This window comes from Phodopus roborovskii, unplaced genomic scaffold, assembly GCF_943737965.1.
Source record: "Phodopus roborovskii unplaced genomic scaffold, PHOROB, whole genome shotgun sequence".
In the NCBI taxonomy this organism is placed as follows: Eukaryota; Metazoa; Chordata; class Mammalia; order Rodentia; family Cricetidae; genus Phodopus; species Phodopus roborovskii.
Window position 1 is genome coordinate 10,618,214 of NW_026126546.1, and position 70,674 is coordinate 10,688,887.

Genomic DNA, 70,674 nt, shown 5'->3' on the forward strand with positions numbered 1-70,674 from the left:
TCACCTAAGACAATTGAAAAACACAGATATTTACATTACAGTTCATAACAGTAGCAAAATCATAGTTATGAAGTAGCAATGGAAATAATTTCATGGTTGGGGTCATCACAACACGAGGAACTGCATTAGAGGGCCACCGTATTAGGAAGATTGAGAGCCACTGGACAACTTTTCAACCCTAGGATGAACCAAGAGCACCTAGACAAGCAGGTGCCAGCTGTTGGCCAGGGAAGATGGGAGCCTGGTGCCTTGTGCTTCTCTGTGACTCTCAGATGAGCTCTAGGCTCCCTTCCTACGGAAAATGGACCAAGATGATTTGTTTCTTACAACACAGAGCAGCCAGTCAGTTTGAATACTATAGTCACGCCTTGGTGTTTCCTCCCGCTGTATTTATCCATCCGACTGAGATCTCCTCCTCTTCTCAACAGCCAGCCCTGACTGCTTGCTGACCATTGCCCAGAAATCTAGCCATATTCCCCTGGGGCCACTTCTGCTTTCACAGCAAGCACATTCCTAAAACCGGTCATTTCCAGACTTAAACAGAGACAAATGGCTGTTGGTCAGAGCAATGCTATCACTTGGCACTGGAAAAACAGACTGAAGAATTAGCAGCTGCCTGGTCAGGTGTGGCGGCATATGCCCATAATCCCAAAGACATGGGCACAGGCCAGTCTGACAGGGACAATTGGTCAGTTGAGGGTCACTCTTCCTAGATGACTCTGGGTTTGTGTCAAGTTGATAGTCAAAGCCAACTATGGTACCGCCTAGCACGCACGAAGCCCCTCATAAACTAGGCATGGTGGTACACAACTGTAACCTTAACCCTCAGGAAGCAGGAGGATCCGGAATTCAGGGTCATCCTTAGCTACATAATGAGTCCAAGGCCAGCCTGGGCTACAAGAGACCCTGTCTTAAAAAAACAAAACAAAAACAAGCCCGCTTCTGAGTACACGCCTCTCCACTTGTTCACCAGCCTAATTTTGGATGTCCTTTCTTAGTAAACCCCATTTCTAGTCTTACTTCTCACAGCAAACAAACATATACACTAATTAACATCCACTCCTCAGACAAAGGGCCACGTACAGAGTATGTTTCTCTCTGGATATTGTGATCAGGAAGCTCATGCTCAATTAGTCATGGCTCTTTAGAGGAACAGAGCCAGTAGAATGGATCACACTGAGAGGAGACTTACTAGACCGTTTTACATGATACAGGCTATGTGGTCCAATGGCAGCTGGAAAGGCTGAGTCCACAAGGCTGCATGCATGGCAGTCCCAGTCTGGCAGTGGAGGCCTAGAGGATTCCTAGAGAGCCACTGATCTTCAGTCCACACTGGAAGGTGGAAGAAGCTGGTTTCTGGTGCCAGTGAAAGATGGTAGCATCAGTGGTTATGTACGGCAGTATCTGCAGCAGCAACAGACTAGGTGTACTCACAAGCAAGAAATGAAGACAAGCAGGACAAAAGCAACAGCTCTTCTCTTCGGCTTCCTGATACCCGGGCCTGTGCTGCCCGCTTTGGAAGAGGGTCTCCCCCCTCAGTTAGTCCTTTCAGGAAATATGTTTGCAGAGCCACTTAGAGCCATGTCTATTTGTTCATCCCAGACCCAGTCAAGTTGGCAACCAAGATAGATCCATGCCCATCTACAAAGATGAGCTTCGGCTGGTCATATAGAATGGCCTTCTTTGTCCCAGATCTTGCTTTTACATTTTTGATGGTATCACTGGACTCTATTCTTCTTTTTCCTTCTTCCCCCTCCTTCTTCCTTCTTCATTTTCTTCTCCTTCTTCCTATTTCGTCTTCTTCCTTTCTATTTGCTATTTTTTTTCAAGACAAGGTTCCTCTGTGTAACAGCCCTGGCTGTCCTTTATAGACTGGAAAGCCCTCAAACTCACAGAGATCCACCTGTCTCTGCCTCCCAATGCTGGAATTAAAGGTGTATTTTGTTTTGTTTAAGTTTCTAATTTTATATTTTTAATTTATATAGTGGGGGTGTGACATGCTGCAGAGCAGGTGTGGAGGTCAGGGGACAACTTGCAGGAATCAGTTCTCTCCTTCTACAATGCGGGTTCTAGGTGTGGAACTCAGGCTTGGGCAAGCACCCTTATCTGCTGAGCTACTTCCCTGGCCCTTATTGTTGTATTCTCAAGAGTTCTTTGAACTGGCAGTAGTGGTGGTGCATGCCTTTAATCCCAGCACTGGGGAGGCAGAGGCAGGTGGATCTCTTGAGCTCAAGGCCAGCTTGATCTACAGATCGACTTCCAGGACAGATTCCAAAGCTACAGAGAAACACTGTCTTGAAAAAAAGAAGGAGGAAGAAGAAGAAACAGTATTATGGTTTAATATTTTGGAGGGTTTTTGCTTGCTTGTTTGCTTGGGGTTTGGTTTGTTTGTTTGAGGTTGTTTTGTTTTCTGCTTGTTTGTTTTGTGGTGATAGGGTCTCACTCTGTAGTCCAGACTGGCTTTGAATTCCCAGTCTTCCTTCCTCCACTTTCCAGGTACTGAGGTTACAAACACATGGCAACAGCTTCTTAGCCTATTTTTTAATTCTATAGTTTACTTGAGACAGGGTGAGTTATAAAGAAAAGAGGTAATAGTAACTCATAGTTGTGGAGATTTGAATATGGTGCTGGTGTCTTCTCAGCTTCATGATGAAAAGGCAAACAAGCACAGGGCAGAGGGCATGGTTACTCTATAACAACAAACTCTCAAGAACTAAGCCATTCCTGTGAGAGCTCCTGTGGAAGAAGGATGCTAATCCCTAAGGCCCCACTCTCAGCATTGCTACATCAGCAACTGTAGAGTAACCATCTCCTCCCAGTCACACATAGCCATCGCCATCTTGAAGCAGAGTCTGTGATGACCCTCACAAGACTATTGACAGCCTCATGGAGGGGAAGGACAGCGTCACGAGCCTCCCAGGCCAGACTTTCAGAGATTCTCTAGAAGCCCTTCCATAAGCTCACACAAGAGGTAAATAATTGACTATGGTGTTTTTTGTTTGTTTGTTTTTGGAGACAGGGTCTCACTACATAGTTCTGGCTGACCTGGAACTTGTTATGTAGACCAGGCTGGCCTTGAATTTGCAGAGATCCACCTGTCTCTGCCTCCAGACTGCTGGGATTAAAGGCATGCAATACCATGCCTAGCTAAGGTGGGTTTCTTGATGGTGTAGCTGACCATAAGACTCCCCAAGAGGAAATGTCAGTGGCTTATCTGCCTCTGAATGGCCTGTGCTTCTGTAGGAAACCCTAACAAATTCACTGGCCAAGATAGACTCAGGGGATTTTTTTCCCGTGGTTTGTGGATGTCTTTCTCTCTGGGGTGAATGGTCATTTCTCTCTGTCTTCACATCAGTCTAACTTCAACAGTTTTAGGCAGGAACAAAATAAGCCATGGAGCTCACTCCTGTCAAGGATATCAATGGCATTGGTGCAATGTGCTGTGAAGCCTAGCACTGCAGAAGGATGAGGAGGGAGACCAGGAGTCAAGGTCATTCTTGGCTACATAATGGGGTCTCAAACACACACACACACACACACACACACACGGCTGCTGAGAGTCTATAGAGGCAGCGGGCCCACCATGAGCTAGACTTGAGGCTGGACTTTTCCCATGACATGGGCCCTGTAATTCGCTACTCTAACCAGAACACCATAATAATGATTGGGTCTGGAAGTCTTTCCTTGGTGCAGTTGCCTGACTAAGTGGCCACAATCAATATACAGCATAGTGTTAGGAAGTCTTTCTTCCTAGGGACAGGCTGACTCTACACAATAAGTTCCGTGACTGAAAAGTGTTTCTGGTCTGGAAACTAAATACAGGATTGTGACCTTTTATAGAGGCAGCCGTGCTCAGCTTCTGCTGTAAGATTGCTACCTTTTCCCTTTGTCATCAGTGTGACAGGTGCAGAACATTGACCTGACCCAGTCCTCTAAGGACAGAGGAGAGAACATTGCAAATGTCCCTGGCCATCTCTCTTATGTCAAACCCAGCTGTGGGCCTGCCACTCAGGAAAGGATGAGGTAGTGGCAGTTTCTGAGGCATTCACCAATGCTCAGGTGTGTGTGTGTGTGTGTGTGTGTGTGTGTGTGTGTGTGTGTGTGGATATCTCTATAAGTTCTTCCAGCCCAGTGTAAATTAGCCAGATAGAGAGGCACCTCTGTGAGCCCAGAAGGCTCCAGGGACTGTTCAGTGTAACATCCTTGAACTTCCCATTTCAGGGTCCCTGGTCCTGAGCTTAGCAAAGCTGGACTTGCAGACTGAGCAAGCCTTGTTCCCCAGGTGAACAGATCTTCAGCCTAGAACCAGTCTGTAGTGGGTGCCTGAGCGACCACTCCAAGAGTGAAGTCAGAGGCTCTTACTCCACAACTAGACATGCACCGCCTGTTAGCATCTGCTGGTCTCTCGTTACCCCTTTTGCAGGCATCCACGTGCTCTCTTGTCTTTGCAGCATCACTGTCCGCATCTCTGCATCATTTGGAGACGTACCACAGCAAGCCACTAGTACCAGGATTTTCTTTTTTGGGCCACCAACCAACTCCCAAATTAAGACACAGAGACTTTTTTTTTTCAAGACAGGGTTTCTGTGTAGCTTTATAGACCATTCTGTCCTCGAACTCACAGAGATCCGCCTGCCTCTGCCTCCCAAGTACTGGGACTAAAGGCGTGCGCCACCCCGCCCAGCTCTGAGACATCTTATTAGTTATAAATGCTCTGCTTGGCCTAACTTGAGCCCATTTCTGGCTAGCTCTTTTAAATTAACCTGTTTCTCTTTATCTACCTTTTGCCTCCGGGCTTTTTACTGTTCTTTCCCTCGGTATCTCCTTTTCACTGCTTCTCATTTGTGGCTGGCGGACTGGCAGCTGCCTGGCTTCTTGTCCCAGGCATCTCCCTCTCTTTCTCCTGTTCCTCCTTCTTCTATACTTCTCCTCCTACTTTTTCTGTGACTGCCAGCCCCACCTATCCTTTCTCTGCCTAGCTATTGCCTGTTCAGCTCTTTATCCGTCCAAACAGGCAAGATGAAACAAATACAACCCATCCTTACATCATTAAACACAAGCAGCATAAACAAAAGTAACACACCTTTACACAGTTAAAGTATTATTTCATTACATCATTAAACACAAGCAGCATAAACAAAAGTAACACACCTTTACACAGTTAAAGTATTATTTCATTACATCATTAAACACAAGCAGCATAAACAAAAGTAACACACCTTTACACAGTTAAAGTATTATTTCATTACATCATTAAACACAAGCAGCATAAACAAAAGTAACACACCTTTACAGTTAAAGTATTATTTCATTACATCATTAAACACAAGCAGCATAAACAAAAGTAACACACCTTTACACAGTTAAAGTATTATTTCATTACATCATTAAACACAATTATTTACAATTAAATACAGTATTATTTCGCAGCATAGATAAATGTAACACATCTTTGCCCGGTTAAAATAACATTCTACAACAGCCATTCCCAAAGGCCTTTAAAAGGTTATTGTTGGTGTGTGTTCAGGTGCACAGTCGTGTGCACAGGGCAGGCTTGCATGTGTGTAAAGGGCACTGGTTCTCTCCCCCATAGATCTTAGAATTCAGCTCAGGCTCACTGGCTTACACTGCAAGCTCTTTTACGTACATCTCATTGGGCCCCTATCCCTGCACTCTCCAAATCTTTAGCAGCAGAGTCACCACCTTGTGGACAGATCAGTGTTCCACATCCCAACCAGTTCCGCATCAGCTGACAATAAAGGCTCAAATAAAAAATTAACAATGAGGACTCCTGGCCGTAGGTAGAATGTTGTAGCAGAAGACCCTCGAATGCTTTCCTGTAAGTTTTCATTCTGTCCTTGAAATGTGGCTCTTGTGACTAAGGAACTGGATCTTTATTTAAAATTAATTATGTCAGACATGCTGGCACATGCCTGTGATGCCAGCACCCTGGAGAATGAGATAGGACTACCCAAGTGTGAGGCCTGGCCGGGTTATGTAGTGAGTCCCAAGCGAGCTAAAGCTACAGAGCAAGACAAAAAAGGCCTGGCATTGGCTCAGCAGTTCTTTCAACAATGATTCAGCTCAAAGGGCCATAGACAAAAAGATACACAGATAGATGGATGGATGGATGGAAGGAAGGAAGGAAGGAAGGAAGGAAGGAAGGAAGGAAGAGAAAGATGTTGAGCTTACTGGAAAACACAAACTTAGAGGCTGAATTCCTAACAATTAAGATCCAGTAACAGGGGCCAGCAAAATGGCTCAGTGAGTAAGGTGCTTGCCTTACAAACCTGAGGGCCTTAGTTCAATCACCCGAACCCAAAGAAGTAAAAAGAGAGAACCAACCCCATCAAGTTGCCCTCTAGCTTTCACACTCACGCGTGGCAACCTCCCTCCACAAACACACATCATACACACAGTAATTAATTAGTTAATTAATCATCAGTTAATTAGGATGTAGTGGTGCATACCTATAACCTCAGCTCTCCAGAGATGGATGAAAGAGAGTCAGGAATGCAAGGTCATCCTCCGCTACTTAGTGAGTTAAAAAGCAGCCTGTGTTGCATGAGACAAAAAGTCCAATAATAACATGGGTACTTTGATCTTTATGGCACATATAGTTTCCAATGCATTTTCCTCCATGTCTCAGGGAAAGAAAATATCTTCAGCCCCCACAGGTGTGAGCCTTGCACATGCCTGCCTGGCTGCTGGCTTCCCACCACACTGCAAAGTCATTGTAACCATGCTTCAGTTCATGAACACACCAAGTAAATTCGTACAGATTCATGCTGGCGTGGACTGCTTTCCCACTGCAGAGCCTTACTTGGGGTGCTCAAAGTCCCGGGTGAGCCATACTAGGAAGTGCAGACCCCAAGGGGAGTGACCAATGTCCTCATGTCACCTGGCCTTCCCATAGTGGGATTGATCACATCAGCAAAAGCAGTATTTTCTGGTTTACACATTAAGAACTCAAGGGAAAAGGTTCCAGTGTGCTCTTCTGTTGCTGTAATGAAACAATGTGACCTAAAGCAACCTGGGGAGAGAGTTTATTTTGTCTTACACATCCGGGTCACCCTTCAATAATGAGAGAAGTCAGGTGGAACCCAAGGTAGGAGCGGAAGCAGAGACCACGGAGGAATGCTGCTTACTGGTTGTCTCTGCCTCAAGCTCAGCTAGCTTCCCTTTACAGCTCAGGCCCTTCTGCCCAGGGATGGTGCCACCCACAGTGGATGAGCCCTCCCACATCAACCATCAGTCAAGACAATCTCTTGCAGACATGGCCACGGGCAAATCTGATGAAGGCAGTTCTTCAGGTGAGATTCCCTCTTCCCAGATGACTCTTGGTTGTGTGAAATTGACAATAAAACCTACCCATGACAAAAATCTTTCTAGACATATTCTCTCTTTTGTTTTAAGTTAGCATCCAGAGAATGTGTTTCATTGTGGGATGTTCATACAGAAATTAATGGCATCTTCCAGAATGTGGTAAGTTGGAAATAAATTACAATTAGTAGTATTTGGCTGGGTGTGGTATAATCCCAGTTCTTGGGAAGCTAAGGCAGGAAGATCATGACTTCAAGGGCTAGAACTTTACATTACATTTTATAATGTGCTGCATAAGAACAATACCTTGACAAGAGTAAAAACACACAGATAGTATGTTGTAACAAAAGTAACCTTAAATTTGTATCCATATAAAAAATTACTAGTTGTTTTTAGTTTGAAAGTAGAGTCGATAATTTACCCTTTATCCTGGCATTCCTACACCCCACCCCCAGATAGGAGACAAAGACTAGGGGAAAGAAAAGGAAAGGGAGAAAGAAAGCCCCTAATCTAGTTTCCTCCCTAACCATGACCAATAACAACTTGCAACTAAGCCCCCTAAATGTTAAACAAAGCAACTGTAACCCAGTGAACAACCAAAAACCACCCACCCCCACCTCTTGGTAATGTGGGAGTCATGTTCTTAAAATTGCTTCCTGCTGTCTGGGTGCTGTGAAATATTACTTTAACTATGTAAAGACGTGTTACTGTTAAGAGTGGTTTTTCCCTGCCGGTCTCATCTTACCGGAGAGAGGGCCCAGCGTACCACCCTGTAGGTCTTCCATCTTGAATCTCCTCCCTACTACTTCCTCTCTCCTCCTAGTCTCCTAGTACCACCTATCTTGCTTTCCTATTGGCCAACAGTGCTTAATTCATTAACCAATATGAGAAACATATTTACAGAATGACATCTCCCATCATCTCTTTTCTGTCTAAATAAAAAGAAGGGTTTTAACCTTAGCATAGCAAAATATATCACACAACAGTTATCAAACAAGAATGACAACAATATTTAGTTCATTAACATTTAGTAAAATTTAAAGAAAATATTCTATCATCTATCCTATCTTTGTGAGTCTAAAGTCCTATATAGTTTATCTTTAATCCTAACTAAGAAAAACTATAACCTTAACTATCTGTCTTCAACTCTTTCAAAGACCACAGAAGGATAATATATAAACTCTAGAAAAGACAGAGATAACTCCCTGCCTGGTCAGTCATCTGAAATTCTTCTCTAATGTTTCATCTTCAGCCTATAGGCCATAGTGTGTCTGGCAGACTCCTCAGCAAAGCAGAAAACTTTAAACTGTCCACCTGCATTGGCAGCTTGTCAGTCATTTTTCTCTTTGTCCTGCAGACTGTCTGGCAGATTCTTTCATGAAGCAGGAACCCTGTAGCAATGTCCATCTTGTATCAGCAGTCACTTTCCTGTGGGTCCTGCATGTCCAGTTTATACAGCACAAAGTCAAACAGTCCAAACAAGAGCAGTGTCTTGCCCAAATGGCTAGTCTTGCAAACTCCATAACGTATTTCTTCGATGCCCATCTTCCTTTCTGATGCAGGTGGTGTTGTCAGGAACAGTTATGTCTCACTGTCAAGAAAAACACTAAACCATTTTAAATGCCATATTCTGTAGGTCTTTGAAAGGTTTAAAGAATGTCTATTATCTCAAATACATCTCCATATATCTAGAAAACCTAACTAACCTAACTATCATAGGTAACTATATATAATCTGTGCTAAATGATACATTATATAAACACAATAAACAAGAGGAGAAATACACATACACGTATCACAAAATTGACCTTAAATTGTATTAATAAATGAAAATCCATTTTAAAACAAAATATTTATATCTATACCATAATCCCATTTTTACCTTTAAAGAGATTGGTTGTGGTCATTAATCATTTAGAATCAATCCCACTTAAATGAAAACAAACATTTATAAACAATATTTGGGAATTTGGGCATCATTCTTTCCAAACTGCTTCCTGCTGGTAGGAGGCGCTGTCATGGGGATCCTAAGAAGACATAGAAATCCTGGCTGGAGTCTGCAAGGCTGCCTTTTCCCAGCTGTTTTGAATGTAGGATCACCTGGGACTGTTTCAGGGGGTCTGGCTTGATCAAACCATGTTAGTCTGGAAGGAATCCATACCTTTTTATTTTCTGTGGAAACAAAAATAGAAATCCTTTTCCCCAGTAACCTGTCCTTGGACTTAAATTTTGAAGTCAAAGCATTTTTAAAATATATAAATTGGATTAATCCAGCAGCATTTCTTTTAACAGTTGTTGCTATTTCCTCAGCAGTCAAACGACACAAAGACAATATAATACCGTACAGATTCTCTCTGTGCTATCCATCTTTACATGGCTTTTTTTTTTATTACTCTATTTCTTCTACTTCTATTTTTTTTTTTCATATTTTGAGACAGGTTTCTCTGCGTAACTTTTATGTGTCCTGGAATTAACTCTGTATACCAGGTTTCCTTTAAATCTCAGAGATTTGCTTGCCTCAGTCTCCCGAGTGCTGGACTTAAAGGCGTGTGCCGCCACACCCATGGTACATTTGTTTATCTTGCAGAATATCACTTTACCTTCATGAAGGTGTGATACATTTGTTTATGCTGCATTTATTTAATGATGCAAAAATGTGCTCCTGTTTTACTGTGCCAGCCAGCCATGGAGTGGGACACACAGAAGGAATGAAAGGTAAAAGGCCTGAGGCAAACCATGGATGAAGAGAAACAGGTGGAAACGAGTTATAAGAGCTAAGTGGGACGAGGATAAGATAAGGTCAAGAATTCATAGCTAATAAGAAGTCTCCGTGTCACCATGTGGGGCCTGGTGGTCTGAGAAAGCTCGCTACATCTGGGGGCGATGGCATTTTTAGGGGGTCTTGAGAACCTAGGGATAATGGTCAAGTCCTGGGAGAGCTAGCTGTATCATTTGTTGTGCAGTCTCTGTGGGATGGGAAAAGCGCAGGGCTTACCTGAAGTGCTGGCTGGGGTAGCTTGTGACGCTGGACCACCTTAGCTAGACACCTTGAAGTTTTACTGGATGCAGAGAGGCAACAGAGGCATTCTGAGAGGCTGGGCTACTTGTCTTCATTGGTGTCTGGCCCATTTGTTCTGAAAATACACAAGCTTTTAAAGGTAGTATACATACCTGCATTAACGCAAGCATGGAGTGTGCAGTGTACACAAGTCAGTTAAAGATGATTTTCTTTGTATCTGAGGTAGAGGAATCTGTCAACTTTATAAATGTTTGGACTGCATAACCAAACTGTCTTGAGAACTCTGTATCATTGTCTTAGAGCTGTTCCCATGTAGAGGGGTCAGTTTATACATCTGTCTTGAAGCTTTTCTTGGTGATTGCCAATGGCCAGCTCGCAAACAAAATTGGGATCAATTTGATTAATTGTAGCCAAAGAAGCTAAAATACTTGTGAGTTTACTATTGGATAAGTTTTGCCACTGTGAAAAGACACAAGATGTCTGTATTTCTGCCATTGCAAACACAAAACAACGACCTAAAGCAGGTGTGAATATATGAGTCTTGTGATTGTTTCTTAAGGAGAACAACATGGAAAGTGTCTTTTTATATGTATGTGTACACTGTGTCTGTGTAGTATGTACATGTGTGTACACGTTCCTGTGTGTGAGTGTAGGTGCATATGTGCCATGGCATGACTGGGGAGGTCAGACAACATCAGGTACTCATCCTTGTCTTCCACTGCTTGAGGCAAAGTTTCTTGTTCACTGATGCATACTCTAGCTGTACCATGAGCTCTCCAGTGTCTGGCTCCCTTCTATCATAGAGTCCTGGAATTATAGAGTCAGCTTTACATGGGCTCCAGTGATCCAAATGAGTCCTCATAATCGCCCTCAAGTGCTTTATCTTACAGACCCATGTCCTCGATCCCAACTTGGAACTTCTTTATTTGGCTTTTATTTAAGCTCAGATGTGTTAAATATACATTTAAAAATATTCCGTTCATTTTCTAACTCAGCTCAACTTTAGTGTGTGTGTGTGTGTGTGTGTGTGTGTGTGTGTGTGTGTGTGTGTGTTGGAAGTCCCTTATGGTGTGAGTGGAAAGGCATTGCCCCCTAGACTACTCTAACAGTTCTTCGAGAGTCAGGTGGCCAAGTTCCACCCACAGAGAAAAGAAACCCCAAGATCAGGCCGCAGAACCCCATCAATCCCAGGCCATCCTAGAAAGATCCACCTCTCCTTCAAGAAACCCATATAAAACCCTCCTCCTACTCAGCACTTTGCCGCTTCTCCCAAGCAGAAGAAATCACCCTCTTGTGTTTTTCCCAGCACACCTTTTCTGTGAGGCTTGTTGTGTGGTATGACTTTGTGGTATTCCTTGGCTCCCTACTGCTAGGATACTTTTCCCCCTCAAAGATGTAACACATTGTTCATTTGTTTGTGTGTACCTATAAGTTCAAGTGTGTCTTAATGTCCCGATGTTTTTGTTTTGTTGGGGTTTTTTTGTTTTGTTTTGTTTTGTTTTTTTGAGACAGAGCTTCTCTGTGTAGCTCTGACTGTCCTGGAACTCACTCTGCAGACCAGGCTGGCCTCGAACTCACAGAGATCCATCCACCTGTGTCTACCTCCTAAGTGCTGAGATTAAAGGTGTAATGTTACCACCGTCTGGCTGATGTTTTCCTTTTCTGAAAAAAGAATTGCACACTGAACCTAGAACTACTAGATTTTATGCTAGACTGACTAGCCTGTGAGTTTAAGGATCTGCTTATCCCATGTCCAATTAGTGATTCCCCACTCTGTCCTGCGAGATCAGGCATTTCAGGCCCCCACAGCCGCTGCAACATTTTGTTGCTGTATTGTCTTTTGTTTTGTTTCGAGCCCTAGTTGTCCTAGAACTCGCTCTACAGAGTGCTGACTGTTCTGGAATTTGCTCTGTAGACTAGGTGTCCTCACCAGCTTCTGCCTCCAGAGTGCTGCTATTCATGGTGTGTGCCATCGCTACTACTTGGCTGTCACTGAAACTTTTGTGTGAGGACGTAGAGACAGGGTTTCTCTGTGTAGCTTTGGAGCCTCTGGCACTCACTCTGTAGCCCGGGCACAGAGATCTGCCTGCCTCAGCCTCCAGAGTGCTGGGATTAAAGACATGTGCCACTACCACCCGGCCTGACTCCCTGCAATTTTTTGTGTTTGTTGCGAATCTGGATGTCAGGAATTATGTCCATTGGTCATCTCCCTAGCCCTGTTTTGTTTTCTTTACTTGATTTTGTTGTTTTGAGACCGTATCTCTAGCCCAGGCTGGCCTGGAGTTTGTGCTTGTCCAGCTTTGGACTCGTGTGTGCTGTGATTACAGGCTTCCACCATCATGCTCCGCCTTTCCGTTATTTTTCTTCCTTTTTGTTTGTTTTGTTGAGATAAGGTCACATTATGTAGCCCTAGCAGTCCTGTAACTCACAACATAGATCCGGTTGGTCTCGAACTCATAGAGATCTACCTGCTTCTGCTTTGACACATTCCCCCAAATTTAAGTGGTTCCTCAGATTTCTCTACCCTGTGAATTAAAGGTAGGTCTTTGCTCTATTTTATAATAACATGAGCAAACGACCTAGGAGCAGCTGAACCTAAGGTCAACAAAGCAAAACCTGCCTGGCCAGGTTTTACAACTCCTAGCAACCGTTGCCACGACAATTCAGCTGTGCTCGGGCCAAAAGAAAGTGATTCCTTCTGCAATCCTGAAGGCGCCCCGGGCCTCCCAGCCGGCTGCCGGTTCTATCCCGAAATGCAACGGGGCTCACGTTTGCCAAGCAAGCGTCTTGGGTGGTTATAATACTGCCTAAATTTACACGCTAGTTTAAAGCTTGTCAATATAGGGTTGAAAAATAAGAAAAGAACGGCCCCAATGATTGAGCTTTAGAAAGTTTGCTCGTAAGTAGAAATGTCATCAGAAGCCCAATTTTCTCCGCACTCTCACAGGCACATTTTCGGGCAGCCCACAGCTGGCAGCGTGGGGTCCTAGGCAGGGCACGTGCAGGAGGAAGTGGCGCTGCCTGTGCGCGCGGCACTCGCGTGTTTCTCAACGTGGAGCTATGGGAGGTCTGGAGAAGAAGAAGGTGAGTGGGCTACTGGGGAGGTAGGGTCTCGGACTTGTCGCTCAGGAGATGGCCGCCGGCGTGGAGCTGTTGCGCGCGGGGGCCGGAAGCCGGGGAAGCTGGTGTGCTCCCTGTGAAGACGGGCAGAGCCGCCAAACGACAGGTCCAAAAGAGTGGCCCACGGGACGGAGAGTTCGTCATTAAGACTTGGGACTTTTTCGGTTGAGCCAGACCCGGTCCTAGGTACTGGGGACTGAGAAGTAAACAATCACGTGGGCCCCGCTTTCCCGGAGCCACATTTCCCGTGGGACAAAAATTGTTAGGTGCACTCTAAAGGAAGCTAACGAGGAGCAGTAAGCTGGAGAGTAACATCAGACACTTAGTCCGATTGGTGTTCTCTTCTGACATAGCCTTTCAGGGGAAAGCTGGACTATCCAAACACTTTAAATGGGTGTGGGACATGAACGTGCTCGGGTGGGGCGGTCCTCGGCGTTCCCGGACGAGACTTTATAATCAGCGTGCAGCTGAAGCCTACGGCCGAGGCTTAAAGAGGGCCAGGCTCCTGCAGAAGTGTTTCATGGTTTATATAGGGTTAGGCATTGCCACGATCTTATGACTATCTTAGGTTGGTCTTTAACCCCTTACTCCAAAGAAAACTTTTCTCTCCGAGCTAAGCAAGTTTACAGAAGCTGAAATTTGCAAGTTTCTGGTTAAGTCGGCTTTGCCTTTAGCAAACAGAACTTGCTGTCTGAGCGGGTATTGGTGAAAAGCAGTTGTATACCTTTTTCAGAAAAAGGGGGGAAAGGGTGAGCAGGTTTACAAAAGCAGAAGTCAGTAGTTCAGTTGTAGCCCTGTTGTCTCAGATCAGAGTGAGAGGTTTTTGTTGTTGTCTTTTTGTTTTTTGTTTGCTTTGGTTTTTCGAGACAGGGTTTCTCTGTGTATCCCTAGCTGTCCTGGAACTCACTCTATAGACCAGGCTGGAACTCACAGAGATCCATCTGCCTGCCTCTGCCTCCTGAGTGCTGGGATTAAAGGTGTGTGCCACCACCACCTCGCTGAGGCAGGGTTTCTTATTTCTGTGTAACCCCTGTTTCCTAAGTAAGCTTTTAATCATGATGTCAAAGCTTGCTATGTTCCTTTTCTTCTTCAGACATAATTAGCAAATGAAACTGCAGTGGAAACTAAATGCCAAGGCCAGTAGATAGGAAAGGCTGGTATTGTGCAGGGTTTTGGAACGACATCAACATGGCTATGATACAGTGAATAAACGAGTTGCCATCTGGGTGATGCTAGGGGCCTGCGTGTGTTGTGCAAGGCTTGGGATTATTGTGAGTGGAGGAAACAACTAAAGGAAGTTACTTAATCTGAGCTATTCTGCTTCTGTGTGGACAGTGCATTGCCATGAAGGGGCTTCAGGGTGGAGATGAGAAAGGACATGGGCTCAAATCTTCCCTTTGGCTTGCAAGTTTCTGATACCAATGTGTTGTTATTTTTAATAATTTTTCGAGGCTATAATATGGTTACATTATCTTCCCCTTCCCTTTCTTTCTCTCTGAACCTTCCCATAGACTCCCGCTTGCTCTCTTTTAAATTCACGCCCCCTCTTTTAATTAATTGTTGATACACACACACACACACACCACGTACATGTTATATTTTCAGGCCTGGCCATTGGTATTGGGTAGCCAGTTGATGTGCTCTTCATTGTGGAAGACTGTGTTTCCCACTCACGGCATTCCTTAGTTGCCTGTAGCTCTTTGTAGGGTTACGGTTTCCTCTGTTCACATTAGCAAGTCTGTTGTTGTCCTTGTTCAGCTCATATTTGGGAATTTTGGTGAAACTTACAGGCATAGCATCTGACATTCATAGGTGATACAATCTCAACCAATGGCCTAATCCTCTAGCTCTTACAATTTTTCCATTCCTTCTTCCACAGTGATCCCTGAGCCTTAGGTATGTGAGTTGTTTTGTAGATGTACTCATTGGAATTGCACTCTACAACTCTGCAGTTTGATTGGTTGTGGATCTCTGTAATGGTCTCTGTTGCAATGATGATTCTGTGGTGTAAGAATAAATATTTAGATTGTCGTTAGGGGTTATGCTGGTTTAGTAAAGTTGCAGTTGTTGGTTCTCCTCCAGGTTCGCTGACTTTACTAGCCTTGAGTAGTTGGCTAGGTTTCCAATACCAGACATGATCTCCCTATTTTTAGAGGATCTTAAGTCCAATTAGAAAACTGTTGGTTACTGCCATGGTATTCATACCACTATTGCATCTTTCAGGTTATTGTGCCATGCTGGTTTTTGTTATGGTTCATAGATATCATAGTGGAGTAGGATTATTGGTTGCTTCCTTTCTTTGGAAGCTTGGATGACTCCTGGAACCATGAGAGTAGTCCTCGGGGAGTAGGGTTTCAGCTCAGTGGCCCCTGATTCCGGCATCTGAAGTGGGTGGGTTTTCACCAGTGGGGACTTATTTCCATCTCAGGTGAGTAACCAAGGACAACATGTTTCAGGAATCTCTTAACAGTGCTGACCAACAACTCCAAAAAAGGCCTCTCATGCTTGGGGTTGGGGTTTTTGTTAGGTGGTTTTTGACTCTTGGAGGGAGCATTGTCAGAATTTCATTTAAGTGATATATGTATATTTATATATAGGCTTAATCTGTATTATTGTTTTGTTTGTAAACAGATAATTAATAGACATCCTTACTATTATTTTACCTTCCTCACTCCTGTACCTATCTCCCTGTTCCCTAATTAGAACCTCTTCCCTATTTGTCCCATTTACCTTTACCTGATCACTTGTCACCTGATATTCTCTTTCTGGTGTGGTTTACCACACTTAGTATGTTTATTTTTTAAGCTCCATCCATTTCCCAGGCTAGACCCTGAAGAAGGGTCCCAATTTGTTTTTAACAGAACATTCTTAAACATCCAGTAAGTGCTAGTCATTTGGAGCTATAAACTACAAAAAGAGAAACCTGACTCTGGATGTGAAGGAGGCAGATAGATCTCCATGAGTTTGAGGCTAGCCTGTTGTACATTGCAAGTCCTAGGCCAGCCAGGCCTACATAGTGAGACCTTGCCTCAAAATAAAAGGGAAACCTGCCCTTGAGTTGCAGGTAGAGATTTCCCAGCAAGCTGTTCTACTCTTCATATTGGGTTCCAGAACCATTTTGACATTTGAGGCCAAATTATTTGTTGTGGGAAGAGCATGTCTTATGCATTGTAAGGTGTTCAGCAAAGTGTTGTACTGTCCAACACACACACACCCTAATCCAAACAGATCACCATGTGAACCAGGTTCAGTGTTTATAGTTTTGGTTGTGAGCCTAGCCTTTAACGGCTGAGCCATCATCTCCAGCCCCAGGTTCAGTGTTTAAAATGGCAGTGCAGGGTAACAAGAGATACATGTGACTGAGGGAAATGGAAAACATTTGTTTTTCAGCATTAGTGGTGAGACAGGGTCTCACTGTACCACAGGTGGCCTGAAACTCATGTCCCTCCCATTTTTACTCCCTGAGTACTGCAATTGTAGGTGTTTACCATCATGGCTGACTCAGTGGGAACTACTTTTCTTTCTTTTACATTTCCTTATTTGTGTGTAAGTGTGTATGTGCCTCCAAGAAGCACAGTGCACATGTGGAAGTCAGAGGACAGCTTGCAGGAGTCCGCTCTCTCCTTCCACTGCGTGGTCGTCAGGATTGGTGGCCAGTGCTTTTATCTGCCGAGCCATCTCACTGGCCTCAGTGGAACACACTTGTCATGACAAGTATGAAGCTCATCCTTGGCTCCCCCAAGACTTAGCATAGTCCAATTCCCAGTAGTCCTTGGATGTCTGTAGAAAAAGATGAATAACCTGTTTCCTGGCTGTGGGGTTGTTTATAACATAGGTAGTTCAGGGGGTTCTGACCTGGGTTCTGGACCTGGGTTTAGAAGTCCCTCCAGTCTCACTACAGAGGAAGATCTTATTTGGAGTGGACACAGGTGGTTAGTGTTTCAGGCTGGTGGGAATAGGATGCTGCTTCTCTTCTAGCAATGATGTGTATGAGAGCATCATCTTAACACCACAGGCTTGCAGATGATTGGACAAGACAGCTTGCTTTTTGGAGGCAAGTAGAAACAAGGCCTGTTGTGTTCCTAACCCTCATTAGCATCTAGCTTAATACTTTGCACATAGTTGCTGTCTGGTGAATGAGAGGGGTGACAGGCTTCAGGGCAACAGTGCAGCTTAGGACAATCATTTTATTAGTTAGAGTAATATCACCCCGAGGGAGGATATCTTAAATGGTACCCCACCACCCCACCCCCGAGGAACAGACTCTAAGTCTGCAGTAGTAGCATTTTATGCAGCTGTGGGAAGGAAAGTATGAATGGTTGCTTGTGGGTCCATAAGAAAAGGCTAGTAGTGATGAGGAGTTTAAAAAGGGACAAATAAGATCATGAACACAGGATTGGTTAAGCATGTAGGTTCTGGACTTGGGCATGGGTTTGGAGACTCAACCCAAGCTTTTAAGCTGTGTGGCTTGAATGGGCTGTTGCACTGAGCTTGATTCTTATAGTAAAAATGGGTATTCCGATGACACTTATGCCACAGGCTTGTGGAGACTGAAATAAATTGTGGGATCACTAACTATATTAAGCAGGATGTAGAGCTGTGCTAAGTGCTTCAAGACCCCAGCATCATGTGGATGAATGTCTGCAAGACAGTGCAGAGCTCCTTTGGGCCGTTCATCTCACACCTTCAGCAGTCCCCATCCCAGAAATATATCTCTGCCACTTACCCAGTTAGCTATCTCTGGAACTCACTTTTCCCAGAGTTGGATGTCACTCCCTGCAGTCATCACTAACAGAATTGTTTTTTTCCTCCCTAAGTATGAACGAGGCTCTGCCACCAATTACATCACCCGAAACAAAGCCCGGAAGAAGCTGCAGCTGAGCCTGCCTGATTTCAGGTGAGGTTGGAGAGGAACAGAATAGGTTGTCTGGGAGTCTGGGTAATGAAATAAATGCACAGTGGAGGAGACGCAGCCACCTCCCAGGCTTATTTGAGTATCCTAGCTGTCCTGTAATGTTCCTCCTCTTCCTCACCTCTCTGATAGTGAGCTGTGCTTTGCCAGGTGTGGTCTGCGGACTGGTGGCTGCCTGCCTGTTTGCGCTGTACCACCTCCCTCCCGACAGAAGGCTTCCTGAGCCCTACAGCTGGTGACTCTCTTTGTGGAGTCAAGTCATGCAATCTGTGGGTCCTTCCATCAGGCTAATGCTGACCTCTGTGACCACCCCTTTCTATGTGTGTCAAGTTGTGTGTGGGGTGTGGTGGTTATAGGCTTTTGTTGCTTTTTGGAAGAGAATTGTTTTGATTGTTTGCTTGGGTTTTTGTTTTCTGCAGAGCTGGACATTGAACCAAAGACCTCACACATGCTACTCAAGCACTCTGCCTCTGAGCTGTGTCCCCAAGCCTGTTTTTTTCTACTTGTTTGTTTGAGACCAACAAACGCCCATAGTCCAGGCTAGCCTCAAACTTATGCTCTTCCTGCCTCAGCCCCAGGGTGCCAGGAGAACAAGTGTGCATCACTGTTCTTGGCTGTCCCTCTTAGAGCGCTCAGCCCTGCCTTCTGTATGTCTGAGTTTCCTGGTTGAGGTGTCTGCCAGCCTTTGTCAGTACCCTGTCTGCCGTCCACTGACGTACCTGTGACAGTCTGCTTGCTCTGTGTGTTAGGAACTTGTCACCATCATACTCACTCACTGCTGGTGTCCAAGCTCAGATTCCCATGATTCCTGACCATGCTTGCTTTCTGCGCCCACTGTGGCCAGTGCTTTGCCTCTTTGCGGATTTAATAAGTGGCTTATCTTCCAGGCGTCTGTGTATCCTGAAAGGCATTTATCCTCATGAGCCCAAGCATAAGAAGAAGGTGAACAAGGGTTCCACAGCAGCCCGAACATTTTACCTTATCAAAGACATTAAATTCCTCCTCCATGAGCCCATTGTCAACAAGTTCCGAGAGTATAAGGTGAGTGAGACCTAGGTTCTTGTGTTTGTAGCTTTGTGACTCATTGACTGACAGGTTGCTGATCCATTCAGAGGGGCTAGTCCTGTAGAGAGTGGGAGGTCATTCTACCCTAAAAGGATGTCTCCAGGGCTCAGTGAGATTGCTTGCCTAAAAGTCATTTGCACAGGACCTGCATATAATTGTTAACCAATTCTGCCCACTGCAGCAGTCCCCCCCCACCCCCAAATGGTGCCTTCTGTGCTTCCAGGGCACCTAGGCTTCAGTTCCATAATAGAGAAACATTAATGCTCAAATGCCACCGGGACAGCAGAAACCTGTTTCCACCATGTGCAGAGTGGTCAGTAGACTAAGTGAAATTGAACCTCTGCCTCTGGCCTTCCTGACTGGAAACAGGGTTTTAAGGAGTGGGCGCCACCTGGTGGCCAGCGGAGACTGGGCAGCAGCTGTACCGGTTTTGCAGCTACATCAATGCTAGAAGTGGGCAAGCAGTGGGAAATAGTTCAAGACCTGCTGTTCATATCCCACATACTGTTTGGGCTCCCGAGGAGCCCTGGGGCTGGGTTGGAACATCTGTTGGTTTGGAAAATGTGGCCTTATAGTTTTATCTCAGTTGTCTTTTTCTGGGTAGCTTGTTTTCCATAGGGGTTAACAACTAGTTTTGGGTGCTGCCAATAGGAGGAGTTGGTGGTAAGAGCTAGCTCTTCTGGCCGTGATCTGTCTCGATGTAAAACAGGGCTGATGTGTCTTCTCTTCCTAAGTAGACATAGGGTATCAGCATGTTCATGCATTATCAGAGGGGCCTGGGCTACCTTTGCTCATTGTCATGGGTCTGAAGCGCCATGGAATTTGGCAATCTTGGGCTGAGGGGCCCGATGGCACAGGCAGATAGCTGTGACATTGAGAAAGCCCCTGTCCTATGTATTCGTTCTCTGTGGAGGAGATGCTCAGAAGCTCTTGCCACGGTATCGTTGTTCCCTCCTTCCAGGTGTTTGTTCGGAAGCTCCGCAAAGCCTATGGCAAAAGCGAGTGGAATTCTGTGGAGCGCCTCAAGGACAATAAACCCAGCTACAAACTTGACCACATTGTCAAGGAGCGGTGAGTCGTGCCCTCAGTGCAGCCGTTGCTGCCGAGTGTTATTCTAGTGCTGGGATGAAATGGGGACAAGACCAAGACTGACAGAGTGCATCCCTTTTAAAAGAGTTAGGTCCAAAACCACGCTGGTGAGTCAGGCATGATTATAAGTTGCACTGGGTACAGTAAAGGTTGTAAGGCAGTGTGCAGAGAAATGGGGTTGATTACCCACAGAGACCTCTGGAAAATGACCTGTTTGAGCCAGCCAGGAATGCACATTATGAGGACAGACAGCAGCAAGTTCAAAGGCCCCACGGTAGGAGAGCCAAAGCCACTCCCACACTACAGACTTGGAAGGCATGGTAAGATGCTTCTAGTCTTGACTATTCCTCACTCAACCTTGTAAAAAAAAAGTCCCTCCCTGTCACTGGCTAATCAGTGATTCTTGCCTCTTTAGAGGAATTTGGCACATGCCCGAAGACTCTTGTAGTTCCCATAATTTGGATGGAATGTGTTTGGTATCTACTGGATAGAAGCCAGTGTTGCTGCTAATATTCTTCAGTGTTCATAATAGTTCCCACAATGCAGAGCGCTTTGGCCTGGAAGTGATCAAGTGTAGAACCCCTAGGCTAGCGTCTCCATTCTAGAGAATGATGGCTTAGGCACACTGACTTCCAAAATGATGATGGGGCATAGCGTCCTTCCTGGGATATGGAAGGGCCTTGGCCTGGGGAACAACAGTTGGTATCATGAGCTGGCTGGCTGGAGGACAAGGATAACTCTGAGCAAGGCACGTCACTAATAAGCATTTTGGTAGCTCCTGTTCTGTCTGTGGTACAAAGATGGGGGAAAAAAACAAAACAAAAGGAACAACCAAGTGCCTGGGTTCATTGATGAAGCAAATAGGGTAAACCAAGTAAGTAGTCTACAAGAGGTGTGTGCTTGTCTTACAAAGAAAATTAGGAAACGGAGGCACCAGGGAGGCTGAGGGAGGCTCCTGCCTCTACCTCAGGAACCTAGACAGCGTCCCATCACCTGCTAGGCCTTCCCTTCATCTTAGCCTGGTTCTGAAGGCCTGGCAGGCCTCAACTCAATTGTAATAAACAGTGCTATCTGGGACCTTGACCATTTGTAGTCCTGAGTCCTTCAGAGCCTTTATAACATGGCAGATCATCATCATGCTTTTTTGGGTTTTTTGCTTGTTTTTGTTTTTCAAGACAGGGTTTTTCTTTATAGGCCTGGCTGTCCTAGAACTCATTCTGCAGACCAGGTTAGCCTCAAGAAACTTACCTGCCTCTGCCTCCCAAGTGCTGAGGCTAAAGGCATGCACCGTCACTGCCAGGTCCTCTTCTTCTTTTCTTTTCTTTTTTTGTTGAGACAGGGTTTCTCTGTAGCCCTGACTGTCCTGGAACTTGCTCTGTAGACTAACTAGACAGGCTTTGAACTCACTGAGATCCGCCTGCCTCTGCTTCCTAAGTGCCATCAACACTCCTGGCAAACCCTTGCCTTCAAATGAAGCTTCCTAGAATGTCAGGTGTCTAGCAACTCCAGAGCAGCCTGGCTTGAGAAGGGGATCTGGAAGCCGTGTAGATTCATCAGTGCTTAGGGTGTGTTTAGAGTCACAAGAGGTATGTGGATGGGTGACTTGGTTTGGTTGATTTTAGTTTGATTCTCAAGGTCTTGCTCTGTAGATGACCTGGAACTTTATTCAGCAGTGTCATTTTCTAGATAAAGCTGGAGCTAAGTGAGGCCTAGTGACCCAGTTAGGGTCACAGCTCAGAATGGGACTGGAGTCCAGGTATTAAGACTTGTGGCTCAGTGTCTCCTCTCCTTCCCACACTTCTGTCCCTCTGTTTGGAGACTATCAAAGCAGTGGTGACTCTTGCCCAAGTGACACTTTGTCTGCTTCTTCATTCACCGTGGGGTTCCTGGAAATATGTCCTTACTCTAACTGGACATGGTCCCAGTGCCGTCATTTTCCATTAGTTCTGTCAGTTACACAGATCTGGATGGTGAGAAATAGGAAGATGAGACCACTCAGGTGAGGACAAGACTTACTCAGACCTGTAGCCAAGCCCAGGGCCAGGTGCTGCTGGGGTTGCAACCCCACTCCTGGCCCACTAGGCCAGTGGAACCATTTTTCCCATTTCCATCGTGGGCCTTTGAAGACTCCACTTTCCAAGAGAGTCAGAGCCACCAGCTTGGTGTCTCGTTCACAAAAAGGTGACAAGTGGTCGAGGCTTCTGTGCTTGAGTCTTGGGGACATTCTTGTCCTTCAGTGGCTATAGGATTGTTTCCAGTTCAGCTCTGGGGAAGTTGTTGTATACCACCAGGTCAGGAAGTAGCTGTGGCAGGGCCTGGCTTGGGTGTCAGGGCCTCTGGGGTAGCTACCAGGGTGAGGCAAAGCGGTTAGAGACCCTTGAAGTGCAACAGAATGGGCTCACAAGTGCTGCCCTCCACCTTACAGGTACCCCACATTTATCGATGCTCTGAGGGATCTCGATGATGCCCTGTCAATGTGCTTCCTCTTCTCCACCTTCCCACGGACAGGCAAGTGCCATGTGCAGACCATTCAGCTATGTCGCCGGCTCACTGTGGAGTTCATGCACTACGTCATTGCTGCCCGAGCCCTGCGCAAGGTGAGCTGAGGCTCTCCTGGGGGTCGCTGAACCTCCCCAGCCCCTCCTGGTTTTCATGCTGTTGTGTCACCCGCCCCTCCAGGTCTTCCTGTCCATCAAAGGCATTTACTATCAGGCTGAGGTGCTGGGGCAGCCCATCGTATGGATTGCACCCTATGCTTTCTCCCACGATGTAAGTGTGCCTTTTCGGGGGCCTTGCGTTGGTTCCCAGAAGGGTTTGTGTGGGGGAGGGGGTGCTGTCTTTGCAGTCTAGCCCTTGCTGGGCTCCTGATTGTTGGCTGCTGTGCAGGGGTGGGGATGGGGGACAGGGTAGGGCGTGTGCTTTATAGCCCAATCAATAGTGCTAGATCAGTCACAGAAGTCTCAACGTCTGGTTGTATGTACACTCAGACCCTTAGGTTAATCCTAGCTAAGCTTGCTCCACTCCCGTACTTCCGCTAGAGTGATGGTTCTCAATCTTCCTAATATATAATATAAATAGCTAGTGTGCAGATGGCCTTAGGCGGCCACAGGTTGAAAACCACTGTGCCAGGTAATCTTGGACATGTTCCTTCGCCTTTCTGCCTCAGTTAACACGTTCCCGTCTTGTCAGCCTTTGTGGGCTGAGGACAGCTCTGGGGGCTGTATATACCCAGTGTTTTGTACACTTCCACCTGCATCAAGTGGCAGGGCCCCGCCCTCCTCTCAGACCCCTCCATCGTTTTGACAAAACTGCTTCGCTCCTGTGTTCCTCTTGCCCAGCTTCCCCACAGCCTGGAACACGGGGTGACTCGGGGAAGGGAGCACAAGAGAGACACTTAGCAGATGGCCTGACTTACTTGGCTTCTCTTTAAGTGCTTAGGGTTCTTGCTAGGGCTGTGCTAAGAGGAGTCTGGTTTTGCTTTCCATGGAAGCCTTGTTAGCTGTTAGTCCCCCAGAAGGTCATTCCTAGCCAGGCTTGCACTCTGCATTGTCTGTCTGTGGGCTGTACTTGATCTCCCTCCCTGCTTGTTTGTTAAGTAGGAATTGGTTCTTTCCATAAAGAACAGCTGTCACAGAGCTAAGGTTCTGTGCTCACCAGGCTACAGGGGGTGCCTGAGGCTGGAACTTGCCATGTCTGTGGACAAGAGGTGGCCTTGGAGCTCAGCAGTCCCTTTTCTAGTCCTTGAGTCGGGCTGGGGGAGCCAGCATGGCCTTTCCTTCTCTGCTCCTCCTTCCTGCCTAACTTCTTTGGCCCTTTCTCTCTTTCCTTCCCTCTGATGTCGAACCCCCATGCTTCTCAGACTACTCTTTGTGTGTCCTTGGGGTGCTGAATAGGGCCCTGTGAGGGCCAGCCTTCACACAGCTGGCCCTGGGGGAGGGGCATGGGCTGCCCATGCCTCCTTCCTCTCAGCTTGCTGCCAACTGCTTCCTCTCAGCTTGGGGTAGCTGTAACAAGGACGGTCGTGTGCCCCTCCCCTGGGGAGCCAGTGCTGAGCACACAACCCCAAGTGGGACTTGGGGTAATAGCAGTGGTCAAGGCAGAGCACCTACCTTGTTCAGTGCCATGGAAAATGAAGTCTATGCTCAAGTGCCAACCAGGAAAATCCTGGTAGCATAGGTTGGAGAACTAGCTAGCTCAGAGTTGTGGGTGCTCCCAGCTGTGGGAGGCTGTTGTGATCATTATCAGTTTTGCCATTTCTTAGAACTGTTTCCCAGTGGTTATCAGGGCTTGGTGGGGCTCTTGGGTAGATCGCTCTGACTGTAGAGGATGGGCCCATTCCAGAGTTGAGACACTTTGGTCCAGTGTATAGATTAGCTCCTTATGGTAATGGTAGAGGTAAGCCATGCACTTCTCTCCCTCCTGGATGGCAGCTTGGAAAGGTGATCTACCTCTGCTGGGTCTGAGACGGAAATGCTAAACTCAGAGCCTCATTTCACACTCCCCAGGGTGTGGATAGACTGAGTCCTGTTCATGTCTAGCCACACCTGACTTTCCACGGCACCTCCGTCAGTAGATGTCATCCCCTCTTCTGGGCCACGGACCCTGAGCTATACACATAGGCCTTGTGCGGGGGCTCCGGGAAGGCTGCCTTAGTGCTCACAGTGGCCCTGAAGCAGATCTTAGGCACATGCTGGGATGGGTGGTGGATAAGGTGTGTGTTCTGTCTAGGTCTCACTGATAATTGAGGGAGGAGTAGGAGAGCCAGGGCCAGGGAGAGGCTGGGTTGGCTGCAATGGAGCACTCTGGACTAGTTCCCTTTGACTCTCTCCTGACTCCCCTTTACCACGTGGGAACCTGGCACTGATCTCCATGGACCCAGAGCCCAACGTTGGCCCCTCTATCCAGAGCCTCTGTTGTACTTGAGATGCCTGTGAGTTAGTGTGCATAACACTGCTGTGTCCCCTTATACCCCCAGCATCCAACAGATGTGGACTACAGGGTCATGGCCACCTTCACTGAGTTCTATACCACTCTCCTGGGCTTTGTGAACTTCCGCCTGTACCAGTCACTCAACCTTCACTACCCACCCAAGGTAGAGCCCTAGCACTGCCTCACTAGCTTGGATCTAGCCCTTCTATCCCCACATTGAGGCAAGGGGCTGGAGTTGTCCTCTTCCTTCTTCCTAGCTTGACGGTTCTGCCCAGGCAGAGACAAAGATCAGTGAGGACACATATGCTTTGGAGTCTGAGAGCTCTATGGAGGTAAGAGGGACCTTGGGGGTATTGGCCCTACATCATTCTGTCCCGTGAATAGTAGCTGATCTGGCTAAGTGGATGGCTTTATGACTTACCCTTAGAGCCCAGACCCAGATGTGGCCTGGAGCTGTTTTTGCTCCCCACCCTATCCCATATCCAGATGAGGTTCCCTGCCTGCAAGCAGGCCACCTTGCAGCTCTGCTTCCCGCCTACAGAAACTAGCAGCGCTCAGTGCCAGTCTGGCCCGGGTGGTGGTGCCTACTATAGAGGAGGCTGAGGCCGATGAGTTTCCTACTGATGGGGTGAGTGAGCGCTGTGCTGCCTCCCAGGGATGCACGGGATGGGATAGGGTGGGGGCGGGCCATCACCTAGAGTCTGGGGGGATCTAGAAGGAAGCTGCCAGTCCCTTTCTCCTGGTGAAGCATGGTGGCCCTCCTCCGCAGGAGGTGACAGCACAGGAGGAAGGTCGCAGGAAAGAGCTGGAGGCTCAGGAAAAACAAAAGAAACTCTTCGAAGGCCTGAAATTCTTCCTGAACCGAGAGGTGCCCCGTGAACCATTGGCCTTCATCATCAGGTACGGGGCCTTTAGCCAACCATGGTTCTGGCTGTACAGTAGTCCAGTCTCCGTCTTAGCCCAGAGTCCTGGTGACATCATGAGGGTGCCTCCGCTCTCACAAAGCAGTGTGTGCAAGCGTTCAGGCTCTTAGCTCCAGAGCACTTAGCTGAGAGGCGAGCTGCTGTTCCATCCCTAGCTGAGTCCTCACTGAACCAGGACTGCATGTGTCATCCTCTGGGCTCTGGGGTGGGTAAGGCACTTCCTTGAAGGGTGTGTTTGTGAGTAGGAGGTCCAGAGAAGCTTCCGGGGCAGGTAGTTCATGCTAAAAGGCTTACATATTTTCCCTGCGCCTGTAGGAGTTTTGGTGGGGATGTGTCCTGGGACAAGTCTTTGTGTATTGGAGCCACCTATGATATCACAGACTCCTGCATCACCCACCAGATTGTTGACCGGCCTGGACAGCAAACCCCCATCATTGGCAGGTAGACTCGCAAAGCCCGTGTGTGCCCTCTTCTGGTGGGGGGTGGCCCTAGGCCCTGGTGATTCGGTGGTACCTCTGGTTATTCCCTTGTGACCTGTCTTTGCTGGCCACTCTGCTCCAGGTACTATGTACAGCCCCAGTGGGTGTTTGACTGTGTGAATGCCCGGCTCCTCCTCCCTGTGGCAGAGTACTTCCCTGGGGTGCAGCTGCCCCCACACCTTTCACCCTTCGTATCTGAGAAGGAAGGAGATTACATTCCCCCTGAGAAGCTGAAGCTACTGGCCCTGCAGCGGGGAGAAAATCCAGGTGAGCTGGCAAGGGTAGATAGCAGTATGGACAAGGTCTTCTGGTGGTCTGGTGGCCCTGGCTCCAGTGCCCAAGCTGGCCATTTCCCTTGGCTGTAGAGTTGGCAGGCTCCAGAAGAGGACAGCTGGAGCAGAAAGCCCTCGGCCCTTCAAGTGTTTGCACTGGTAGTCAGGTGTTGACATTTGGAGTAGCTAGCTGAGCAGAATTACCCAGTGTTGTCAGCGTTTGCATGGATAGCAAGGGTGTTTCCTTTGAAGACAGCTCAGCTGGGGCTGTAAGAGCTGTTGGGGGCCATTGGGGGAGCATCCTTCTGCCCTTGGAGTACAGAAGTCACCCGCTATCTGTAGGAGACTTGGAAGAGGAAGAGGAGGATGAAGATGAGGGTGAGGATGATGAAGATGATGACCACGAAGGTGATGGCGAAGTTGCTGGGGAAAACGAAGAGGAGGAAGATGTGGAAGCTGATTCCGAGAAGGAGGAGGAAGCTCACCTGTCGGCCTTGGAGCAGCGGAGGCTGGAAGGGAAGGTAGGGAAGCACCGGACAAAGCCCTGTCTGGGAAGGAGCCCAGCTCCCCACAGGCCAAGTGCACATGCAGCTGTGTTGTTTCCGCAGAAGCCCCAGGTGGTGGCCGGCACTGTGAAACTGGAAGACAAGCAACGCCTGGCCCAGGAGGAAGAAAGTGAGGCCAAGCGCCTGGCCATCATGATGATGAAAAAGCGGGAGAAGTACCTTTACCAAAAGATCATGTTTGGCAAGCGGCGCAAAATCCGAGAGGTAAGTTCCTGCTCTCTGACAAGGCCTCCACACATCTACACAGAAGAGCTCAGGCCTGTGGCTGTCTTCTGGACAGACCCCGGCCCATTTGGAGTTTTGTTGGTTTGGTTTGGGTTTACACTACTGGGAATAGAAATCAAGGCCTCACTTGTGCTAGAGAGTTCCGACCACTAAGCAGCATAACTAGTTGTCCCCCCCCCCCCCCATATCTGCCCAGAGTTGTCCTAGGGATGGGATAGCCCAACAGACTTGGGAAGTTCTTCAGCTCTACATGCTTGTTCAGTGTGTGTGGGCTGGGGGGTTTCACTTGAAGTGGCTGGTAGCCTTGGCTGGGGGGGTAGGGGAGGGGAACCAGATCATCTTAAATAGTGGTAGCATGGTCTTTCCATGACATTGTACAGTGTGACCTGTTCCTGCTGGTGGTCATGCTCAGGAAACAGAGCAAACCCTGCCCACCTCTGAATGGTTCTAAGGACCATTACTCCAGGAAGTCTCTTTCTTGTGCCCTCTCTGCCTGCTCCGAGTAAAGGTTTGAATGGTATTCATCTTTTCCTCAGAGGAGCTGGTGGAAGAGTCAGCCTAGATTCTCTAAGCTGGAGATCTGTATATGTGCAATAGTGGGGTTCTGTTCTTCCGCCCTGAGGTACAAGTTGGGGGTCTTTGGTTATTTGCTTGTTAGCTTTTCTAGAAGCTCTGCTAGTAACGGGTAGCCACAGTAAGGGTAGAGATCCCTCCCTGCTCACTCCCTATCCTATCCTGAGTTCCTCCTTTCTTCTCACAGGCCAACAAGCTGGCAGAGAAAAGGAAAGCCCATGATGACGCTGTGAGGTCTGAGAAAAAAGCCAAGAGGACAAGGCCTGTATGAGCACCAGCTCTCTCACTGGGAATTGGACACCGCAGAAGCAAGCTAGTGAACCAGCCCAGCTCCCTCAATCTTTTGGTGGTGTGTGGCCAGCTCTAGCCTCCCATGAAGTTCATGTCTGGACAAAGAGGCCTCTACCCCGCCCAGTTCTTACTCCAGGAGTCTGACCAACATCTTCATTTTGCTTGGCTTTCTATAGCTTCCTACACAGCTGTGTCCATATTTCTCAGGATGCTGTCTTGAACTAAGGGTGGGGAGCTCTTATTAATAAATGCCTGGACTTTTGCAGTCTGTGTTCAGAAGCCTCTCTGGCGTTGGAAAGTGGTCTGTCACCTGGACAAACCCAGATGGACCCAGGCACATGGAGAACTGTGGGTCCAGGGATGCTAGGAAAGACATGGGTTCTGGGCTTCACATCAAGTGATTCTCTAAACCTGCTTCCTCAAGTTAGGATCTGACATTCTGGAACCTTCCTACAAGCAGTGTGCTGAAGGTTCACTTGTCCAGGTATGGTCTATAAACATCTGGTGGCTTCTTTCACTTCCTGCTGGAGTTCATCAGAAGGTGAAAGATGTTCTAGGGTTTCTGTTGTTACGGTAAAACACCAAGATCAAAAGCAAGCTTGGGAGAAAAGGGTTTATTTGGCTTACACTTCCATATTGAAGAAAGTCAGGACAGGAACCTGGAGGCAGGAGCTGATGCAGAGGCCTTGGAGGGGTGCTGCTTACTGGTTTGTTCTTACAGCTTGCCCAGCCCACCTTAGAAAACCCAAATCCACCAGCCCCCAAGGATGGCACCACCCACCATGGGCTGGGCCCTCTTCCATTTATCACTAATTGAGAAAATGCCTTAAAACTTGATCTTATAGTGGCAATTTCTCAACTGAGGTTCCTACCTGTCTGGTGACTTAAGTTGACACACAACATCAGCCAGTATAACAGACCCCTTGTCAACTTGACATACAAACACCATTATTAAGCCACAACCCCAAGATGAAAAACAAAAACCATAAATAAAAGTCCCACAGTCTTTACAAATTAAAACACGTTGAAATTTCAGTCCCTTTAAAATAGCCAATCTCTTAAAACAAAGTCTCTCAATTGTGGGTTCCAATAAAATACTTTCTTACTTCAAGAGGGGAAAAAAAAAAAAAATTCAGGGCACAATCAAAGCAAAACCAAATTGCAGCCATCCAGTGTCTGGGATCCACTCATGATCTTGGCTCCTCCAGAGGGCTTGGCTCACTCCTCCAGCCCCGTCCTCTGCAGCATACTGCTCTAGGCTCTGGCTGGCTCCACTCCGCTGCCGCTAGTGGTAGTCATCCCCAAACTGCTTTTCACCAAAAGCCTCCCACAGGCTCTCTTCCTGGTGTCAAGCCTCAGTTTCTTTGCCTGACCCCTTCAGTCCTGGGCCTTCAACTGCTAGTGAGGCTTCACCTTCCCCAATGGCCTCTCATAGTACCAAGCCTCAGCTGCTCTCCATGACCCTTTCCTTCATGCCTTCAAAACCAGTGCCACCTGGGGGACTTACAGATGACCAAGTCCAGCTGCCAACGTGAGATACAAGTGTGGCCACCTCTGGAACACTTCTGGAAGATTTCGCCCATGATGTTTTCCTCTCTTTTTTTTTTTTTTTTTTTTTTTTTTTTTTTGGGGTGTGGTGTGTGTGTGTGTGTGTGTGTGTGTGTGTGTGTGTGTGTGTGTGTGTGTGTGTATTCTGATTTTTTTCAAGGCAAGGTCTCTCTGAGACCAGGCTGTCCCTTTCTTCTAACCATGTGGCTGAAGCTGCCAAGTAATGCTGCTTGGGGCTGGAACATGGCCCCCTTGTTCAATTACATCTTTACCAGCTTTGCTTTTGATGGTTTCCTTTCCTGCCTAAGCTTGTCTGTCCTGAAGCTGGATCTGTAGACCAGGCTGTCCTCAGACTCAGATCTGCCAGCCTCTGCCTTCCAAGTGCATCACCACACCTGCTTTAAGCTTTCCAGCAATTCCTTCTCACCAGTTGGAAACTTAGCTGGATGGGATCTTGCCCTGAGGTCACCACTGCCTTTATTCCATTTCTTATCTATTTACTCCTTGAACACAGAATTTAGCTCCGTTCTACTTCCTGATGCCCCTTTTCTCCTCAGTCTGTACATTTTGTATTTCACCTTGCTCAGCTTGTTACTTTTCTCTTTATAAGCGTAGGCACTAGTAACCACACAACAAGAGTATTCACCAGGTTGTTTTGAGATTTTTCTCTGCCAACGGAATTAATCCAAATCTCTCCACTTTAGCCTCAGGCAGACTTTTCAGATAAGGGCAAAAAGCAGCCACTTTATCAAAAATTACACAAGAGTGGCCTCTATGCCGCATACTAATATTCTTTCCCCTTGAAACCTATTGATCAGGCACCCACAGTTCAAATCACACTCAACACATGCTCTTACAAGGATGGCCCTTTAAGCAACACTTAAAGGGCTCAACTACAGGGGCTGGAGAGATGGTTCAGTGTTTAAGAACACTGACTGCTCATTAAGAGGACCCAGGTTTAATTCTCAGTACCCACGTGGTAGCTCACAACCATCAATAGCTCCAGTTAGTCCTAGGAAACCTGACACCATCACCCAGACATTCATGCAGTCAAAAGACCAATACACATAGGGTAAAAATAAATACATTTAAAGTACTGAATGAAATGAAGAGCTCAGCTGCTTTCTAACCCACAGTCCCAAGGTCCATATTTCTTCAAAGCACGGCAAGGCCTGTTCGGCTGGAACCTCAAGTTCACTCCAGAAAGCCTCATTTTTCTCTCTCCAAACCCCACCCTCTCAAACCCCACTCTCTCAGAGACTTTCCAAGAAAGAAATGGGCTAAAAAAGCTCAGTTTCATATTCTTGGTGACTCCTCTCCTGAAGTTGCCAGCAGCCTAAGTCCCCACCTAAAGTGCTCAGCTTTTGACCATACTTGGGCACAAATCCGTCTTGTGGCGAACACATCATCACCGCCCCTGCCTACAGGCTATATAAGCTCCCTGCTTTAGTTTTGGCGTGTGACTTCTTCCTTGATCTCTAGAGGTGGAAGGCTCACCTGGGAATTGCTTTGCCCAAATAAATATATTCTTTTACTTTTCGATTCATCTTGATCTGGCTTACTTTGTCAGAGGAGAAACCCATCATCCAGACAGAGAAAACCTATTAAAGCCTATTGTAGCTTCACCCCAGTCCCTAGAACCAACTTCTGTCTTGGGATTTCTATTACTGTGAAGAAACACCATAACCACAGCAACTCTTATAAAGGAAAACATTTAACTGGGTGGCTTACAGTTCAGAGGTTTAGTCCATTATCACCCTAGTGGCATGCAGACAGACATGGTGCTGGAGAAGGAGCCACATCTTGACCCTGCAGGCAGCAGGAAGTGGTCTGCCTCACTGTGTGTGACTTGAGCATATTTGATACCTCAAAGCCCACCTCCACAGTGACCCACTTCCTCCAAAAAGGCCACACCTCCTAATGGCTCCCTTTGGGGACCTTTTTTTCCCAAACCACCAGAATCTTTAAATTTCCCTCTAAAACTTCACAAGGCAGGCCATCCACACTGCTCTCAACATTTTTATTGTTGTTTTGAGACAGGGTTTCTCTATGAAACAGTCCTGGATTGTCCTGGAACTCACTCTGTTGACCAGGTTGGCCTTGAACTCACTGAGACCCACCTGCCTCTGCCTCCCAAGTGCTGGGATTAAAGGTATGTACCACCACCTGGCTTGTTCTTAACATTTTTATCTTTGAAGCTCCTCAAAAACTTCCCATTGAGCTCTCAACACTCAATGGGGTTTCTAGTCCAAAGTTCCAAAGTCATACCACAGTCCTCCCTAAAAACGTGATCAGGTCTTTCATAGCAATACTCTGTCTTGGCACCAACTTGTTTTAGGGTTTCTATTGCTGCGATGAAACACCATGACCAAAAAGCAAGTTGGGAGCCAAGCAGTGGTGGCGCATGCCTTTAATCCCTGCACTCGGGAGGCAGAGGCAGGCAGATCTCTGTGAGTTTGAGACTACAAGATCTAGTTCTAGGACAGCCTCCAAAGCCACAGAGAAACTCTGTCTTGAAAAACCTAAAAAAGGAAAAAAAAAAAAAAAAAAGTTGGGAGAAAAGGGTTCATTTGACTTACATCTCCATATTGCTGTTCATTATTGAAGGAGGTCAGGACAGGAACCTGGAGGCAGGAGCTGATGCAGAGGCCATGGAGAAGTGCTGTTTACTGGCTTGCTCAACCCACCTTCTTAGAGAACCCAGTCTGGGGATGGCACCACCCTCTATGGGCTGGACCCTCCCACATTGATCACTAGTTGGGAAAATGTCTTATAGTTGGGTCTTATGGAGGTGTTTTCTCAACTGAGGCTCCTTCCTCTCGGATGACTCCAGTTTGTGTCAAGCTGACACATGAAAGCAGCCCACAAAGCTGGTGAGAGGTGAGGGAAGAGGCCTAAGGGTAGGGATAGCCTAGCTTTCTATCCAGGTGTGGCCACTGCTGGTATCCCAATTTATAACCTTGTGGCCCTGCCTTACAGGGTCCCACTTCCCCCCTTACTCCAACTGCTGCTGCTGCTGCTAGCCTTTACCTGGAACAGTCCTTTCCAGGATGCCAGAGGACTCCCAAAGCCACTCCCCAGAGGCTGGGATCCCTTAAAAGGGTAGACCGGGCTCTGTCCTTGAAGCTAAGGACCTGATGGCCAGGACTGCCTGTTTTGTCACAGTGGCTGCACCCGCCCTGAAGAGGAAGGCACGAATTTTAGCAGGCTTGTGGACCCAAGAACCCAGGGTCCTCCAAACGTATGGTCTCACTATATATGTGAGACGAGAGGGCTCTGACTGACGCCAGCCCTGGCATGGCAGTTGAGGGAGGCAGGAACCAAAGGGTTGGGACTTTTGGAGTCACAGCATGTGGCCCAGGAGATGACTCAGGCCTGCATGGGTATATGTGTATCTAAGGCCCACATGGACAAAGGCAAGCCCATCAGATATGGAAGAATGCCTGGCAGCTAGGCTGATGTGGAATTTTCCCCATTCCAGAGTTGCCTAGAAATGTCGGGGGCAGTGGGCTCTGACGTGGCCCATGTTCCACTCAATGACCAGCCGGTTTTGTACTGCCCACAACTGGCGCGAACCCCAGACTAGCTCTCATCCTTGGTTCTACTTTGGGATGAAGGACAGTCTGAACCTAGACAGGCACCCACTTCCTTCTTGCCCAGCCCTCCTAGGGATGGGCATCATCCGAAGGGAAGTTAGATGAACCGGTTAAGTGACAGGACCCTTTGGAGCCAAACCTTTTCTCGGGTCGGCCCAGGAATCCTGGCTCTTCACATGTTTTCCTTGGGTACCAAAAATGTGTTCCTGACTTCCACAGAGGGAGCTAGCAAGACCTATTCCACTGGATCCCGAGGAGCTCCAGTGCTCTCAATAAAAGGCTGGCACCTAGTCCTGCCGCCTTTTCCCTGAGCCCAGTCTCCCCTCCCCAACACTACCACCAAGACCCAGGCACCCTCTATTCCCTTCTGGGGCTGGTGGCAGGACAATGGTCCCCTTGGCCCCTTGGAGACAAATGGGCCTTGTTGAGCGGGCGGCGGGGGCGCGATATTGCGCCCCAGGGAGTTGAATACAGCTTCTGTGCCTCTCGGGCAGGCGCGCAGGGGACAGGAGGGGGGAGGGGGCCGTGGCGCCCATTGGCCGTGGCGCCAGGGGCCGGGCCAGGCTGCTGGCCTCACCTGGCCGAGAGTGGCGAGAGTGGGTGCGGCAGCCGCTGCGGCGGCGGGGCGGGGGCATGGACCAGGCCTGGCAGAGCGCAGGGCCCCGACGAGTACGCCCCGCCGCCCAGTGAGCGCCCCGGCGGGGGCCGGGGCGACCCCTGCCTCCCCAGCCCAAGGAGAACCGGGCCAAGGTATGTCGGGAGGTCCAGCACTCACGCTGGCTGTGCCCTGCCTCAGTCTACTACCTGAGCAACCCGCCTATGCTGCCTCAGCCAAACTGGGATCTCATGCTCGCCCAGCCAGGGGTATAGGATTGCTGCAGAGCTGCTTCTCCGGCCCTGTGTCCTACAGGATCAGGCTGGTTGCTCGCCCTGCTCTGGGTCTCCCCCCACACTCCATCCCGCGCGCGCCCCGACCGACCCCGGAGTCCTGAAAGTGGGATGGGTGGGGCTTGAGAAGGCTGGTTGCTGCACTCTGCTGAAACTGAGTCCATCAATGATTAATCCTCTTGGACACGGTGGCCTGAGCCCTAGTAGAGAAGGAGGAGCAGGGATCTCTCTTTACCTGCCTTTCCCAGGAGGGGCTATCAAAGCAGAGACTGGGGGCCATGGCAGTGACAGACTCTTACGCTTGGGGGAAGGCTCCTCGGATACGTTCCCCTGAAGAGATGAAGCCACTAAGGACAGATAGGACAGGGTAGCTCCTATATGCAATTGCACAATTCCGGAGTCCTGGGCCGGTGCTCCATAAAGAGTTCTGCAGGTTGGTCTACTCCCTTAGCGAAAGGCCAGCACAGGGCACTGTGAAGCCCCTCCTCCTTCCCGAGCTGTCTATGGTGACAGGCACACATTTGGCTGCAGCAACCCACACTAGGAAGGGCAGCAGGTCTGACACCTGACACCTGACGTTACTGTGGTGATGTAAGAGTGCCATGGAAATCTAGAGGAAAGAGGTGTGGAGGGTGATCCAATCAGAAGAACTCAACCTTTTCCTCTTTGGAGGGGGTGAGCTTAGGTCCAGAGGGTCTTTCGGGCAGCACAGCCACCCCCTAACCTTCCGTGCACTGTGCCTTACAAGGCGCCCTTGCTACTCATCTAGAGGGATGTGGAATTCCAGGATCAAACAAGTCGGTTGCATGGGGAAAATGAGTGACTGCCCGAAGGCCACACAGTTCAGAAGTGGGTGGGTTCACTCCAGGCCACAGGAATTTTTTGTGACCCTCCTTTCAGGACCCAGCCCTACTCAGGACTCCTCTGCCCAACAACTGTGGTCTTGCTTCTTTGGTCTTCCTGGGTTCCATGGACCCTCTTGCCTGACACAGGTGAGCGAGCTGTTACCTCAGAAGCAGAAACCACAGTGTTAGCAGATGTTGCCTCTGACTGCTTCATAGTCTCCTTGCTTGGGAATAACTCTGCCTAAAGAAAGCTCCATGTGGACTTGGAGTGCCTGCTTCCTGGGCATCTCTTTCCCTTCCTGGGTTCTGTGTTACTTGTCATCCAGCAATGGATAGGTCTGTCTCCCACAGTGCCTGTCACTGGGTTTCAGAGCACAGAGCAGAAGGGCAATGGCCCGCAAATGGTGGGACTCTGGACCCAGACTGTGGCTTGTGACGGGATAGGTTTTCTCTGTATAGCTCTGGCAGTTTTGAAATTCATTCTGTAGAGAGGCTGGTCTCAAAATCAAAGATCTGCCTGCCTATCTCCCAAGAGCTAGAATTAAAGGTGTGTGCCACCACCCAGCCTGACAAACTACCTGCTTTGCTTTGCCTCCATGAGAAATATGAATGACTCTGGAGAGGACGAAGGAGGATGGAGCAGCTGTGTCCCCAAGGGTCACCAGACCGGAGACCTCTGGAATCATCAGGTGGGACCTCACAGAATTTTCCAAGAGTCGCCCGATTTGCCATACCTTATCTCCAGGGCGGAGAAATTAGGCCCAGATTAAAACCCTGGCTTTCTGGAACACTGGGAAAGCCCTCCTGTCTGCCTTAATTTTGTTGAGCATGGAATGTGAGTGTTGAGGCAAGTTGGGTATCAAACCTGGGAAACAGTCATTGGAAGGGAAGGGTGGCATATACATTGATCTAGAAGGATCTAAGGGGCCCATCCTCATAACCAGGTCCACTGCTGTGTGCCAGGCACTGAGGCAAGGACTCTGCATGCCTCACATTCTTTGATCTTCCCAGCAAGAGAGAACATGGCTGCATTTCTGTTAGGAAATAGGAAGCCTCTTGCTAGAGACCACCCTACTGGGGAGCTCTGGAGGTGGGCTGAACTGAGGGTATCCTGAGCAGGAATGGACCAGTGGGTGTGCTTATCCGGGCATTGTATGTGGCATCAGCAAGGCCTCTGTAAAACTTTTCTACCATGCCATGTGTTTATGCAAACAAATGTATCTTCAGACTATAAATAGTATGGCAGGAATATTATAAAGTACTGATTATTTATTGACTCCTCTATGCTCAGTCCTGGGAAATCTATGTATTTAGAGAACTAAGATAGTGGCTTGACTTTTGGCTGGGATCTGTGACTTGCTACTTCCCACTAGAGCAGCTTTGGGGCTTGGACCTGCTACCAGGAGGGGAGTCGACTTTGCATGGGCAGGGGAGTATCTCAGAAAGAGCTGTGAATATGTTTCAAGTTATGGCTTTGCCATGGTTACTGGGCCCATTTCTCCACTCAATACATGGGGCTAGCATATAATACCATTGTGTGTGTGTGTTGTGATTGTGTGTTTGCCCTTTGAAACAATAGGATGCTGGATATGGTGGCACACCACTATATTTCTAGCATTGGGAAGCTGAGGCATGAGGATAGCCAGTTTGAAGTCAGTCAGGAACATAGTGAACTGATCTACACAGTGAGACCAGACAAGGAGCAAATGGCATTGTAACATTAAGAACTGCAACTGATGATGGGTGCATCTCAGCACTCAGGAGACAGAAGCAGGTGGATCTCTGTGAGTTCAAGGCCAGCCTGTCTACAGAGTGAGTTTCAGGACAACCAGGGCTGCATAGAGAAACTCTGCCTCAAAAAGAAAGAAAGAGAAAGAAAGGAAGGAAGGAAGGAAGGAAGGAAGGAAGGAAGAAACAAATAAACAGGAACTAGCTGCATCTGAATCATGAAAGACCACCCCATCTCAGCTGCCAGGCCTAGAAATATTGGCATTATAACTCCAGCCAAGGGAGAGTAAGGTGACAAGATGTCAGGGCTGCCAGCTTGGAGAGATCCTGTGAGCCAGAAAATTTGGGTTCAGACAAAATGCCCTGCTGGGTGATAGTCCCCATCTCTGCTCTGCTCCACTCCAGAGAGCCTCAATGTGAAGAAGTTTCTGGATCCTTGCAGGTCCAGGAGGTCTAACCTCTCTCAATAAGAAACAGTCTGCTGTGTACCCAGCCTTCGATTCAGGACACTAAAGTTTGGAACAAGCAGTATGCCTGCCTCTGAAACAGGGTGTGGCCTGATTCCTCCTAAGATAATAAACGTACCTACATTTTTAAATTTGTTGGGTGTGTGTGTGGTGTGTGATATGTGGATCAGAGGGCAACTTCCAGGAATTGGCTATCCCTCCACCATGTGGGTTCTGGGGATCAAACTCAGGTGCCATCTTACTGGCCCATTCTTTATAAATGTTTACTTTTTTCCAAAGTAATACAGACTATGGTAAAATATGGATGCATATGTAGTCACATTATATTTACCAAATCAAAGTGTGTTATTGATGGTAAGTGACCTCATCCCCCCCATTCCCTGGGGAAGTATACTTTACATCTGGTATCATTTTAGACCCTTTAGCCTAAGGACAAATGTACAGTTTTGCCCTTATGAATACATTCATTCTTTATAGTATGTCCTAAGGCAGCTCTATTTACCTCTTGGCCTCAGTTTCCTTGTCTGTGAAATGGACATGAAAGGTCTATTCCAGTTTGTTTTGTGCCTAAGGATGGTACTGTGCACAGTGGGCTGAGCCCTCTTATGTGATAAAAAATACTCCACGGATAATTGGCTTTCAGCTTGAGATATAGTACTGGCTTCCATGAACCACAGCTTCTGTGTGCTGACCCTGAGGAGATTTGCCTGAATGCTGCTGGTCCTTTCTTAATCACACCTGATTTTTCAGCCCTGGTTAACAAGCATCAGTTGTCCCAGTAAAGCAAAGGCTTCACTCCCACCGATTCTTAATCTAAAATATCACACGAACAACCATGAACTAACTTTCACAAGCCAGGCCCCCACTGTCTACACGAAGCTTACCTTGTCTTCCAGCTCCCCCAAAACAGCCAGTCAGTCTCGGGGCACTCTATGTCTTTTCCAGCTCAAAATTACAAACACTTCCACATTCCTCCCGCAAAAATGACATGGCCAGGCCTGCCATAGGCACACCCCTGTTTTCCAGCCCCAATTTCTGTTCTAGTTAGGCTTCTGTTGCTGTGATAAGCACCATGGCCAAAAGCAACGTGTGGAGGAAAGGGTTTGTTTTAGCTTACGGGTTACAGTCCATTGTTGGGAAAGCCGAGGCAGGAGCTCAGGGCAGGAGGGTTGAAGCGGAGAACATTGTCCTGAAGCATCTAGTACTTGTCTCAATTCTTATTGGTCCCCACAGGGTACAGTCTATGGTTTTTCTGGTTATCGCAAGGGTGAGGCCTAGCCCCAGTATTGTTAGTTTGCAGCCTGTCATGGCTGCACTGATGTTAAGAGAGGCCTCTTCATTCCCCCACTTCAACAACCATGAGTTCTGTGTGTCTAAGGGTTCTAGGGGAAGAGATGGACCATGACACGGTACTCCTTTCCTGCACTTAGGACTGTACCATGAATACATGGAGTCAACCCAGTGTTGTAGGCCCATCATCCAGATGGGGCAGCAGAATGAGTTTCATTCTTCATGGTAAAAGGTTTTACTTTTGTTGGGCTAGCTCAGAATTATTGACATGTGAGCAACAGGTTTCTCCCACAGGGAATTTGTCTTTGACTTAGCATTTTCAACCTGTTAAGGGGACAGGGACAATGTACTCTTTTCTGTAACTGCTTCCAGCTGAAGTTGGGGTGTCAGTTGTCAGGGCCCAGGAAGGCTGAAAGGCCAGTCAAAGCTAGGCAATGGGGCATTTATCAGGAGCATCTGATTAGCTGTTCCAGGTGCAGGGACAGAGAGCAATCATGTCGGCTGGACTGGTTCACATCAGCTGCCAGCAAGTCCAGAACTCAGCAGTTTGCAGCCCTTCATGATGTCTGCTAAATCTGCCGAGGCAAATATAGACTAAGGACAAAAGTTAAAATTTAGGAGCTTAAAAGAAAACCTTATATTTGGATTTTTTATTTTTACTTAATCTGGACTCCATTTGACTTGTGACAGGTGGATTTAAACCTTATGACCTTTTTGACTCCTTGAAGCTTACATACATTTCTAATTATATTAGTATTTTTATTTTACTAAAATCCATTATTTGTAAAGAAAGTTAACAAGTGTTTGTAAAACAGCTGGAACAGATTTACATTTTGGAGATATAGAAAAAAAAAAAAAAAAACTATGGCTTTGGGTTAGCCTGATAAAAAAACATCTTTAAATCTATACTCAGAATATACAACCAAAGAAAATTTAAAATCTTGAGCTTATGACTGCTCAGTGCTCTATCAGTTTATCCAAACATTTTTATATTAATATTAAAACTTTGAACCTCTGAAATCTCAGTGTAATGATAAACTTTTAATTTAAGTTTGTAAGTCATACAGTGTGTCTTTTTGTTGTTGTTGTTTTTTGTTTTTTGAGACAGGGTTTCTCTGTGGCTTTGGAGCCTGTCCTGAAACTAGCTCTTGTAGATCAGGCTGGTCTCGAACTCACAGAGATCCGCTTACCTCTGCCTCCCAAGTGCAGGGATTAAAGGTGTACACCACCAATGCCTGGCCCAGTGTATCTTTTTTTTTTTTTTTTTTTTTTTTTTTTAAAACAAGAGACCTAGTTGTCTAACTGACAAAGCTACTTTTCGATTAGCCTTCAATGTCAGAGATCTGAGAAGGATATACCTAGACAAATAGCCCAAGCTCCTGTGTTCTCCATGGCAATGAGGGCAGACATATCAGGGCAGTGGTCTTGGTTGCCAGGCCCAGATGATGAGAGGATTTCCTGTGGAGGAGGACTATGGGAGATTGGCCTCACTTTGTCTAGGCAAAGCAGGGCATCCCCTCTCGAGTGTCCTGCTTGTCCACACTTTGGGCTGAGCCTTGGCAGAAGGTAAGGCATTGGGGCACTCTGCCCAGTGGGCAGCTGGTTACATTACCTGGTCCCAGTGGAGTTGTCTGTTGCTGTGACTTCTTGGAGAGCTTGGGAGTCACTGACAGGATCTGAGAGTCTCTAGCTGTCACACAAGCTTTTAAATGCCATATTCAGCAAATCTCTGCTTCTGTTTGTTTTTAGTTATTCGTTTTAGGCTATACCTTGAAAACATACAAGAGGCTAGATACATTTTTTTTTCTGTACTTGATTACATTAGTCCTTAGCATGACTTATAAGTATACTTCTGAACAATTTAAGGCTCAATCATCTTTATCAGTTTATAATAAAAGTAATACTTTCTGAATTGAAGGTTTTTCTGGTATTAAGATGAGACTTTTAACTCATAAACATAGTCTACAAACAGACTGGAAGTCTATTTACATAATATGTAAACATTTGACATGCAGGTAACCCTTGGTATTCCTGTAAAGAGGTCTTTTGACCCCTAGAGTCTTTTGTTTGTTTGTTTTTCGAGACAGGGTTTCTGTGTATTGCTTTAGAGCCTGTCCTAGAACTAGCTCTGTAGACCAGGCTGTCCTTGAACTCACAGAGATCCCTCTGCCTCTGCCTCCCAAGTGCTGGGATTAAAGGCATGCGCCACCAACATCCAGCTTGACCCCTAGAATCTTGAGGGTGAAAAACTACTCCAAGTTGTTTGTCAGACTATTTAAAGTCAATGTAAATATCCCAGTTTTTGGTGTTGAGCAGTTGTGGCCCTAACTCCAGTGGGCAGTGTCTACCTTGGGTGTTTGGATTTCCAGTGTATGAGTCTTTCTCAGGGTGAGCCTTTAAACATAAAAACCATGTTTGGCATTGACATATTTCAGTTGACAAAAACAGTCAGTAGCAGAACTTAAGGGGTTAAAAAGTAAGGTTAACACATTTGAATACTATAGACATTGATGGATTAGGTCTTTGTTTTAAAGTTACCTATGTAGCCTTTGGATTATTAAACCTGTGTTGGAGTTTTGAGTTATCATTTTTGTTACAAATATTACAGACTTTAACCATGTCTAATAAATTTATAAACCAATAATTTTTTTGGTTTCTCTACTCTTGTTGCTTCTGTCTGACAGTTTTTGACCCCAGACATAAACACATGTGTAGCAGCCACATTCATGCATTTATACATTAGACAGACATTTTTTCCAGCTGTAATTTTAAAGCAGGATGCCTAATTACCTGTTGGCTCCAGTTCTCGAGAGCATCGGAAAAGCTGCCTACAAGCCCAACTGCTGCATTCTGTAGCCACATGGCGTATTTGGTTTTAAAGAGATGCCGGTGCAGCTCCCATGGAAGACCCAGCTTGTCAGTTTTTGTAAAAACAAAACAAAACAAACAAACAAAAAAAAAACCTTTTTTTTCTTTTTGAATATGAAACATAGAGTAGCAATTAAGCAACTAAACAAAACTACAGACAGACATGGACAAACTGCTGTTCCAAGGACAATCACTAGAACTCCTGAAAATGGTCAAGAAAGTGGAAGTATTTGGCGTCTGTCTCATAATGTCAGTCTCGAGTGTCAGCCACAAAACAAACAGTTCAAAAGCAACAAAACAATGCATATTCCTTCTAGCCACTGGAGGAAAAACTGACTGCCCCTGGTCACTGTAAGAAAACCAAAACCAAACCAAAACGAAACAAAAGAAACCCCAAAACCAAGATGATGGTTTGTCGCCTCATCCATTCAGAGAAACCAGAGGGATCCAATCCCATACAGAAGGGTCCTGGAAGTTCCCCATCCTGTGGTCTTTCAAGTTTGTCTGCCTAGACCTTTTGCAGGCAAGTCAGAAACGGGCCTAGTCAGAGTACAAAGTACAATGCAAGATAGAGACAAAGTGAAACAAGCAAAAGAGAGAGATACTCATAGGCTAGTTGAAAGCTCCATGGGTCAAGGGTCCTGGTGAGTCTAGGGAATCCAAGACGAGCCCCCAAATGTTATGCCCATGTCATGAGATGCGCCCCCCCCCCCAGACCACCAGGAGTCCAAGAGTTCATATGCAAAAGCAAACAGCCTTTATTGCAAGTTCAACCTTGGGTCTCTGTCCATTCTGACACAGTGGTTGAATCAGGGAGAGCTCTGAGCTCAGCTATGGCGGGGTTTTTAAGGAGTAAAGAATGGGGGGAGGTAGGGGAATTCCAGTTTCAGATGGGGGTTGAACTCCAGATCTGGCTGGAATGTGGTAACAGAAGTCTGGTCAAACAAGTATTGGTACTAGCATTGCTGCAAGGAAATTGGCAACCTATATGCAAGTTAGGTAAGCTATTCTTAATGTTCTGGAGCATCTAGTACTTGTCTCAATTCTTATTGGTCCCCGGGAGGGTACAGTCTGTGTTTTTTCCTGGCTATTGTAAGGGTGAGCCCTAGTCTTGTAGTTAGTCTGCAGACTGTTATGTTAACTTAGGCGTCTTCAATAGCCACCACACATCACCCCTTATTTTAAGTTTTGGACAAGGTCCAGTATATAGCCCAGGCTGGCCTCAACTGTATAACCCTCTCCACCTTAGCCAAGTGCTGATAGTACCTACTGCTTTCTCTCTCTCTCTCTCTCTCTCTCTCTCTCTCTCTCTCTCTCTCTCTTGTGTGTGTGTGTGTGTGTGTGTGTGTGTATACATACATATATTTGAGCCAGTGTTTCTCTGTGTAGCCCTATTTGTCCTGGAACTCACTCTATATACCAGGCTGACCTCAAATTCAGAGATCCGCCTGCCTCTGACTCCTAAGTGCTGTGATTAAAGGTGTGTGTCACCATGCCCCGTTAGCTTTGTATCATTTTTTTAATTGTAGTTCACACCTTTAATCCCAGAATTTGGAAGGCAGAGGCAAGTGGATCTCTATGATTTTGAGTCGATCCTGATATATATATATATATATATATATATATATATATAGAGAGAGAGAGAGAGAGAGAGAGAGAGAGTTCAAGGCCAGCTAGAACTACATAGAAAGCCCTGTCTCAAAAACAATAAATAAAACAAAAATGAAATGAAATGTCATTTAAACACACACACACACACACACACACAGAGAGAGAGAGAGAGAGAGAGAGAGAGAGAGAGAGAGAGAGAGAGAGAGAATGGATAGTAGCAGAGAGAACCAGTCACAGTGTGAGGAAATCTATCCCTGGGAAGACATCTCCAACCCTTCCACAGGGCTGAAGGTCCAGTTCTATTTTTCCTTCATTTCTCTCCCCACCAAACCCAGCATCCTCTTCCACTTTACTAGCATGCCTGAACTCCACCCTGTAGGAGAAGGGTGACTGCAGGAAGAGTCCACCTCCATAAATCACTTTCATGCTTTGAGTCACACCATAAAGCTGTCTTCAGTTAGGTCAGCCCAGAAGGCAGAAAAGCTAGAAAGAAAATAAAGCCACCTCCCAGGCCAGCTGGGTGTGGCATGTCAGGGGTGGTCTGTGAAAACAGCTCACACAGAAGTACCTGCTAGGGACTAGTTATTAGGAGAAAGAGCCTCAAGACTGGGCTTTGAAAGCGGGAGAGCACTGGAAAGGAACAGAACAAACTATATCAGAAACAGCAAACACAGCTTCTCTTTAAAAACCCAGGGAGCGCTGGGCAGTGGTGGCGCACGCCTTTAATCCCAGCACTGGGGAGGCAGAGGCAGGTGGATCTCTGAGTTGAAGGTCAGCCTGGTCAACAACAGCTAATTCCAGGACAGCTAGGGCTACACAGAGAAACCCTGCCTCAAAACAGCCCAAAACCAAAACAGCCAAAGGCCCAGGGAGGAACTTTACTAAGATGGGTAGCCTCTGTAGACAGAATGGTGACAGAGGATGACCTTGACCATCCCAGCTTTACACTGTTAACCGCCATCTCCTGTCTTTAGAGCCTTCTGAAGTGTGGACATCAAGGAAGGAACGGACTCAAGGAGTCCTTCTGAGGAGGTACAAAGCTAAGAGGAGGCTGAGCTGAGCCTAAGATTACTGTGTGCTAAGCTAGCAGCATGGGACCTAGTGGTAGTGTCTCCGTCCAAAGCTCGCACAGTATCTCCAGCCTGTCCCAAGCCTGCAAATGGGCCCAGGCTATGTGTGTGACCCTAGTGGTTGCTTAGGCAGGCTGCCCAGCATGATGCTCACCCCTGATGATGGACTTCGTGCTCCAAGATGCCATGTTTCCTTCCTCTGAGCTGTCACCCTGGGGCTCCTGTAATGGCGGATAAACTTCAGTGCCTGGTGTGTCTGATCATCTTCAGGTATGAGCTCCTGGCAGGTGCGCATTTGGCTTGTGATTTTGCTGTTCCCTACTCTGCCTTACTTTCTTTTTGTGATGGGCCCACAGAGCAGCCAAGAAGCTTGAATGAGCTGCCCTCATAGGTGGATCAGTTCACCTTCCAGTGCCCACCCCCCCTCCGCCCCGCGCCAGCCTTCAAGCGTGTAGTAGCTGTGCCCTTGGGCCAAGGGCACATAGAAATTTGCTGAGCCCTTGGGTAAATGAGCTACCTGGCTTTAGGGTCTAAAGAGGGGTGGGGATCACCCCAGAGGACGGCGGCCAGAAGACCAGGGCACCACCTGGGCATTCCACTCATTATCCCCTGGGAGGGAGCTCATAAATATTCAAATGCACTGGAGGCGGATGGAAGGAGCCAACCAGCTGCCTGCTGGGTATCATTGGAGCATTCTTGTGTCTGACTGCAAAGGCAGTGTGGGTGTTGGGAGAGGAAAGGGGCATCTAGTCACAGCCCAAGGTAAGTGTGTCCCTTCTGCCCCAGCACGGAGGGCATGGGGTCTGTGCAGTTCTAGCGCTCTCAGGCAGCATCTTGGGCAAGTTTCACAGCGTGCAGGTTGTAGGGAGTGAGTCCTGCTTCTCCTGTCCTGCAGTCCTAGTTGAACTGGGGGATGTTGGGTCTGGCTTGCTACCAGCTATCCGGCAAATGTGGCTGGGGTGACCCGTGAGAACAGGTATGAGGGAAATGACAAGGGAACCATCTGTCCTAGTACCTGGGTCTGTCACCACCAGAGGCAGAGGAGGTAGGGCACCCAGTTCTAGTTCTACCCCCTACTTCCCCTGTGCTGTGTGACCTTGAGGGTATTTTTGCCTTCTCTGAGATTTGACCTCCCTGCTTCTCAGCAAACATCTGTCCTGGGCCAGCCCTGTGCCTGCATGTTCCATCTGAAACATTCAGACCTCATGATGACAGAACATTGGTTGTATTTTGGAGGAGAAATGAAGGCCCAGAGAAGGAAACGGCCTTGTTTAGGGCACACAGCAGGCTAGAATGTGTGTACATGTGCATGTGCGTGTGTGCGCCTTAACACTTAGAAATTATATTTAGTTAGTTATTATGGGAAAGGTGGGAATATGGAGATCAGTATTACTCGAGGTTTTTCACTCTTTTGGCTTTTTTGGGGCCCACCACCAAGTTCCCAAATAAATCACACACAGAGGCTTATTCTTAGTTATCAATGTCTGGCCTTAGCTCTGCTTGTTTCTTGCTAGCTTTTAACTTTAAATGATCTATCTTTTGCCTCTGGGCTTTTATCTTTCTCTTCTGTAAATCTTACTTTTCTTTTTACTCCCTGGCTGTCTGGGTGGCCGACCCCTGATGTTCTCCTCTCCTTCTTCTCTGCCTCCTTTCTCCTTCTATTTATTCTCTCTGCCTGCCGGCCCCGCCCATCCTTGCTCCTGCTCCTGCCTCACTATTGGCCATCCAACTCTTTATTAGACCATCAGGTGTTTTAGACAGGCAAAGAACACAGCTTCACAGAGTTAAACAAATGCAGCATAAACAAAAGTCTCACACCTCAAAATAATACTCTACCATAGGCCAAAGGATAACTTCTGGGACCTGGGGATCAAACTTGGGTTGTCAGTCTTGGTAGCAAGCCCCTTTCCCTGCTGAGCTATCTTGCTTGCCTCATATTTAATTTCTGTATAGCCCAGTCTGTCCTTGAACTCACTACCCTCCTGCCTCTGCCTTCTGAGTTGTTGGGATTATAGGTATGTACCACTATGCCTGGCTCCACAGCTGGGCTCTGAAACCAGATCCCCAGCTTGGGTGTTGGCTGTTTCTGGCTTTCTTGCATGGCTCTTACATGCATGTTCTTGTTCGTGCATGATTTTCACACATGATTCCGTGTGAGGTTCACTCATGGTAGGGCATGGGAAAGTTTACTTATTTGGCTCTTTGAGACAAGGTCATGATCTGTAGCCCACTCTCTCTGGCCTCTCCAACTCAAAATCCCCAGCCTCCCAAGTGCTTGGATCATAGGCACGAACCACCTCACCCAGTCAAAGAATAGTACATATATTATAGTCATTATCATTATCGCCATTCTTGGTGCTGGAGACAGAACCCAGGGCTTGTGGGCGCTGAGCAAACTATCACAGCTAAACGAACCTTCATGGGGCCTTTGACATACATGTCATGTATGACCCTCACAGAATATCTGTCTCACCCATAGGCTATCTCTCTGTGTGATTGTCAGCTGTAGCTGCCTGAGCAAGGGTTTTATCCATGCTACTCCCCCCAGATGCCCAGGCCATGCTGCCGTTTATCAAACATTCACCAAGTGCTAGGCTCAAGCATCTCTGGGATGAATCACCTGCAGCTGGTCATGGCGGGTGCAGGGTGGGGTGGTACCTCTCCTGTGAGGCAGGACTGGATTCTGGTCAACAGTGATGACAAGTGTTAATCAGTGTTGCTATTAATAATTAATGCTCTGGTTAATCACCTGGCAGCTTTGGGGTTTTTCTCCCTCAAGCCAGGTTCCTGGGTCCAAGCCGGCCCCTTGCTTCCCTCAGTTCAAGCGGGTGGGAAGCCTTGAATACCTCAGGAGCCACCAGGGTCCCTTCAACTCGCATCCCTTCATATTGCCCATCAGCTCTGCCCACCAACATCAGACAATCCTATGGTCCTAAGACGGAGCCCAGGCTCTGACCTTCTTTGTGCTCCTGTAATATCCCTCAGGATTCAGATATCCCAGCAGGAAGCTGCATGCGGGAGATCCACCACAGACACAGGCTCAACATTCTGCCCTGCTTTTACCTGCTGAGTGACCCTGACCAAGCCCAGGTCACCTCTTGGAGCCTCCTTCTCCCCATCTACAAAGTGGGGTGGTGGTATAACACGGTGATGCTCACCGAGTGGAGTCAGTGGCTAGCAGAGGCTCTAGCGGCTCCATCAGAGTACACGCAAAGACCTGGTGAGGTTTGGGAAAACCCAAATGGGAGAGTGGATGAGTTAATCAGTGATGTTTCACGGGTGGGGGAACACACCTGTCCTGGGTGGGCCAGAAAGCCCAGGATTGGCAGTTTAGGATGCTGGTCTGCCCCCTACTGCCAGTCCTCCACCGCAGACCGCCACCATTGCAGCTTCTCAGAGTTCCAGGAAAGTACCCTGGTGAGTGGGGTTCCCGGGGCATGGTGGGCTCTCAGGCTTTACCGAGAGCCAGACAGAATTTTGGTCCCTCTAATGCCAGGGAAACTAAGCCCCTATCCTTGGCTCACTGCCTGCTCTGGGCAGGAACTTGGGTCTGTGAGCTGGCTTTCTGCTGGGCCCCCTGGAGCAGAAGGCTCATGGCTGACAGGAACTCACCCTGCAGATTTGAAGTTCATGGGCAGGTCCCCAGTCCCGGCACCGCTACGGGTTGCTGCCGACACTGTGAGCGATGCCAATGTACCTCACCATTCTGGAGGCTCCCCAGGGCCCAGCCTGAGCTTTCCTCCCATTTACCGACCACAAACAGATTCCGAGGGGATCCTAGGCTCAAAGCCTAGCCAAGGGATCCGATGCCCGTGCCGAGGTCCAGCACTCGGTTGACAGAGGCAGGCGGATCTCAATGACTTGGAGGCCAGCCCGGTCCACATAATGAGTTTCAGAACAGCCAGAACTACAAGTGAGTCCCTGTCTCTAAATAAATAAACAAACAAAGGAGAGGTTGAGGTCCACACCTTCCCCTCCTGGTCCGCATCCTGACTGGTTGGTATTTGGGGGGCACTGTCTTATAACGTAGCCCAGGCTGGCCTGAACTCTTGACCCTCAGATTCCCCTGGGATTACAGTCGAGTGTCAGCCCCATCTGGTTTGCACTTTGTAAACTTTAAAGAATGAGCGGGTGCATGGCTCTACGGTAGAGTTCTTGCCTGGAATGCTGCAAACCCTAGGTTAATCCCAGCGCCGCTTAGAGGGGGGAAAAGAGCAAACCCCCAAACCTGATGTAGAGGCAGTATATTGTCCCTGTTCCTATTATGTAGTATGTGTCAACCTTTAAAAATGCAACCGTTGTGAGAATGAGTAAATTAGAGAAATGTGTTTTCTAGCTTTCCCCCCCCCCCACAAGATGGGCTCAGAGGATTAGATTAGACTACAGAAATATGAAACACAGGCTGAGTATCCTTAACCCAAAATCTGCTTGTACACCAGAAGAGGGCATCAGATCCCATCATAGGTGGTTGTGAGCCACCATGTGATTGCTGGGAATTGAACTCAGGTCCTCTGGAAGAGGAGCCAGTGCTCTTAGCCAGTGCTCTTAACCTCTGAGCCATCTCTCCAGGCCCCATTTGTTTTTCAAGACAGGGTTTCTCTGTGTAACAGCCCTGGTTGTCCTGAAATTCACTCTGTAGACCAGGCTGGCCTTGAACTCACAGAGATCCACCTGCCTCTGCCTCCCAAGTGCTGGGATTAAAGATGTGCACCACCTTGCCCAGTTCCGTCCACCACACTTTTTTAGGCGTCTCTCACTAAACATGGAACTCCCTGACTGGCTAAGCGGCTACTGAGCTCCAGGGTCAGCCTGTCTCTGCCTCCCTAGGCAGAGCACTAGGGCAAGTATACTGTTGACCTGGCTTTTGTTTTTTAGTGTGGATGTTAGGAAAACTGAACTCATCTTTATGCTTGATTAGCAAGCATTTTAGCAGTTGTCCTATCTCCCCAGCCCCGCTAAGATAGCTCTTTGTACATATGCAAATATCCCAAAATAAAAAGTACAAAAGCAGCAACATCCCTGATAAAGCACACTCACTCTCCACTGCCCTTTAGCAGCATTTTGCTTTTGCTCAGGCTATCATCTATCTTTGCTTAGGTACATATATGGACTGGGAGGAGTAGTGCATATCACTCTAGGATTTTCTAGGGTTTTTATTTTTTTAATTTTGCTTTTTTTTTTTGTTGTTGTTTTGTTTTGTTTTAGAATGTTTGCTTTTGAGGCAAGGTCTCACTATGTTGCTCTGGTTGTCCTGGAACTAGTTATGTAGATCATGCTGGTGTTGAGTTTTCAGAGATCCGCCTGACTCTGCCTCCCATGTGCTGGGATTAAAGGTGTGCACCACCTTCACCTTGTCTGGCTAAGATTTATTTATTGTAAAGTGTGTGTGTGCACACGCACATGCATGATGCATATGTGCCCACAGTGTCCAGAAGGGGCATCAGATCCCCTGGAAGCTGGAGTTACAGGCAATTGTGAGCTCCCCAACATGGGTGCTGGGAACTGAGCCCCAGCCCAGCAAGTACGCTCATATTTTCAGTTGTGAGTCTAACCGTTAATGGCTGAGCCATCTTTCCAGCCTTCTGTTGATGTGTTGAGACAGGACCTCATGTAGTTCAGGTTGGTCTCCAACTGAACATGTAGCTAAGGCTGGCCCAGTCTAACAGATGCCACGCCCCCCTCCCCCAATGCTGGGGAATTGACCCAGAGCCTCGAGATTGTTAGCAAGCAACTAGATCGTGTTGCTTTCAGGTTAGCTCACTTCTCTTTTTTTCTCTTCATCTATAGATGACTCCTGGGAACGGGCCTGGTATATATGATGTATATGATGTCCCTTTCATCCCTTGCTGATGCTCACTGAAGTTTTCTCTTTCTGTTTCTAATCACTTTGTCATTGGCACACATGACTTTGTATGCTTTATACACTGGTCTGTAGGGACAGGTCAGCAGACCTCATTTGGCCACACTGCCCTCTGGAAACATTCTCCCCAGCCTTACCCAGCTTACAGAATGAGCCACACTTCTCTCAGGGTCACGGGGAAGGAAGAAGCCCCTCCTGTGTGGTGTTTTCCTCTGATAATTGCTCCACTCTGTCTTTTTCTGTGAGGCAAACTTCCTAGTTAAGGAGCCACAGGCTCAGCAAATGCTGCCACCTTTTCTAGGGGTGGGCCTGGAGGGCTCCTCTCGGCAAGCAGTCCTGGGCACCTCAGGTAACTTTCCTGTGAGGCTGCCTGGAGGTGCTGCTTCCAGATGCACTTGGTAGCATGCCACGCATGTGGTCATGGGGCAGCGTGTATGACCTCCTGCAGCCTCGGGGGCTTGGGAGCATCAGCTGGGAGAGAAGTGGAAAGTTTCAGACCTTGGCTTTACACCTCCCTCCATCCCCAGCCTCAGCTCTCTCCTGGATTCCAGCTCTGAAGCTTGGACCTTACCCATTACCACTCACATCTGTCTCCTGTGGATAAGGCCCTGCATCCAGATCAACCCTCCCCCTCAACAAACAAAGAAATCCCACAATAAAAACTCAGCAAGACATAATCCCAGCACTCTTCGAGTTCAAAGCCAGCCTGGTCTACAGAGAGAGTGCCAGGATAGGCTCCAAAACTACACAGAGGAAACCCTGTCTCGAAAAACAAAACAACAACAAAAAATGTTAGTGGTTTTGTCTGTTTTGTTTCTCTGTGTAGCCCTGGCTGCTCACTCTGTAGACCAGGCTGGCCTCAAACTCATAGAGATCCACCTGCCTCTGCCTCCCAAAGGCTGGGATTAAAGGTGTGCACCATCACCCAGCTGAGTTGGCAGTTTTTAATATAAGTACAGTCATACAGTATTTGGAACATAACTATAAATATTTTTTTAATTGCAGCAGGGAGAGTGGTGCGGTGGACAGGGAAGGTTGGCTCTGCCTTCTGTATGATCAGGGTCTGAGGCTCTAAGAGGACTAAGAGGGTTCTTCTCTTTCAGTCCCTCAGAATGCATTCATTGTAAAGTCCAACAGGCCTAGTGTCCTTACTAGTCAGCTAAAGTTACAACCATGCTAGGCAGAACCTTCTCTCTGACCATTTGCCTCCTCTCCTTGAGTTGAGCCTGCTGTCTTCTGCCTCTCTAACTGCTCCAGGCCTGTCAGGGTCGTGCCTGGGAGTCCAAAGAGCTGGCAGAAGCAGCCCCCTGTTGTGAGCCCTGGCAGCTGTAGGGACTCTCTGAGACTAACCTCTTAACACTTCTGTTCTGTTCTTCCCGTCCCTAACAGTTGCCTGAGATGCCTCTGCTGCCGAAGAAGCCCTGGGAGTCCAAGGCCAAGGGGCTGCTGCTGGGAGTTCTCTTTACCAGCTTCCTGTTGCTGCTCTACTCCTATGTGGCACCCCCCCTCCACTCCAACATGGCCTTCACGTGAGTGACGCCAAACAGTGGGGGCAGGAAAGGGGACATGATCTACCAGCGAAGCTTCCTTCTAGACAGCCACTTTGTGCCACCTGCACCATGCTGTGTTGGGCAGACATTCTGGCAGAACTCTTGGTGCAACCTGTTGCAATTTTAAAAAGAGGCATGCAAGGGAAAGATGCCACGCGACAGAGCTCACGTAGAGGAATTTTTGTTTTGTGTTGTTTTATTAGGGGTAACGGAATGTGAAAAGGCTAGTTGGAGGGGAGACCTGTCTCTGGAGACTGGAGCAGCAGGAGAGAGAGAGAGAGAGAGAGAGAGAGAGAGAGAGAGAGAGAGAGAGAGAGGAGGTGGGTAGGGTGCTGAGGGCGTATCCTGTCAGAACCCCAAGGACAGGCCAGAAGATGCCTGACTTCTAATACAACCCAAGCCTCAGTGTGTACCTCAGTGAAGTGGAGGAGATAAGGGCAGAGCCTGCCCCACAGAGCAGGAATGTCACCTAACACTGTGTCCACTGCTTGGATTTTGTTTGTTTGGGTTTTTTTTTTTTTTTTGAGTTTAGTACAATATGTGCACTTTTCTTATTGTTTTGCTTTTGAGACACTCTGTCATGTAGCCCAGGCTGGCCTCAAATTCCCTATGAATCCAGGGATGACCTTGGACCTCTAATCTTCCTGGCTGTACCTCCCAAGAGCTGGGTTTACAGGAATGCATCACCATTCTCCATTGACAAGATGCTAAGGATCAAACCAGGTCCTGGTGCTTGGGTGACAAGTCCTGTACCAAATGAGCTGATCCCTACAATGCTTGGATTATAATCCGAAGCTCTGGCCAGGGCCACAGTGGGGCCAGGCTAGAGATGGAGTATGATTTCCCGGAACACTCATCTGGTACAGGGCCTGGATTCAAACTTTTCAAACTTGGGCTTATGTGACTGTGTCTCTCTCTCTTCATAAAAGACCAGATTATCCCATCTCTTCATAAGACTGTTCTGCCATAGTTTGTGGTATTAAGATTATCTGAAAGATATTGCCAATAACTGATTTAAAAAAAAAACAACCCCCTCCCCCAACACACACACACACACACACACACACACAGAGGCAGGGGAAATTTCAGCTCAGTTGGTAGAATGCTTGCCTAGCACCCACAAAGCAATGAGTTCAAACCTGCAGGGCTGCATTAGCCGGTCATAGCTGCCAGGCTATTCCACCTGACCTCCTTCCATCCCTCTCTCTCCCCCAGGACCTCGGAGACTGCAGCACCCTGCTCCCCTGCTCCCAGTGAGCCAGGGGCGGCCACCCCGGGTAACGGCTCTGCCGGAGGGTGCCAACCTCGGCGAGACATCGTGTTCATGAAGACGCACAAGACCGCCAGCAGCACGCTGCTCAACATCCTCTTCCGCTTCGGCCAGAAGCATGGGCTCAAGTTCGCTTTCCCCAATGGCCGCAACGACTTCCACTACCCGTCCTACTTCGCACGCAGCCTGGTGCAGGACTACCGGCCCGGGGCATGCTTCAACATCATCTGCAACCACATGCGCTTCCACTACGAAGAGGTGCGTGGGCTGGTGCGGCCCGGCGCCGCCTTCATCACGGTCATCCGCGACCCCGCGCGTCTCTTCGAGTCCTCCTTCCATTATTTTGGGTCCGTGGTGCCGCTCACCTGGAAGCTGTCGAGCCGCGACAAGCTGGCAGAGTTCCTTCAGGACCCTGATCGCTACTACGACCCGAGCGGCTACAATGCTCACTACCTCCGCAACCTACTCTTCTTCGACCTGGGCTACGACAGTGGCCTGGACCCGGGCAGCCCGCGCGTTCAGGAGCACATCCTGGAGGTGGAGAGCCGCTTCCACCTGGTGCTGCTGCAGGAGTACTTCGACGAGTCCCTGGTGCTGCTCCGGGAGCTGCTGTGCTGGGACCTGGAGGACATGCTGTACTTCAAGCTCAACGCGCGGCGCGACTCGCCGGTGCCGCGGCTCTCGGGCGAGCTGTACCGCCGGGCCACTGCCTGGAACCTGCTGGACGCGCGCCTCTACCGCCACTTCAACGCCAGCTTCTGGCGAAAGGTGGAGGCCTTCGGGCGCGAGCGCATGGTGCGCGAGGTGACCGAGCTGCGCCAAGCCAACGAGCGCATGCGCCGCATCTGCATCGATGGCGGCCAGGCGGTGGACGCCGAGGCCATCCAGGACTCGGCCATGCAACCCTGGCAGCCCCTAGGCGTCAAGTCCATCCTGGGTTACAACCTCAAGAAGAGCATAGGGCCGCATCACGAGCAGCTCTGCCGGCGCATGCTCACGCCTGAGATCCAGTACCTGTCTGACCTTGGCGCCAATCTTTGGGTCACTAAGCTCTGGAAGTTCCTTAGGGACTTCCTAAGGTGGTGATGCACCCTACCCATCTTCCCATCTGGCTTCCTGCTGCAGAAAGGCCGGCCAGGGAGCCTCTGGCACCTAGCCTTCCCTAGCCATGCCTGGTGCCACCCTGGGGTCCCCTGGGGTTATTAGCTGGCAGGGGCTGGTCTCTGCACAAGAGAGCCTAACCGAGAAGTATTTGACTAATTATGCCATTTTTATTAAATCTCCTTTATTTCCATCTTCCTCCTACAAAGGAAGACTCCGAAGTAAAGGAATTTTATGTGTTTTTGTTAATCAGCCTCGCTGTGGTGACTGGAGGGGCTCTGGGATGGGACCATTGGGAGGGTGTCTGTAGAATGGAGTGCAACAGAGGGCAGCAGCTAGTGTATTTGTTATTTGCTGAAGTCGTGTGCTGCCCAACATGGAGGAACTGCATGTGTGACTGAGCACTGGCCATGTCCCTGGTACTAGTGGATGAGTGCTTTGTGGGCATCACCCCAACACAAAAATGTAGTGACCTGGGGATTGAAGTTATTCCCCTGTGATAAACCAAGAAGGGGATATTGCTGCCAAGGTTATACAGCAAGCAAATTCTCCCCTGGTTGGCAGAAGTGGTGGCCAGATTAGAGCAGAGATTAAGAATGAATGTGTGCATGAGGAGTGCATCTATGCATGTGACAGGGAGGCTGGGATCATTCCAAAGGGCATGGGGCAGCAGGCCCTGAGTCACGTCAACACAGTAACTCCTTACTATCCCCTTACAGATGTGGAACTGCCATTCTAAGAGGGAGAGGGGTGCCAAGGACCCCCCAGTACTTTTTCATTTTCAGTACCCATTCATTCTATATATACTCAGTGGCCTCTTCCTGCTTCAGAATAGCATCCTCAATCTCCAATATGCCCCTTTCATTCACTGCCATCCCAGCTGCTCTTCGATCTCAAAAACACCTGGCATCCACCCAATAGCCCGCATTTATCTGAATCCTCTTGAGGATTATGTCCAGACAATAAGATGGCTGCCAGGTCATTTGAGCATGGTGAGATGTCACCATGGTAAACGGTTAGCTGTAACTCCCTTCATCCAGTGTCCCCAAGTAACAGGGCTTTTGCTGGCTGCTCCAGCGAGGAGCTGAGTAGCCTTTAGTCATAGCCAAGTGACAACTGTGGACTTCCTTGTGCTAAGTTCAATTTCAGTGTTGATTATACCAAACCTAAATGTCTAACAACTTCCTGGCTTTATAAACCAAGGTCCAGAAAGGTGACCTTAGCTCTAGCTTCAGGGCATCCCACACCCTCTCCTGATCTCTCTCTCTCTCTCTCTCTCTCTCTCTCTCTCTCTCTCTCTCTCTCTCACACACACACACACACACACACACACACACTTTGTTTTAATTGGAGAAGATTATTCCTAGGAAAATATATTTCACCTAAATCTGTATGCTAGAGACATGATGGTATCCTTGGATCAAGAAACCTCATAATTACATTTCTTTGAAAGAGCCTAGGAATGCCAATTAATTATTAATGTATGTTCTTATATTATTAACTATTATTATAACATATCTGGGTCATTCCAAGATCCAAGGAGAACACCTTTGGCAGATAGTAGGTTCCAGAAATAGAACTCAACTCTCTTGGCACTTGCTGTTTGCTGGTCCTAAGAACTTTGCAGTCATTCACACATTTATCAATATAATTAGTCTTTGAATGAGTGGTTGCTGGGTGGTGAGCAGTATGGGAACATGCGTGATCCTCGCTGCTTCCCTAAGGCAGTGATGGAGACTCAGAGAGGCTGAGAAACCATCTTAGGGTCACAAGGCAGAGAGGAAACAGGTTGGAAACCCAGATCCATCTGATGCTAAAGCAATGATGTCCATGGCCTGAGAACTGATGTCTCAACACGGCTGGGGAGGTCAGGGACAATGGCTGTGTGGGCTCCTGTGTGCTTCTGCCACTCCTGGACAACAGAGGGCAGGAGGCGCTGTGTTTGTTCAGGCCAGAGCACACTGGCAGTAACCAGGCATCTGCTGACCTGCGGAGCAGTGGTGGCGCATGCCATTAATCCCAGCATTGGGGAGGCAGAGGCAGGTGGATCTCTATGAGTCTGAGGCCAGGCTGCTCTACAGGTGAGTTCACAGAGAAACCCTGTCTCAAAAAAAAAAAAAAAAAACACCCAAAACTCCATGCATACAGAAACACCCATAAAACCACCTTTCTTTATTAGTGCAGTTGTATCCCAGCCAAGTATATGTTGAGGTCCCTTCTGACAAGGACCTTACTTGGAAATAATGTCTTTATAGATGCCATCAAATTAGGATGAGGTAATTCTACAGTAATATCTCTGTTGTTTGTATAAAAAAAAAATTAAAAGGAAGACAGGCATGGCAGTGTAGGCCCTGTAATGCCAGCACTCAAGAGCCCAAGGCAGGGGCTAGAGAGTGGGATCATTGGTTAGCAGTACCGGCTGCTCCTCCAGAACAACCACATAGCAACTCACAATCATTTATTACCTGTAGTTCCGTGGGTTCTGACACCCTCTTTGGTATGCAGATGTGTGTGTATACAAAATACCCAAATACATAAGATAAGTAAACAAATCTAGAGGAGAGAGAGAAGGAGGGAGAGAGGGAGGGAGAGAGGGAGAGAGAGAATCTGAGGCAGGAAGATCATGAACTCCAGGCCAAGCTGAGCTACACAGTGTCACAACCTGAGCTGTCACAAATCAGCAAATGAGTTGGGCATAGTGATGCACAAATGTCATCCAAGAACTTTGGAGACTGAAGCATAGGGTCAAATCTAGGCTACATAGCAAGACCTTACTAAAACGATGTTTTAAAGTAAATGGACTGTAGAGATAGCTCACTGGTTAAGAGCGCTTACTGCTCTTCCAAAGGACCTGGATTTAGTTTCCAGAACACACTTAGTGGCTCATGACCACCTCCAGCTCAAGGGAATCCAGCACCTTCTTCTGGACTCCATGAGCACTTGGCATACATACAGGCTGGCAAAATAGTCATACACCTAAAATTAAAAGAAATAAACCTTTAAAATAATAAGATGTAAATAAGTAAACCAGGAAGGAATGTAGCTTAGTTGGTACAGTGCCTACCTGGCATGCAGGAAACCCTGGGCCCAATTCCTAGTACCTCATGAACCATTCATGGTGGTGCCTACCCTCCCGCTATCCTAGCAAGTGGGATGTGGAGGAGGGAGGACTGGGAGTTTGAGGCCAGCCTGGGATACATGAGGCTTCCCCTCAAAACCAGAGAACTGGAAAAGAAGAAATGCCATGTGACCACATCAGGGTCAGAGAGATGCAGAGTGACAAGGGACATGGAGGAGCAAAGGGAAGCAAAATGCACAGCTCACAAACTGGTTTCAGACTTCCATCGTCCAGGGCTTGTGACACCCAGAACAGGAAGGCTCTCTGCATGGGCCAATTGCCTGCGTGGGACCCACACCCCCTTCCCTCTCCCCAGCACACATCCACATGCAGCTCCAGGCCATGCGTGGGGAGAAGCCACCACAGCCCCTCTGTGGCATTGAACATGTTCCTCCTTCCCTCTGCAGGCTGCTTTAGGCTGTTTTCTGTTGCTATGACGCTGGGGTTGGGAAACTTATGTGTCTGTGTTTACACCTGTGAGAACCTCATACGATCATAATTTGGTGGAAAGCAGACAGGCCCCAAGGCAGGCTAAGCCTCACATACTCTTGCAAGAGCTAACCCCATCTCATGGAAACCGTACTGATCCAAGCGTGGGGCAGGCTCCCACAACCTCGTCACTCACACACACCCCATACCTCTCAGAAACTCTTTTAAAGATTTATTTAACTTTATTTTATGTGCATTGGTGTGAAGATGCCAGATCCCCTGGAACTGGAGTTACAGACAGTTGTGAGCTGCCATGTGGGTGCTGGGAACTGAACCAACATCTGGAAGAGCAGCCAGTGCTCTTAACCACTGAGCCACCTCGCCAGCCCCACCTCTCAGAATTCCTACACTGGGAACTGAATTCCCACGTGAACTATAGAGGACAGGGCAAGGTGACACTGTGCTCAGCTTCAGGATTGCTGTGTTTTCAGAAATCCTCCCTGCTCTCTTCAAGTCCCCAACACCCAGACTAAGGCCACTTTCACCCGCAGGTTCACATGTGTGCCAGTCCCCCCTCCCCCAAGCTCTGCTCTCACAGGATGCAAATGTTGAGGCATCTGTCTGGCAAGTTCCATCTGTGGCCTCTGCAGGACAGGAACCCAGTCTGATGGGCACAGTTGAGTCCCATGCCTAGACCCGTGTCTGCACATGGTAGGGCTGTTCTTCTTGTTTTGGTGTTGTTTTTGTCTTTTTTTGTTTGAGATGGGGTGTTATGTAGCCCAGGCTGGCCTTAAACACACTGCGTGCTACCGTCTCAGACTCCCAAGTGCCGGGATTGCAGGTATGTGCTACCATATCCAATCGGGTTATTTTTAAAGTTTTATTTATTTGTCTTTTGATTTATGATTTTAAATTATATGTATGTGTGCTTGTGTGTGACTACATACCTATGAGATACCACAACCTTCTCAGCCCCGAAGCTGTTCTGTGTGGTTGCTAGGAAACAAACTATGGTCCCCTGCAAGAGCAGTGCACACACTGAAGCACCAAGGTACTTCTCCAGCCCTCCTCAACTTTGTTCTGTTTGAGGTTGGTTCGTTTTCATGCAAGGTGTTTTGCCTGGGTATGTACGCACCAGTGCCTGCAGAGGTCAGAAGAGGGCGCCAGAGCCCATGGAATGAGAGTGAGAGTCTGTGGCGAGCAGCCATGGGGCATTAGGCATTGAACCCAGGATCTCTGGGGGAGTAACTTAATTGCAAGCTACCTCTTCAGCCACGGCCCGTGGTTTTTAATAACTGATAAAAGACGGAGGAAAAGCAAGTGAAAGAAGCAGGGAGGAAGAGAAGTGGAGGTAACGGCTAAAGAGTTCGCTCTTTTTCCAGGTGTAGCAAGGAATCGCAGGGGACGTTGGTGCCAGCTTAGGCTGCTAAGATGATGGAGTTGGCGGGTGTGACCAGGCTAGATAACGGAGTGGTCCCGGAAGAGTGTCGGGGTTTTCTGCAGAGCTTAAAAACCAGAGTTGTATGCACAGCAGAGTAAAACAGCCTCTGGGGTTCCCCAGACTGTCCAAGCTGATGCGTCGACAACAGACTCTGCTTCAGCTTACCGTGTCACCTGACCTGGCTTGGACCAAGTCCCGTTACCTGCCATCTCAGTCCAGAGGGAAGAGATAGGCTCAGGTGGGTACCTTAGCCCTCTTTATCCTTCTCGGTCTTATGCCATGTGCTCATTACTTGTCACTTCCCAGAGGGGGGAAAGGAGTCAGCATAGCTGCTCAGCCCTGGGACTCCCGGCTACAGTGGCTTATCTTCACTCAGACAGCCCCTTCTCCCGGGAGAGGAGGAGTCTGCAGACCTGAGGGGACTGCCCAATCACCTGCTGCCCTCGCTGGCACTTATGGAGCCCCTCTGACCCCAGCTTGTCTCTGCCGTGTCCTCAGCTGTGCCTACCCTTCCCAATCCTGGTGACCCTTTTCTACTTCCATAGGTCTTAGTTACAGCTAGGGCTGGGCTGGGATAAGGGTCAGAAGCAAATGAGACACGTGTATTAGCTAGCTGCTGATCTGTAACCAGTAACACTCAGCAAGACTGCTCAGTGGGTAAAGGTGCTTGATGAATTGAGTTAGATCCCCAGATCCATGTAAAGGTGGGGGAGGGACTCCACAGAGCTGTTCTCCGGCTTCTTTATACACGCCGTGGCATGCACATGCCCAAACACACAACACACTGGTGTGGCATTTAACGCGGTAAAATAAGGATCAGGATAAACACATAGGCCGAGTAGATGTTTATTCAGGGAGAAATAACTTACAACCTAGACAGATGAACACCAGGAAATTCAACCCGATCCTGTCCTGTCCCAGTCACGCCAGAAAGAGAGCGCCTTTCCTGGCCCCCTCCGACCTCCTTCCACAGGTCACTTCCGCCCATGGCTCCACCCCCCAATGGGCGTGGTCAGTGCCACAGAACTATCTCACTACAATTCCCCTTTTAGTCTAAAGAAAAGATTTAGGCTAAATACAAAACTATATACAAAACGGTGACTAACAAGTGTGCTCTAAGAAAAGGAAAATCAAGAACAAAATGACCTACATATCTAGTCCTAGGGTGAGGGCATAATGGAGTTTACAATAGAGTTGTCCTAAGCTGGAAAACGTAAGTCTAGTTCCTAATATATCTAACTAGGAAGAGAGAATAATAGTTGTGATAGTTTAATCTTCAACCTCATCCAGACCTGAGAAGGAAATTAACAATACTAGAGTAGACAGGAAATGCGGATGGACACCTTCCAAAAGGTGCAGCAAGGACAGAAACAGCAAGCCACCTGAACAGTCACCCTAGGTCTCACAGCCATGTTGGTACACCCAGATTTGGCTAAGGCCAAGAGAACTTGACAGACCACAACAACAGCAGGGAGGTAGAATGGTTGTCTTACCCTGACTTGGCAAGGTCAAACAGTCTTCTATATTTGTCTTCTGCAAGCACATAGGACTGCATGTCCAAATCAGTGGTCAAGGTGGGGGCAATTCTTTGCCCAACAGGCCATTAGCTGAGGCAAGATTGAACTCCAGCAGGAGCAACAACAGTGCCCAACATATTTTCGGGAAAGTGCACGGTGCTGTCAGGAGCAACAGTGTCTCATGTCAATGGAGTACTAATATTAAAACATTTAAATGCCATGTTCTGCATGTCTATGAAGTGATTGAAGATTAAGCATCTATATCTGACTAATCTCATAGGTACAGGAAATGTGAGTGAAGATAATCTGTAATACTCGGGAACTTAGCTAAAAAGACTGATAAAAACTTCCCTGAGTAAAGCAGGAACAAATACTTAAACAATATAACTATTTACATATACATACATGTAAATCCCTAAAATAGAGGTAGAGTATAAGTGTCAAGACAAGAGGTAGAACTATAAAGGGCAGCAAGATAAATATCCCAAATTGTATCATTATACAAAATGTCTTGAATACAAGAAAAGTATACATACATAGAATATGGTAAAAATAATGTGCATAAAACATTGTAAGTGGAAAGATTTAACACAATATAACAAAATATAAACTTAATTTTACATAGCTTACCACATAAGAATACACAACAATGTAAGCTGTAAAATACTATCTCATTCTTACTCAAATTCTCAAGAAAATAGGCTAATCTACCTATATCCCATCTAAACCATACCTTTCCCAAACATTCCCTATTCCTGTCTAAAAGAATAACCCGAGTGTAAGCATCACCCAATCCCAGATAACTAAAACCAACCCAAAGACGATGACTATTATCCCAAAATTCCAAGGGTAGGGAAAGGGGGCATCGTTATTTTAAGATTACTTCCTGCTGAAATGGGACGATGATTGCTCCAATGGATCCTGTAGGAAGAAAATTTTTAGCAACCAAATTTCTCAACAGAACTGGCTGTGACATATGTAGCTAGTCACTGTGTGGCAGAAAATTCTTGACTGTAGTTCTATTTGAAACTCTGGCCAGGGTGTAATAAAAAGGTGCACCATTACAGCTAGCTAGTCATGAGTTGTCTCGAGCAAAACAGTCTTAAACCGGTTTTAGGGTGATGTTTGTAGTTCAGATGCATCAGGTTGAGTCAAGTGGAAACGATGATGTGGGGCCCCATCTTCTTTCCGGAGAGTTCAAAGACTGCTGTTAGGAATCGTTATTATTCCTTGTGGAAAAGTTACACATCAAAATTAAAGTAAAATTTTCAAGTTTTAAGGTATGCATTAGGGAAAGACAACAATAAGCATTAAAAGTATGTGAAAAATTAGGATTTCAGAGAGAAAATTGCATATAAGATATGAGTCCCCAGATTTTGTTTTCTTCTGCCTTACACCAATTGGCTTCTTGATTTAAGGCAGAAACCATTAATTTAATCTTAACAACATGCTTGCTCCGACCTCCTACCACAGGTCACTCCGCCCATGGCTCCACCCCCCAATGGGCGTGGTCAGTGCCACAGAACTACCTCACTACAGGCATTCAGCTGTGTGCACTGTTAAAGGGCTATCCCAGCTGGGCTTGTTGGACCCCACCCAGTATCCAACTGCTTTCTACCAACCGGCAGCTGTTCCTGTAACACGCACACACACACACACACACACACACACACACACACACACACACACACACTGGACAACTAGAGAATGGGCTCTATCCATGCAGCTGTCAGAAAGCTCTTACCCCAACTTCATAAAGCTTTCCAGTTTTCAGCCTTTGGTGGGAAGCACTCACACCTCTTTTAGAATCCCTCACCTCTGCTCTGGAAGGAAATCTTACATAGCCATTGGCTCCCCAAAGTGAACTGTGGAAGATTGTTGGAACCATAGAAAAAGGGATAAACATTGATTACTCTTCCCCCGGGAAGGAACTTTAACAACAACAACAACAAAAACAACAATAACAACAACAATAATAAACAAATTAAAATATCCATCTTTTGGTGTTTCCAATGGGTTGGTTTTAGGACACTCACCAGAAAATATCACATCCTGTGGGTGCTCAAGTGTCTCATATTCTAATAAGGCCAGCACACTTTTTGCACACCAGATTATCTGTGGTTACTCATAATACAATTAAAATGCCCTGTAATTGTTATACTACTGTTTACAGAACAGTCCAAGAAGAAAGTCTGTGCATGCCCAACAGATGTAATCTTTTTGGTTGTGGTTTTGTTTTGTTTTTCAAGACAGAGTTTCTCTGTTTACAGCCCTGGCTGGCCTTGAACTCAACAGCAATCTGCCTGCCTCTGCCTCTCGAACACTGAGATTAAAGCATTCACCACAATACCTAGCTCAATTGTTACAATTTTGTGTATATGGTGTTTTGCCTGGATGTACACCATGTGGATGCTGGTGCCTGAGGAGGTCAGTAGATGGCATCAGATCCCCTGGGCCTGAAGTTACAGTGAGTCGCCATGTGTGAGCTAGAAATTGAACCCAGGTTCTCTGCAAGAACAACTGCTCTTAACCTCTGAGTCATGCCTCATACCAACAGACGTAATCTTTAAAGAATTATGGCCCAGTCAATTGCACCCTGGAACCCAAGTATACAGGAGGCTAACTATACTCCAAAGCATAGCTGCTGTTTCTGGGTATGTCATGTTGTATTTGAAGTAAGGTCTTGCTATTGTTTCCCAGATTGGTTTTGAACTTCTGGTCTCAAATGACCCATCTGTCTCAACCTACCAGGTAGCTGCACCTAGCTTAGTACTTAGTATGTGAAAGCTCAGGGACACACATGCCACAATGTTGTGGAGTTCAGGGAACAACCTGCGTCTCCACATTTGCCTTTGTGTGAGGCAGTGTCCCTGGCACACTTTAGTATGCTACACAAACAGGCCCCTGTGCTCCTGGGGATGCTCCCATCTCACAGATGCCGATACCATGATTCTATGGCTTCGTCCTCAGGTTCTCACCTTGTGTAATGAGCAGGTGCCTCATTATTGAGCCATTCTTCCAAACTGTGCTGAATACTTGTACAAAACCCAGTGTATATAGACATATAAAATAGGTATGCAAATGTTACCTGGTTATAAATCCCAAAGATGTAAAGATTGAGCCAGGTGTTGTGGCACATGCATTTAATTCTAGCACTCAGGAGGCAGGAAAATCTCTGTGAGTTTGAGGGCCAGTCTGGTAGACAAAGCAAGTTCCAGACCAGTCAGGGCTACAGTGTGAGAGACCCTGTCTCAAATAAAAACTCTTTGACACACATAATCTTACCATTTATTAAAGACAAGACAAAAATTGCATACCAAAGAGTTTACAAACAGGAAGCCTGCCTGCTTACTTTTACACAAAGAATTCTCGTCTGAAGGCTGGTATGGCAGGACTGAGAGCATTTCAGCATTGCTAAGAGTTGACTGACTTTCTTCTTGTCTTGCTGCAAATTCTTTCCTATTCCCAAACCCATTTAATGATTCTTTAAAAATGGAAGCCAAGTCAGCAACTCAGAACATTTAGAAAGTCAAGCATTCTAACTATAGTGTAATCCAAAGATAGACTAAATTGTTAATTCCATGGTGAGAGATTACAATAGGAAAACATTAAGTTTTTGTTTACTGTAACTGAACTGTTATATTTGTATAGGAACAGAAAACATAGCCAACCGTGTTAGTTCACACCTTTAGTCCCAGGCAGAGGCAGCAGGGATCTTTGTGCGTTTGAGGCCAGCCTGGTCTACAAATGGAGTTCCAGTCCAGCCACATTTAACAGTGAGACCTTGCCTGAAACAAACAACAGAAAAATGTTATATGCACAGTAAAAACCCTGCCCGTCACATGACTCTCCAATCAGAGCACACTGTTTGAGCAGTGTTTGTTGGCCTTGCAGTGTGATGGTATGCAAACTGCAAAGTGCCTGTATTGTAAGGTCAGAACCAAGGCCACGGTGAAGTTTTGAGATGCAGCACAGATGAACCCTGCCAGAAACACTGGATTAACTGCACATCGACTGAGGGGACTGCTGTTGCTACTGTTGTTTGGAGACAACAGGCTCTCTAATCATCCAGCTTAACCTCCTACTTGTTATGCAGACAAGGTTGGCCTCCATGTTTTGACCCCTGCTAGGATTATAGGCATGAACCACAGCCAGCTTGTGAATTTGATTTTCAATTAATTTTGCCATCGTGAATTCAGAAACCTTTTACTGTTAGCAAATAACTCACAACCCTGACATACAGCTATGTGACCCCACTCCCTATTTGGGGTTCACAGCCCTGACATACAGCTGCGTGACCACCCCTGCCTCATCCCCTCCACACCCCAGCCCCTCCACATCCCTCATATGGGGCTCACAGCCCTGACATACAGCTGTGTGACTCACACACACCACCCCATACAGGTTTGCAGCACCAGTACCTGAAGCTAGGGCTCAAAGAAGCAAAGATTTACCCTGGCACGCTAGTCCATGGTGGCTTGGCCCTTCTGCTTTGTAGAGACCGTGCTAAGGGGAACACAGTGGAGGAAGAGATGGCAGAACAGAGCTTCTCAGTGGTGGACAGGACCCCAGTGGGATGGGTGTTGCTGTTAGCTTCATTTTTGCCCTGAAAGAATAGAGGGATACTGATGTCTATGACACATCGCCTATGACCTAATTTCCCTGCCAAGCCCCGCCTCCTGAAAGTTCCTCCACCGGCCAATAGCACTACAGGCAAGGAGCAAGTCTACAGCATAAGGGGCTCAAGGGACACATTTAAGAAATGAATCATAACATCTCATGAGGTGCATCCATACCTTATTCCACTGACCATACAACCCAGATAGTCTCAGTGTGAAGGTGCTGACGGCCATCTTAAAGGTGGTTACTGCAAAGGTGTTCCTGGTGCATGTGGCTGGATTTGGGGCAGTAATTGTGTTCCAGGCAGTATGTATAGTCATTCTCCTTCCCTCTTCCTCCTTCCTCTCTCCCACCTCCTCCTCTCTCCATAATAACCAAATCAGATTAGTGCTGTCGAATGTCCCGTTTCTCTGCTGGAGGAAACTATGGCTTAGGAAGCATAAGCCACTTGACCAAGATGATGAAACTTGGAGCAAGCAGAGCCAGATCAGTCCAACTGTAGAGGGGCCAATTACTTAACGTCTTCCCAGGTAAAGAGTTAAGGCACCAGGAGAGGGAAGAGGATGGTTTTGGAGATACATGCTGACATCCCAGATTCCAATGTGAAAGCAAGAGATTGTCTTTGTCCGTGGACCTGAGGCTGTGTCAACGATGTAATGGAACTCTATGAAGTCCTGTTAGCATGCAAAGGAATTCAAATCTCCGATGGCAAGTAGATACCAGAGTATTTACTATGTGATGAACAGTCTTCATAAGACATGTGGAGGCAGCTTGCTTCTGAGCCATGCAGAGTTCTTATGAGCTATGATACGTCAGCTAATAGGATTTCCCAGCTCACAGTCTTTGTTCAGCCAACCACCTAGGAGGTCCAGGTCATGTGGATCTTTTTCCAGTTGCTTCTACAAAATACCAGAGGCTAGATGATTTATTGAGAAGAGATTTAGGGACCAAAGAAATGGTGTGACAGGTAAAGACACCTGTCATCAGGCCTGACCACTAAGTTTGATCCCCAGGACCCATGTGATGGGAGGAGAGAATCAAGTGTCCTTTACCTCCATACAGGTGCTGTGGCCATTCCCAACAAACAAATAAATGTGAAGAGAAATAGAGGGTTTGTTTGACTTATGGATGGGAAACTTCTGTCCATGGTCATGTGTGTGTATAGATTTGGAGCAAAGCTCCTCACATCATGGTGGTCCAGAGGCAGAGCAAAAATGCCCGTGGTGGCTGGCTCCCTCTTACTCCCCACTTACTCTATTCTTGCCCCCAGTCTATGGGATAAAGCCAAAAATTCAGGGCAGGTCTCCCCACCTTGGTAGCCTCTCTGGAAATTCACACACACATACTCACACACACACCTCTTTACTAATCTAGGTGCTTACAAATCCTGTCAAACCTACAACCAAAGCAGAAACCAGCTGTTTTCTTGCAAACAGATAACAGATAATGGAATTGGGTCTGGAATGACTTCCTAAACTCTTAGTGCTACAGGGTGGGGGAGCCCATGGAACTCTTAAGAGGTAGGACCTGCTAGGTGGTGGTAGAACACACCTTTAATCCCAGTGCTCTGGAGCAGATGCAGGCAAATGTCTGAGAATTCAAGGCTAGCCTGGTCTACAGTCTGAGTTCCAGGACAGCCTCAAAAGCTGTAAAGAAACCCTGTCTCTAAAAACAAACAACAACAACAAAAAAAAAAGGAGTTAGACCTAGGGGAGTTCTAGGTAAATATATTGGTTGCTTTTCCTTGTAGCTGTGACCAAATGCCCGATGGCAACAACTTGAGGGAAAAGAGGTTTATTTGGGTTCTGTGTTTGGGGCCCAGGTCCATCACGGCAGGGAACGCATGGCATCTGGGATTCCATCATGGCAGCAGGAGCTTACTGAGTGCCTTGTGAGGTCCCAGCTGATCAGGACACAGAGCCAGACAAGAGTTGGAGGCAGACAGCACATGTAAGATGACCCCAGCATCACATTCCAGCTAATTAGACCTCCAAAGAGGGCCAGCAGCTGGGTATCAAGTGTCCAAAGACATGAGTCTATGGTGATGCTTCACGTTCAAACTAACAACAGGGATTGTTCTTTTGGTTGTGGTGAAAGGTTTTGCCCAGCACCTGCTCTGCTGTGGTGGGATGCTTGCTCCTGAAAGATGAAAGCAACAGGTTCACCCAGATAATGAATTAGTGTGTGCGCGTGCGCATGTGTGTGTGTGTGCGCGTGCGCATGTGTGTGTGCATGTGTGTGTGTGCACATGTGTGTGCGTGCATGTGTGTGTGTGTGCACACCTGTGTAGTGACACTGAGTGTCTTCCTCGGATGCAGCACCTTATTTTCAAAGCAGTTTCTGTTTTGACCATATGGCTGAATAGTGAGCCCCCAGGGACCCTCCTATCTCCATGGTCCCAGAACTGGACTTAGAGATTGTGTGTTGAGCATTCAAACCCAGGTTTTCATGCTTGCACTGTAGGCACTTTACTGACCAAGCTAATCCCCTATCCAGAGAATCCTTTTCCTCTTGTAGAACAGAATCTCTGTGCCCATTGAAATCTAACCCCATCCTCTTCTCCCTGTGTCTTTATTAGGGTTTCTGCTGCTGTGATGAACACCACGACCAAAAGGCAAGTTGGGGAGGAAAGGGTTTATTTGACTTACACTTCAGCATTGCTGATCATCACTGAAGGAAGTCAGGGCAGGAACTCAAGCAGGACGGGAACCTAGAGGCAGGAGCTGATGCAGAGGCCATGGAAGGGAGCTGCTTACTAGCTTGCTTCCCAAGGCTTGCTCAGCCTGCTTTCTTAGGAACCCAGGACCACCAGCCTAGCGATATCTCCACCACCATGGACTGGACCCTCCCTTACGGTCACTAATTGAGGAAATGCCTTACAGCTGGATCTAATGGAGACATTTTCTCAACCAAGGCTCCTTCCTCTGATGACTGGAGCTTGTGTCAAGGTGACACACAAAACCAGCCAGTACAGTTAGGGACAGCCTCTACTTTCCTGCGTTGATGAGTCTAAGAAGTTTCTGTGGCTGTAACCATTAAATCATGTGATCTATCTGTGTGTGCTCATGTCCCCAGTGCATGTCCCCATGCTTCAGCCACACTAATGCGTGTGACTGGAAGAGAGCAAGTGAAGGTCCTGAGTGAATTCGCGTTGTTCGCATGATCTGGCCATGTCAAGGATCAAAGTCCCAGACCCACAGGAAAATGGCAAAACCTTCCTCAGGTCAGGGCCAGGGAAATGATAAAAACCCCCCTTTCAAATTGAGTTTGTTTACTTTTCAATAGCTGTGACAAAATGCCACGACCAAGGCAACAGAATGTATATTACTGTTCCAAAAGAGAAGATGGTGGGTATAGTGAGGAAATATACCAAAACTAAATCAAAACCCAGCAGAGCCAATTCCAGTGTGGTAGCTCCATGGCTGATGTAATGGGCTTAGATGGCTCCGCCCTTCCAGCTTTGCTGCCTCTCTCTTGGGCTGGTCCCAGCCCCTGTCTGCAGCTCTCCACAGCAGATGCCTCATGGCTCTTGTATCTCTGGGCTCTCCAAAGCAATCCAGGCTTCACTTTCACAGTTTCGCCTGAGTCCTCCATGCAGAGACCCCTCTGCCACACAACTGGCCTCAGTGGTTTCTGTTAACTGCAGAGGACGATTTCACAACCCCCTTCCTCTGTGTCCTTCATGACTCTAAAGTCAGAACCAAGTGGCCGATGCTGCCAGATTTGGCTACCCACTTGGGATGGAGCCTGTGCCCATCCTTGGATCACATTTGCCTAAGCTATGATTGTTGTTACAGTTTAGGAGCAGAAAATTCTATAGACATATCCTTTATAGCAGCTGGATGCTCAGCTGGGTGGGGTCTTGGTTGGATGCTCAGCTGGGTGGGGCCTTGGTTGGATGCTCAGCTGGGTGGGGTCTTGGTTGGATGCTCAGCTGGGTGGGGTCTCATTTTAGAGGTGCCTCTTCCTTTATCCCATTCACATCCAGCCTCTCCTTGATCTCCTCACCTCTTCCAGAGTAAACCTTGACCCCAGCGTTAAACTTTTCGGTGCCCCTTTTCTCCTCAAACTGTTCCATTTGAATTTCTTTTTGCCCTTTTTCATTGTAGACCTGCATAAGAGTGATCACTAGTAATCACATGGCAGAGCTTTGAAATCTCCTTTGCCAACACTAATCCAGTATTTTTCAGTTTAGCCTCAGGCAGATTCTTAGGACAATAGTTAAAAGCAGCCACATTCTTTGCCAAAATGTCACAAACTGCACTCTAGCCAAGTTGCTGGTATTGTTCCCCTCTAAAACCTCTTGAGCTGGACTTCAATAGTTTACATTGTTCTCAGTACTACTATCTCTCAAGCTCCTACTTGGATGATCCAGTCATCCCCACTTACAGGATTCAATCATGTCTCTAGTCAAAAGACTTCTACATTCTTCCAAAAGAAAAAAAAGAAAGAAAGAAAAAGAAAAACAGAAATAAAAAAAAGAAAGAAAGAAAAAGAAAAAGTAAAAAAAAAAAAAAGAAAGAAAGAAAGAAGGAAAAGAAAAAGGGGGGAAAAAGCATGGTCAGATATGCCACAGCAATAGCCCATTCCTTGATATTAATTCCTGTTTTAGTTAATTTTCCATTGCTTTGACCAAAGCAACGTATAAAAGAAAGTGTTTGATTGGGGGCTTACATTTCCAGAGGGCTAGAGAGTCTATACCCTTGTGGCAGGGACCATGGCAGCCAGCAGGCAGCCATGGTACTGGAGCAGTAGTTAAGAGCTTCACGTGATCTACAAGCGGGGAGGAGGGGGATCAGGGAGAGGAAGAGGAGAAGAGGAAGGGAGCAAGATAAGGAGAGAGACACAGAGAGAGAGATGGGAATGCCATAGGCTTTTTGAAATCTCAAAGTTCAACCCAGTGACACACCCCCTCCAACAAGTTCACACCTCCTAATCCTTCCCAAAAAGTTTGACCAACTAGGGTCCACGGATTCAAATATATGCCCCTACAGGGGATATTCGCCTCCAAACCACTGCAAGGTGCAAATGTTGGCAGTGGGTGCAGAAAATGTCCACCACAGCTTTCTTC

General features: G+C 47.5%; 2 protein-coding genes across 4 annotated transcripts; both read left to right on the top strand.

Annotated features, from left to right (window-relative positions):
* Window positions 1-13,328: 13,328 nt before the first annotated feature.
* On the top strand, window positions 13,329-29,054 carry Pes1 (pescadillo ribosomal biogenesis factor 1). The gene is made up of 15 exons (XM_051200192.1): window positions 13,329-13,426; window positions 18,280-18,359; window positions 19,262-19,415; window positions 20,401-20,510; window positions 22,954-23,125; window positions 23,208-23,297; window positions 25,504-25,620; window positions 25,715-25,789; window positions 25,999-26,085; window positions 26,227-26,357; window positions 26,696-26,821; window positions 26,942-27,126; window positions 27,474-27,652; window positions 27,740-27,901; window positions 28,683-29,054. The coding sequence occupies exons 1-15, from the start codon at window positions 13,403-13,405 to the stop codon at window positions 28,764-28,766; spliced, it is 1,776 nt and encodes a 591-aa protein (XP_051056149.1). The 5' UTR covers window positions 13,329-13,402; the 3' UTR covers window positions 28,767-29,054.
* A 5,574-nt stretch (window positions 29,055-34,628) lies between these two features.
* Window positions 34,629-54,727, top strand: Gal3st1 (galactose-3-O-sulfotransferase 1). 3 transcript variants are annotated; one of them, XM_051200351.1, is made up of 3 exons: window positions 34,629-34,680; window positions 51,947-52,086; window positions 53,323-54,727. In XM_051200351.1, the coding sequence occupies exons 2-3, from the start codon at window positions 51,956-51,958 to the stop codon at window positions 54,461-54,463; spliced, it is 1,272 nt and encodes a 423-aa protein (XP_051056308.1). In that variant the 5' UTR covers window positions 34,629-34,680; window positions 51,947-51,955; the 3' UTR covers window positions 54,464-54,727. The 3 variants fall into 3 exon arrangements, with proteins under 3 accessions (XP_051056308.1, XP_051056307.1, XP_051056309.1); XM_051200350.1 differs by lacking the exon at window positions 34,629-34,680 and adding an exon at window positions 36,116-36,352; XM_051200352.1 differs by lacking the exon at window positions 34,629-34,680 and adding an exon at window positions 45,274-45,459.
* The last annotated feature ends 15,947 nt before the right edge of the window (window positions 54,728-70,674 follow it).

Coding starts and splice junctions, on each gene's coding strand:
- Gal3st1 (XM_051200350.1), top strand. CDS start 36,260: ATGAGAAATATGAATGACTCTGGAGAGGACGAAGGAGGATGGAGCAGC. Junction 36,353..51,946: donor GAGACCTCTGGAATCATCAG/GTGGGACCTCAC, acceptor CGTCCCTAACAG/TTGCCTGAGATGCCTCTGCT. Junction 52,087..53,322: donor CACTCCAACATGGCCTTCAC/GTGAGTGACGCC, acceptor TCTCTCCCCCAG/GACCTCGGAGACTGCAGCAC.
- Pes1 (XM_051200192.1), top strand. CDS start 13,403: ATGGGAGGTCTGGAGAAGAAGAAG. Junction 18,360..19,261: donor CTGAGCCTGCCTGATTTCAG/GTGAGGTTGGAG, acceptor CTTATCTTCCAG/GCGTCTGTGTATCCTGAAAG. Junction 19,416..20,400: donor ACAAGTTCCGAGAGTATAAG/GTGAGTGAGACC, acceptor CCCTCCTTCCAG/GTGTTTGTTCGGAAGCTCCG.